Here is a 72,089-nt window from a genome sequence, read left to right as displayed (position 1 = left end):
AGTGAGCTAAAGGTAGGTTGGCAGTATTAATGACAGCATCCCAGATGCTTGTACGACATCTGAGTGTTGGTTCGTTTTCCTGGTTTAATGTGCAGGTCAATGATTTTATTTTATATATGCTTCCTCACCTCAGAGGTCATTCTGTTCACCTCAGTGAGACTATCTATAAAACAAGGTCTTCCTTGATGTGAGGAAACGTATTGCAATCTTGCTCATCTTCAGAAATGTATGAAATATTGTGAACTAGGAAGAAAAGGGATTTCTTTTCCCTTTTCAAGATAAAAAGAAGCAATACTGAACACAGCTGTCAGAGTCAATTAAATAAACACGGCCGGGGTTTCATGCCTGGGGTTCACTCTGTAAGAATCTGAGTGGAGTAGGCAGGGAGGAGACGGATTGTTCAGTGTGATCCCCAACTAGAAAAACAGACCACAGGAAAATTTAGCATGAGTAGCAGGAAATATTCCTAGCACTGTGAATATTTCTAGCTCTCACAAGAGAGCTGCTGAAATCTCCACTGCCTGGGAGCTAGGCAATTCAAAGCATTTGATGAGTAGTCTGTTGGCAACAATTATCTACTGCAGAAGGCGAAGGCCAGGTGACCTGAGAGGGCTTCTTTGTCATTCATTTCTTCCAGGATATGAAAGAGAAAAAAAGAAAAGAACACTTGAATTTTCTTTAGCAGGGGTAAACCCTGTCTGATTCATAGGAGCTGGTGATTAATAGCAAGAGTTAGGTCATGGATTTGGACATGAGTATGGCACTACGGTGGCACTTTAGTCAAAGGCTTAGAAGAGTAGAGAAAGTATTAAATGTTTTGCTCTACGTGTACTTGGTGCTGGCTGTTTCTTTCCAATGACTTATATACCACACCGAGGAGGCATTGCTCATGGTTTAAGAGATTCTGAAGGTGCTGCTGGAGATGGTGGAATTACACAAAATTGTATAGGGTGTTATGTGGAAGACAAGGATCTGCCGACAATATAGAGCAACTAGCTACTCAATTACTCTGCAGTTAATTGGAACGCAGGACTATTCAGGGGCAAACGGGCTATTGCTCTTTATAGATTTCACCAAGACTGCAACAGGACGCAGCCAAGAAAATGAGACTGTAGTAATGCTCTGAATACATCTGGGCACAGATGCACATCACAGATCTATGAACAGCAGAATACAAGCAAGCATGTTGCCAGGCTGGATCCGTGACGGACAGCAGGGGACCACAGTGCGCACAGAGATGTTTAGCAGCATAGGCAGCTGCACAAGAGCAATGCAGGCAGATGGGGACAGTGGTATGGGCAGCTTGTTCTCAGTGGGATGAAATGAAGAGAAGATGGGAAGAAAACAAACCTAAATTTTAAATGCCAAGGCCTAATGAATGATTTTGAAGTTAACCACAGGTCTTAAGGAAAGAGCTGAGCAGACTGGTACGTCATTCTGGATCTGGGACTTAATCAAAGCATGCAATTCTTTACTAACGGACTCTGAAAGACTGTACTGAAATAATGCTTTATTAAAAGGTTATAAATGAACTAGTCTCAGAAACACCCTGGTTATCATCACTTTAGACCATAACTTAGATGTATTTCTTATGAAGGACACCTTCTGAATAGACACTAAACTGAGATTTCTAGCAAGTTATGTGAATTGCTAAGTGGCAATATAATCAGTTAAAGAAACCACAGCCATACCCACATCATTTCTAGTTCTAGTATGTAGTCTTAATTTATATTTATTATATATTTATTAACCAGGTCAGTAAAACCAAAATAAATAGAAAACATAACTTAATCTTCTCTATGCTGTTTGTTTACTTTGTGCACTTCACATAGCCAGGTAATGAAAAACAGGTTAGTTAATTTTGTTGTTACACAATTTTGTTTTCTAAATCTGATGCAGTAGTAAAAAGTTTCAGTGTTTGAGGTGAAAGTCTTGTATTTATTTTTATATAATACCATATTTCCATGGCAACCACATTGATATTGCTTTTGGCTGCATCTCTACGAAAGCTAAAATTGGGGTCAAATTTGAACAGACATTTTCAGCTTTCCAGTACCAGTAATCCCTACAGAGAGAGTTCTCAGCAGGGTACTTAAACAGATGACTAACTTACAAAGTTTAAATATTCTCTCTAGAGCAAATCTGCAGACAATATAAATTGCCATATGTCCTTTAGATTCTAGGGAACTTTGCATCAACAGAGGATACACTCCTCCTGCTTTAATGAAGCTACACACATTCATTAAGCACATGCTAAAGTACCTTATAAAACTGTGGCCTGAATAAAGTCTATGCTGGGATTGAGTAGTATATGCTGCTCTGCCCATGTAGAATGGCATATATGAGACACTTCAGATCAGATCAAGGACTAAGGAAGTGGTGTGAGTGCAGTGGTCTTGCTGATTTAGATAATAGCATAAGGCAGACAAAATTCTGTCTTTCAGACACCAGTTGAGTTCAGTTTCATACTAAAAAGTCACCAAACCTTCAGAATGTAATTCTCTTGACCATAGTAGCTTTATTTATGGTAAACTCAGTCAGGTGTGAGAAGAAAAGGGCAGATTTTCGTACCAGATGACTAATGGCTTTATGTAAGGTACATCGGTGATCTAATAGACATGTGGATGCCTCAGGATCAAAGTCAAAACACATTTAGGTACTTATCTGAGATACTGAGTAGACAGCCAGTCCTGGGCCTCTCAATTCAGTAGGTGTCTTGGACAAGTAAGTCACTTTCAATGCATTTCTCACTTAAAGTGATTAGAACTGTTCTATTAAAAAACATGACATTATTATTAATTTTGGAAGATAAACTAACCTAACGGCTCCTTTCTCTTTCTTAGGTGATCTGGTTCTGACAGATTGGAGATGTCAGTAGCATCACAAATGGACCTGCCTGAAGAAATTCAGCATCCGTATACAAAATTTTCTGAATGGAAATTCAAGTTGTTTAAAGTGAGATCATTTGAAAAAACACCTTCTGATGATAGCCAGCACAGAAGCAAAGCTCAGGCAGAAGAGGTCACTTCTTCAAACAAAGAAATCATACTGCATAAAGATGAAGCAGTACCAAGAGGAGAAAAGATGGTCTTAATGGGCAATAGGCAGGCACCTGAGAAAGATACCAATGACATCAAAACACAAGACAATAAAGCTCATCAGAACAAACTGAAAGAACTTTGCCGCATATGTGGAGTTTCATTTAAAACTGATTGTTACAAGAGAAGTCATCCGGTGCACGGGCCTGTGGATGATGAAACTCTGTGGCTTCTGAGAAAGAAAGAGAAAAAAGCAACCTCTTGGCCAGATCTTATCACTAAGGTTTTTAAGATTGATGTGCGAGGGGATGTTGATGCTATCCATCCCACTCGATTTTGTCACAACTGCTGGAGTATTATCCATAGAAAATTCAGTAATACTCCATGTGAAGTATATTTTCCTAGGAACAGCACGATGGAGTGGCAACCCCACTCCCCAAACTGTGATGTGTGCCACACTACCAGTTGGGGAGTCAAGAGAAAAAGCCAGCCACCCAGTGTACAATATAGCAAACGTGTGAAGACCACTGCAGAACATGCTCGAATAAACAGAGGCAAAAAGAACCAAGCACAGATAAACAACAAAAATTTAATGAAAGAGATTGTCAGTTGCAAGAATATACATCTCAGCACCAAGCTGCTTGCAGTTGATTATCCAGTAGATTTTATTAAATCCATCTCTTGCCAGATCTGTGAGCATATTTTGGCAGATCCAGTGGAAACAACATGTAGACATTTGTTTTGCAGAACTTGCATCCTTAAATGTATCAAGGTTATGGGCAGCTATTGCCCCTCCTGCTGGTATCCTTGCTTCCCTACTGATCTGGTAACCCCAGTGAAATCCTTCCTGAACATCCTTGATAGCCTGGGTATAAGATGCCCTGTAAAGGAATGTGATGAAGAGATCTTGTATGGAAAATATGGCCAACACCTCTCCAGCCACAAGGAGATGAAAGATAAAGAGCTCTACAGCCACATAAATAAAGGTGGCCGACCAAGGCAGCATCTCCTATCTCTGACCAGGAGAGCTCAGAAACATCGTCTGAGAGAACTGAAACGTCAAGTCAAAGCTTTTGCTGAGAAAGAAGAGGGCGGTGATATAAAGGCTGTATGCATGACTTTGTTCCTGCTAGCTTTAAGAGCGAAAAATGAACACAGACAAGCAGATGAATTGGAGGCTATAATGCAAGGGAGGGGATCTGGACTTCACCCTGCTGTCTGCCTGGCAATCCGAGTCAACACATTTCTCAGCTGTAGCCAATATCATAAAATGTATAGAACAGTAAAAGCTGTCACTGGGAGGCAGATCTTCCAGCCTTTGCATGCTCTTCGCACTGCTGAGAAAGCCCTCCTACCAGGTTATCATCCATTCGAGTGGAAACCTCCCTTGAAAAATGTATCCACTAATACAGAAGTGGGAATTATAGATGGACTATCAGGATTGCCACTCTCAATTGATGACTACCCAGTAGACACAATTGCAAAGAGATTTCGATATGATGCAGCCTTAGTTTGTGCCTTAAAGGACATGGAGGAGGAGATCTTGGAAGGCATGAAAGCAAAAAACCTGGATGACTACTTGAATGGTCCCTTCACTGTGGTAGTAAAAGAGTCCTGTGATGGAATGGGAGATGTCAGCGAGAAGCATGGAAGTGGTCCTGCTGTCCCAGAGAAGGCTGTTCGCTTTTCTTTCACAGTCATGAACATTGCTATAGCCCATGGGAATGAAAGCAAGAGGATCTTTGAAGAAGTAAAGCCCAATTCAGAGCTGTGTTGCAAGCCCTTGTGCCTTATGCTGGCTGATGAATCGGATCATGAAACTCTCACAGCAATCCTGAGCCCCCTCATAGCAGAAAGAGAGTCTATGAAAAACAGTGAACTGTTACTTGAAATGGGAGGCATCCTAAGAACATTCAAATTCATCTTTAGGGGCACAGGATATGATGAGAAACTTATGCGAGAAGTGGAAGGGCTGGAGGCCTCAGGTTCCACTTACATTTGTACCCTGTGTGATGCAACCCGCCTGGAGGCGTCCCAGAATTTGGTCTTCCACTCCATAACCAGGAGCCATGCTGAAAATCTGGAGCGATATGAAATATGGAGGTCCAACCCATATCACGAATCTGTTGATGAGCTCCGTGACAGAGTGAAGGGTGTTTCAGCCAAACCTTTTATTGAGACTGTTCCCTCCATAGATGCATTGCACTGCGACATTGGCAATGCAACAGAATTTTACAGGATTTTCCAGATGGAAATTGGTGAAGTTTACAAGAATCCTGATGTGTCTAAAGAGGAGAGGAAGAGGTGGCAGTTGACTCTTGATAAACATCTCAGGAAGAAGATGAACTTGAAGCCTATGTTGAGGATGAGTGGAAATTTTGCTAGAAAGCTCATGTCCAAAGAGACAGTAGAGGCAGTATGTGAATTGATAAAGTGTGAGGAAAGGCATGAAGCCCTAAAAGAACTAATGGACCTTTATCTGAAGATGAAGCCAGTGTGGCGATCTTCATGCCCTGCCAAGGAGTGTCCAGAATTGCTGTGCCAGTATAGCTACAATTCACAGCGTTTTGCTGAGCTCCTATCTACAAAGTTCAAGTACAGATATGAAGGCAAGATTACAAATTATTTCCACAAAACCCTTGCTCATGTTCCTGAAATCATTGAAAGAGATGGGTCCATTGGTGCCTGGGCAAGTGAAGGAAATGAGTCTGGAAACAAACTGTTTAGGAGGTTCCGAAAAATGAATGCCAGGCAGTCCAAATGCTATGAGATGGAGGATGTTTTGAAGCATCACTGGCTATATACCTCTAAATACCTCCAGAAGTTCATGAATGCTCATAAAACATTAAAAAGCCAGGGCTTCACGATTGATCCAGAGGATAGTTCAGGTGACTCCTTGCCACTGGAGGTCTCCTTGGAAAGCAATGATTCAGCAGAACTCTAAATGTAAAGCACATTTGGTTTGGGTTTGTGATGGTGTCTTCCTGCAAGGAGGCTGCTTCTCTTTCAGGAGGTAGAGGTACAGGGAAGTCTGAAATGATCATTTTTACACTGCCTGTTAAAGATGCTGAGTGGAGTTTAATAAACACCATTTCTGTTGGGAGTTTCCAAAAGAGGCAATGCAGTACTGCATTTACCAGTTGTTATGTGAGATGAAAGATACAAATTGCAAAGAAGGGTCTTCAGTTTATTTTGGTCTTAGAGTGTTGTTTATAAGTGAGAAAGCCAAAGTAAGCAAGGTTTTACATAAAGTAATATTTTGGAATGGATATGATTCTGGAGAGTAATGACAGTTGCTGAAAAAGGAGCATGGCTATTTGTTCTGTTTGCATTTTTTAAACTATTTTGCTATTTATTTTTTAAGAGGATTTGATTATATTATTGACAGTCTTTTGGCTTTTATAAGCAAAGATTCATCAGAGAGGCACTTGGATAATTCTTTTGGGATAAAGTTCAGTTATTTTTGTATAAAATACTGACTAAAGTTGCAAACTTTGATCTCACAAACTTTAAAAAATAAGATTATTTTACATTTATATTGTAATATTGCTTAGGAGTAGATGGTGGTATCACCATGCTAATTTACTATATGAAGATATAGGAAAGGTAGCTGGAATTTTTTAAAGATATTTTTATCATAGTCTGTTTACTCTAAAATGCAAACTTGCATTTGTGCTCCTAAATCACGATTTACAGTGCCTTGTGGTTATCTCACTATAGAAAGTACATTCAAGCTCTGCTGTGTAGCTTGTTGCTTCATGAGCATTTTAGATTTCTATGGTAACTTCAGTATATAGTATAATTTGTATTAGTAGAGTTTTATTGGGGGAATTCCTGGCCTCACTGAAATCACCAGTAAATCATCATTAATACCAGTAGGCCCCCAGTTTCACCAAGTGACTTTAGTCACAGCAGACCCATTTCTCAGGAGTTGGGTATTACCTTGATCACATACATGTCAGTGTTCTGATCTTCTCTATTAAGATTTTTTACTGACTGCTACTGATATGCTCCAACTGTATCTGATACCCCGCTTTTTCACACCGGGGATACACCACACTCGCAGTCTCATTTTCCAAATCTGTAAAAGAGGAATGATATTTATTAACCTCAAAGATAGTTTGCATACAAGATTAGTTAAAAAGTAATGAACTGCCTTGAAATTACTGCATACTGTATTTTACATTATTACAGCATTGTTTAGTTGGTATTTATCCACACTATATTAGATGTATGATTTTGTTGGTGGTATTTGCATTTCTGAAGTGGTATTTAATATATTCATATACTAAAATCATATTAATTTAATTCAATGACATATTAATGAAATATACTTAAAAATAGCTGAGATGCCTCAAAATCATCTAGCTTTTCAGATTTGCACCTGTAGCTAGGGCATCACTGTGTTTGGAGAAATATTTCTGAAACAAGATTAAATGCAAAAACAATCAAAGCATGGATCTAAAAGAATCCACTTTTTATTTTTATTTTGATGGGGAAGAAGTTGGTTTGTAAGTTTAAGTGAACAACAAATTTAAAGAATTAATGGTCTGAGGTTTGTTTAGTAGTATCTTATTCATGTTATTTACTATAACTTTGAGGGTCTGGTATTTACCATTTATGGACAATGAAAAAATAGAGTTAAGTTTTAGTAATTACTACAAATATTAGTGTTATTCTGATTATGGGTTTTAAAAAAATTTATTAATTAAAATACTATTTTATAAAGTATTCTGTAATTTAGGATTTTGTTTTAATATGGTTTCTTTAAACATAGTTTAACGTCAAAATCTGCAGTCGGAAATGATGCCTTTTACTTAAAACATTTACTTTTCTAAGCATTCATAAGGACTACAGCGTCTTTTGTGTGGATTAACATGTACATCTGCACTTACTGAGTGTTCATTTCTAGATTATTTTTTTCAGTTCTTCTAATAAAACAAGTATTTCCCATAGAGAATAAATACCAGGTTTACATAAGTATCATTCTTTACCAATAAATGCAGACAAGTACAGCTGTTTCCTAGGGAGTATAAATATCAGGTAGAAAGAGCATCCTTTATCAGTAACTGCAGATATAGCTTGCATTTTTGATTGGCATATATTTCACTATGTAAATTGTTGCACACTTTCCATTTTTCTCTGTATGGATATTTGGGACAACTGTATTATGTTTTATTATATGTTTTTAAACTGTACTTTATGTTTTATCTTTGACTCTGCTTGAATAACCTAGGGCCCAGTTTAACAGTCTCGACTCACTTCATGGTGTTTTTCACTCCACTTAAGTGTTATATACAGTTTTTGCTGCCTTTTGCACAGAAGTGAATTTCACCCCCAGGTAATCCAGAGCCATTCATTCACTACAGCGTATGGTACCATGGTAGTGACAGACCAGAATTTGTTCATTTTGCACATGTACTTTCAGTGACTCCATTGACATTTCAAATTCCAAATTCACTTTAACAAGCTGCTGATATATCAGCAAGTGATTCGTCTCACTGCCTTCAAAAGGGTTGAGTAAATTTTATCCATATATGTATGATTTCTAGGCTTATATCCTGGGGTAACTCATCAGACCGAACAGAACCTGGTCAGGGACAGAGGAATGCCGTGGCATGTGAAAGTATTTTTTTGCGAAATATTATTAAGCCATCAAGACACATTTCACATTCTACCAGCTCTGGGTAGGATATCTGACACAGAGAACTACTACTATGGGTTTTTTTCTTTTCTTTTCTTTAGACTTGAACCTAGTTTAATCTTTTTTTCCCCATTGTTGACATTTTCTGTAAATCAAGAGACTCTCTGTGAGAGTTTTGAACTCATTAGAACAAACAGTACTGAAAAGGTAGGTACCTGCAAGAGAAGCTTTTGTAAACAGGAATAAAATAACAATGCTGCATGCACACAGCCATGCATTGGAAGGCAAATAAATTCTGACTGCAGACAGATGCACCATTTGGTTATGCAGTCTATTGTTAAGCTTTTTGATTTCAAAGAGACTTCAGAAAAGTGGAGACACTTTTATTCATGGTACTCTTTCAAACCTTCATGTTTTCTTTTTTACATTAATACTTTGTATAAATCCTTCAGTAATTCATGGTGAATAATCTTCTTGTTCTAAAATTGCATTGACTGTATTTTTTATACAATCACATTATGTATCTTGTTTTGTTTGATTTTATTCTAGGGATTTATATTGTGAATTGCCATGTCATGAAACAATGTGAACTATGTTAGAAGCCATGATTCTGGTCTCACATATTTTTTTCCTCACAGGAATAATTCAATTGACTTTAAGCAAAGCAAATCTTTGACTTTTAGTCAGGTAGTTCAGAAACAAATTATAGATATTTACAGCATCCTAATTTCTGACTACACTGAGTCCTGTGCTTTGTTTCACCATACGGCTTCATCATTTTACTTTTTCTTACTATATTACAGTTTCTTAATTAATGAAACCTGTTTAAAATAAAGGTGTTATTTAAGTTTCCGGATTTGTATTTCTTACCAGTTTTTAAACTACGCACATAATTTCATTGTCTTATTTTTCATTCAAACTGTATATGCATTTCATATTTAGGCTGTTCTAACACCCAGAGACTACAGCTGTGATTCCAGCCCTATTCTGGAAGCCACTTAATTAACACAAGTGAAGATTACTCTGTGAGTCTCAGCAGTCCTTTCAGCATCTTTCCTCACAGATAATTGGTTGACGGAAAACGAAACTAATTTAAAAAGAGTTTTATTTAGTTCATAAATGAACTTTGCTTCATTTACAAATACCATCCCAGTGTTTGTTTAAATCATCCTTGCACTGTTTTGTCCATGCTAATATGTTAAGCCTCTTTTACTGGCTTCTGTGCATTCTTTGCATCAGATTTTGGCTCCTCGTCACAGACAGCTGCAAAGATTAGTTCCAATCCGCCTTTCAGTTGATGATTTGTAGCTTCCCTTTATTCCACTTAAGAAAATCTTTCTTTCTTCCCTGCAATGATATCTCAGGGTCAAAAGACTTATGTAAACCAACTGGTCTGCATGGAATTAATGATGAGCAAATTAAGCTACCTGATTTCCTTGTACAATCAGGTAATTAGACATCTAATTTCTGGACTTTATATCACCAACTTAGTTCTTTCAGCTGACCATGAATAAAAAACGTTGGGTGGAAAAAACAGAAATATAAAACAAAAAACAAGTCTCGGAGAGTTTTCTTGTAAATTAGGATGCTTTAACTCCTCTATTCCTAAATCTGTGATAATTGACTGAATTTTACTTTCCTTGTATTCCTGTTAGAATGGGGATCAGATGAAGAATAATGAGGCCTGCCACTGTTATTCTTCAGAGGTTTTAGGTGATTGAATATGGCATAATTTTCAAACAGCTGACCAGCTGCAACTCCTAAGTGTGGGAGCTTTTCTAGCTTCTGCATCAAGCTTAACATTGTCCATAATACAAAAAGACACATTAGAAAAGATTTACTTAGCACCTTTTCTAGCAGCATTGGGAGAGAGGTATATTTTCAATTCCCAGCTCTTTCTCTGAAGAGGGGCATTTTGAGCCAGTGGACAAGGAAATACACTATAACTACAACCTGAAGGAGGTCCTGCACACCTGTGGTAGTGGCCAGTGTCCTGTTCTTCCTGTATATGCGTATGTAATGAGAAATTGGAAGGTTTATAAGGCTATTGTCTTCTCTTCTTTAAAAGAAAAAATGGGCTTCAGTGTCATGATTTTCAAATGTCAAGTAGAGACATGAAATTGGTGTTGCTCAAGCCCTTCCCAGAAGTTAGTCTTATTTGAAATGGGATAGGGTAGGAAATCAAATATGGAGGGAACTATAGCCACCAATCATGAGAAAAAAGAAGTAAGCCAGTCCTTCTGTCTTTAATACACTGAGTCTAGCAGTAAATAACTTTGCAGATTCCTTTTCAAGCTGGATTCAATCTTTTCCTTTTGCTTTGGGCTCACAGTTGCATTATTTCCACTCCTTTCAATGGCCTGTTTGTGCAATGAGTCACTCTGAACTATGACACATGCTTTAGTGCTACCACTGAAGTTTGCGCCGTGCCTTTCCTGTAGATTAATCAGGTGTTAGCACCTTTCAATAGCGGTAAAATCCATATATTATTCTTGTAAAAGCTGATAATAACAACATAGTGTTACTGAAATGTGTCTGGGAATCATGATGATGCTTACTGTGGTTACAAAACACACAGGTCAGTTTGATGCAGATACAATAGAGATTTACTTCTGCACTCAAATCAGCTTCATTTTATCTTCTAATTCTAACCTGCCTGAGGAAGAAACATCTCATATTGATTAACTGGTTTTGAAGACAATCAATGCTCTAACAAGTACATGACTTAAAAGTACCATCAGAATTATCAGGGAATTAAGTACTTTCTGAAGTCTTGAATGCTATGTCAATTATCTTCTTTACAGGATGATGTTCATATATCTCTTTATGTTCAAGTCCTTTGGAATATTGTATTTTACTTCACTTATGACTTTCTCTTCCTGCAATGACTACAGTCTCTGAGGTGTGATTTAAGGCTGCTTGTACTGCCCTTCATGGTGACGCTGGGACATGGTTTGACCAAGTAATTTCTCCCTCCTACTCAAATAAACCATACATTTAAAAAAAGCACAGCTCAAATATACAATACACTAGTGTTATGGGCCTGATGAGAATTATCATAAAGTCTGACTGAATTGCTTTTTTTCATAGCCACAGCCTTAAAGAACAACAACTCAGGTAAGAATTGGAAGGGGCAGCAATATGTACTTGTGCTTGCCACATGCCGAGCATACCTGCTTTCAGCTCCTAGGAGCTCAGGGAGTCACTGCAGCTCCAGGAGTCAGTTCTGGAAATTCAGAGGTGCTCCCAACATACTGCAACCATACAACCAGTGCCTGAGCCACCAAGTTTTATCTCAGGCTGAACATGACTTCTGCTAGACCAGTGTCAAGCTTTCCCTTTGGAAAATGTTTCCATCCTTTTATTTGCACTAGCAGTCAAATTTGTCACACAATGTGGGATCTGAGGAATGGATAACGGATCTGACGATAATTACAGTAACTGTGAGAGGTATCAGACGAAAACGTGGACTGGACACTTCCAGGGAGTTCAATAATTGTGGGGACTCTTTTGTTGTTGTAAAATGGTGAAGGGACAAGGGGTGGAGTTTTGTTTTGTGAGTATATTGTCCCCCTTTGTTTGTGATGTGGCTTTAATTTTGGTATGGATTTTTTGTTGCTGATGTAAATGAAGCCTATGATGAGTGCATGATGAATGTATGTTTTAATGACAATTCATCTGAGTAAGATCTATGACTAACCTACAAAAGGGGATGTTGACTACTGAATTTCACCAGTTTGAAGGGACGTTACATGTGCATGATATTCATTTATTCTTTGGAAAAACATATAGCACTATATATTCTGAGCTTATGTAAAGTAGCATGACAAAGGAAACAGGAAGGTGGCATTGAAATCTGTGAATTTATACAAATATCAGACTGGTAAGAGGGCAGTCAGGGTTATATACTTACCATTTACAAGTTCTACCCAAATTATAACCTCCCTCAGCAAATGAAAAGGTTGGGAATGGAAACTTTGTATGGTTGCCCTTTACTTCCCTCTGCTGTTGAGTTGTGAAGGTTTTAAGGGGAGTACTGTGCATACATGTCTGCACTGATAGGCCTACTGTGCTACACGTCCTGCTTTGTAAAGGAGTGGCTGCTCAGTGTCTGCACATAGTGATCAAATGGCTGACAGCTTGCTTCTTTCTTTTTTATTCAGGGGTCCAGCATGAGAGCTGGACTGTGATTACTGGATTGTGAATACTGTGCTACTATTGTTGGCTCACAAATGTTGAGCTGGTGGTATTGATTTTTTGAAAAGATGTTTGGAGCAGTGATAAAAATAAAAAATAAAGTCAAGAATGATGAGGCTTTACAGGCTTTTAGAAGAATCTACAAAAAACTTAGTAAACTCTTGGGCTATTCAACCTTGACAATGTCCTTTTCAATCTGAATCCAATCTTCTCCTCATGCTTTGAGCAGCCAGCTGCATTTGTTTCCACCCTCACAATGCTCCACTGGCTCAATGAGTCACTCTGAGCTACAGCTTGCACTTTTAAGCTTTCACACTCTACACAGTTACCCTGGGAGAGCAGAGAAAGAAATATATAGTGGAGGACCTTGAATAAATGATAAAAGTCCTGTTCATCAGAATGAACTTCTTCTGAAGTCAATGGGAGCTCACAGCATGTGGTGGCTGTGAAGCTAGACCCCTCATCAGACTTCAGATGGACCTCCCAAACACACATGCTGTCCTTTCATAGACTTTAGGATTTACAGTGTTTGATTTACCCCATAAGGTGAAAAAAATGCAGTCATTTTTGTTATAAATTTTATTAGCTTACTAGATTTTTAAAAATACAAACACAAAGCAGTTGTTGAGCAACAGTCGTTTAAAAGAGCAATTTGATTTTTACTATGAGATGATATTCCACAACTGTTGCCAAAACTGACATATAATCAATCATTCAATACCTCTCAAAATCAAAAATTAATTATGCAGAATTAAATGCTCCATATGTAAGCTTTCCATAATGGAAGTCCCTGAAGAAAACTGACCCTCAGTGTCTGAATATTTCATTATTTCTTACACAAGGGACTTAAGCCATCACGTTAGTTTAAAACCAGAGTAATTAGTCTAATTCTATTTCATTACATCCACAGAAAATTGGAGTAATGCAGCTGTAAAATAGGCCAAATATTTCTAGAACTACTCACTAAGATAAAAAATTAAAATGGCTAATATAACGTTCTTTATGGACAGATGCTAACAGCAGTGAGTACGTGGGATAATGTCTAATCCTACCAGCAGTCCCATTAAAATCACTGGGGATAACCAACCAGCGAGTAAGTTATAGCATAAAATACAGCACAGTTACCAGTATCTGGCTGTCTGTTTGCACAATGCCCTCTATGATGGGGTTTCTATCTGGATATTAAATAAACACACATAAGAGACAAAATAAATTCAGGAGATTTGAAATGCAACTGAAATATTGAGATAATTGAAATAAATTAAATAAAAAGATCTCTTCAAGCTCCAATAACTCATTCTACTTCAACCATTACTAGCTGTCTTTGACTGTGATTTCACTTCCTCCCAGGTGAATACAAATCAGCAATGTAAATCTATTCAAACAATCTGCGAAGAAAGGACTTTTTCGCTGGCGTTGATAACTTCATGGTTGTCTTTTTGCGCAATGGTTTCATGGGTTGCTTTTTCAGGTGCACTACCTTTTTGGGAGTGTGTAGCCCTTTATTAAGGTCAATGTGCTCATTGCAGAAGTATTTGACGTTTGCTTCTGAGAGACGTAGGAGCATGGTCTCTGAGAGATCCATACACTTCGCGTGGACCCAGTGGCCAGCCCCGCTGGAACACAGGATCATTGCAGGCTTGTTGAGTTCTGTCGAATAGAAAGGGACCCAGGTGTTAATGTCAATACTGCAACTGGCGGAGCAGGTGATCCAGTAGCCCGTTTCTGATTCATCTTCATCACCTTCATTGTAAGTATCAGTATCATCAACATCAAAGCTGTTGGCTTCAGCACTAAAACAGAACTCTTCTGAATCTTCAAACGGAGTAGAGTCTCCAGGGTCTTCGGTTGATGTCTGACTGCAAATTTGTGCTGTCAGTTCTTCCTCCTTGTCCTCTTCTGCTCCTTTGCATCTCAAAATGTAGAAGTAGTTTGCATCTGAGATTAACTGTTTGTTGGCTCCTGGAATGCCCAGCAATACAGATCCTTTGCCCATATCACAGCCAAACCACATCCTGCAGTGTTTAATATCTGGTGTCCAATCTGGGCTCGCCCTTTCAACAATCTCTATCTTATTATCTTCCAGAACTATGGTGTTACAAACCAACCGTTTCTGGTTGTCAGACTGATAGCCCCCGACAAGGACAAATTCGGTATCACCGGTTTGAGTCACTATAGCACTTGACACAGATATCCCCCCTGTCAAGACGGTGCAGGTCACGGCTGGGCTGCCCAGTGGGAGATCAACTTTTAGCTTGTACAAGCTGGGGGACCTGGTGTTATTTTGAAGTGAATGGCCTCCCAAAATGTAGATAGTATCATTTCTGGCAACTGAAACGTGGAAAGCAAGTCCATCTTGAAGCTCTGGAAGTTTGTATGACGTACAGCATCCAAACTCAAAATCAACGAGAAACACAGATGGCAAACAGTCAACTACACTGTTCCATTTTTCAGTGGTTCTTTGTGCAAGAGGAGTATATGATCTCCCTCCAAACAGAACGCTTATGCTTTTTCCCCGGCTATGAACTACGTTAATTGTATGACCATATCTAGCTTCAGGGACATCTCCGCCCAGGTCTTTCTCAACACATTGGAACGTGGTTTTCTTGCTGGTTTTGCTTACCAGACTCATAATGTAAATCTTATCAGAAAGGTCATTGTTAGGCGTTTTCCCACCATGGATGATATACTGGTACTCATCAGACCCTGCATTGCCTCTGAGTGTGCAAAGAGCAGGGTAGCGGAGAGGGGGGAGGTAACAGGAGTCTTTAGAGAAGAAGGCAGGTTTCATTTTAAGCTCATTCTGCTTTATATCTAGGAGGAAAACACCAGTGGGACAAGCTCTCTTTGGCCATCCTTTCTGCCCAAAAAAGAAAACATGCCCATCAAAATTCAGGAGAGAGAAGCCTGGCTGAAGCAAGGACGAATTACTGATGGCTGATACCACCTGCAGTGACATTTCATCTGTTGACTGGGCCATACTGTGGTCAATATCTGAGAAAAAAAAAACAGCAAAAGAAACAGATGAAATGTTGTTTAACAGTACTTGAATAAGTCGTATTAAGTTTGCATTTCAGTTCACAGTTTGAGAGCCAAAGAGACCCTTTTCTGCAACTCAAGACACGAATGAAGAGCTGTGCAGCAGTTCCGCGGGATTTTCTACAAGCTATGGCCTGTTAGTACGCAAAACCCGAACATCTACGTGTGTGGCCCCGGGCCGCCCCCCGCAGCCCTGTGCTGGCACGACCTCCCCGCTCCGGGTCCGGCTGCTCCCATGGAAACGGCGGCCCCGCGGCCTGCTGGGGCGGGTAGTTCTCGCTTGGCGCCTCGGTCCGGCCTGGCCCGGCGCCGCGCGGGGCTGTCTGCCCACCGCTCGGCGTGTCCCCGGGCCTGAGGAACGGGACTGGAGGGGTTAGCGGCCGGTGAGTGGGGCCACGGCGCCGGGGCCGCCAGCGGGCGGGTCTCTTGGCGATGGGATTCGGCTCCGAGGCGCCCGGGGGCGGAGGGACCGGCGCCGGGGACGACACAACGCGGGATGTTTCCTGCACGTTTCTCGCCCCGAGGCTGCCGGGGCGGCCGGGCTGGTGCGCCGGCGCCCGCTCCGGGTGCTGCAGGCCTCCTCAGCAGGTAGCGCGGGATCTGCAAGAGAAGGTGCGCGCGTCCCGTGGCCTCGGCCCCTGAGGGCCTGCCGGAGCGGCCATCTGCTTGCGCCTTGCTTTGCCCTTGGGGCCGCGTGCCTGAGGGGCTTGCATGCTCCCTGAGACCGGCACCCCTCTTGTGGGAAGGGTGGGGAGCTCCTCTCCCACCCAGGCCTCTGAGCCCGGCCTCTGGCCGGGAACATGCCGTTGTGCTCTAGTCAGTGAGCTGAAGTAAGTGCACACATAGCTGAATGCAACCTTCAGTTGAACATGTTGCAGGTTTACGAGGAAAACATGAAGAATTGTTGAAGACATTTAGGAGCAGTCAATGCCAGCTGTATTTCTAACCACATATGTATCACTGAAGTGGCAGAAATAAAAGCTGTTAGTGCTGGGGTGAATCTTGCACACTTGTGCTGAGCAGCCTGCTTGAGTAACTGTGGCTTGGGAGTCTTGCTGCCAGGTGTTTTCAGTGTGATCAAATTCTTTCATGTTTACTGTTTGCTCATGCTTTCATGAGTATGTTTCAAGGGGTGTCTTTTATTTTGCCTACTTGTTCAAAAGTCTAAAAGAGTTAGTTTAGTCAGCTTGGATAATAATACTGAAAGAGTTTTGGAGAGCACAGACACCAGAGAATGGAACAAGTGGTTCGTTCATCGGCAGTGTCCTATGGTGACAGCAGAGTTGGGCCTTTTAGTAAATCTCCAAGTTCTCTGTCCCAGCCTTTGCCAAATCCCCAGAATTTAAAGGTAGGGACTAGCTTTCAAATACAAGAGTTGAAAAAAACCCCGCAAACCCTCTACATTTTATAATATAATCCCTTGTTTTGAAATCTTTAGGATTCATATTTTCCTTTCTCCTGTTTTTCATTTTGCTATAACAACAAAACCAAGACACACAGGGTTTCTTTTTTAAGGAGGATCAGAATCTTCTAGTTATGTGACATCAAAACCTGGGGGCTCTAGAATAATATGGTGTACAGTGAGATTCACTGTAAAATCATTGGAACTGATGACACTGACTACATCAGATTGCCATTGGCACACATTCTCATGCACAGTAGGAACTGTTGTACCACATTACTGTACCGCCTGCCTGCTCCACTTTCTGGTATGCAAACTGCTGTGCTAAAATATGGATCTGCCATTAAATGCTTTCAAAGGTAGGTGAGCCTGGTCAGATGTGCTTAGGCCAGAACACATGGACAGAGTAGGCAATAGTCAGTACTAAGTCTGTTTTAAAAATAGGCTGTGGAATAGCTGTCTTATCTTTTTGCACGTTGTGGAATCATCCAAAGGTCATGGTCAAGTTCTGCTCACTGTGTAGCTAGTGCTAATGCCTCTTCCCTGAAGTGGTAGTTTTTCTACATTTAAATTGCTTTTCAGAAGTACTGCACTGTAGGTGAAGTTCAGTTATGAGTTAATTAAATTAGTGAACCCTGTTCTGAGCACGTCAGTAGACACAGCAGGTTTTGTTATTATTTGGATGAAGAAAGATTAGCCAAGTATTTGCCTTCAGGTGGTACGCTAAACAGGAATTTCTGCTGCTTGTTTCTTAATAGCTATTCAAAAATGGTGTTGGAGGAGCTTGCACTAAGCTCCTACTGGGTTAGATTTCTTTTGTCTCTTCTTTCATATTGTGTGGTTACTTAGCTTCTTTGTTTTTACAGGATCTTTAGAAAAGTAATATGTCTTCTATACTGAAGATGCCATAAGCCCATCTGTAAGTTAGTGTTCTATGTTTTGTAATGCTAGTGTTCTGTATTTGACTGCTGTTTTATTTTTGAAGTCTAACAAGAGTATTAAAAGTGGTAAACAATTTAATTGAAATGTTGGCTTTCATCTTATATTCTTACATATATGTCAAGAATCTCCAAATACGACAATTATTAGTGTCCAGAATGTCACAACCTATTTCTCAAATATTGAGTATTTCTCAAATATTGACCAGTGTTCAGTTCTGAAGAGTATACTATCTGAAGAGACTGTTGCAGATACAGAGTGGGGAAAAGACCAATGAAAATGTTAAAAGTGAGATTGATAAACACACAGAATTTACTGGTTAAATAAACACACTTAAACACACTTAAACACACTTCCTCCTTGTCATCCCTTAGTATTTTTTGAACTTTACATAAGCAAGCAGTTCAGTAAGTAATGGAGAGAATATTTATCCTAGATTCTCTGACAAAAGTAGCTCCTTAGGCACTTGCTGGAATTGCTTTGGCTTTCCAGGTTTCTTGCAGATTACGGTGTGTTAATACAGTGTGGTTGATCTTTGGCTGTGCTGACCTCCACCTCTAACCTTCCAACACCACTGATTGCTTTGGGCCAGTGCTTATCTGACCCTGAGCAGCTTCAGGAGCTGAAAAGGTAGAAATCTAAACATATAACCAAAAAGTTTCAAGTTTTTTTTGTGGCTTTATGCTCAAAACCAAGTCACTGTGGAGTCGAATTAGCATTAGTGCCAGCGTGGAGGGAAACGGACAAATGCCTTTGTTGTGGTACAGCACAAGATAGAGGGGAAAAGACACTACAAGAAGTAAAGCCGGATAAATAGAGAAGGGTGGAGTTGCATAAACAATTACCAGTTAAGGTGACCTGAATCATGCTTCATCATATTTCGTATTTTTATAAAAGGTCGAGCTTCAAGTATTATACAAATAAGTGAGAACCTCAGCATTACTTCTATAACCCCTGTATTTGAGAAGTAAACTGTAGAGATCTGAGCTAGATGCTAAGCTAACAGGAAGAAGAAAACACATTCTCCCCTATTTCAATTTAAAATAAAATTTAAGATTTTGAGCTGTTTTTTTTCCAGTTCATAGTTGTTTGTATGGCAAGAAGAGATTACAAGGAATTCAGATTTAGATGGATTCATTGGGACATTTATTTACAGAAGGATCAAATTAAGAGAGAAGGTGCTTTTTAAAAGCACTAGCTAATGTAATTTGAAATGTGCTTAGTAGGGAAATAGATGGACATAGTTACAATTTTGTATGTTGGGTACTATTTCAGAAACTGTATTAAGTGTTCACTGAAAAGTAAAGGATAAGTGTGTTTTAGAAACAAGGTGTGTGATTCAGGTGCCTGAACATTAGGTGACATTTCATATGCCATTGGATATTCTTCTTGTTTTCCAACTTCTGCTGTGGAAGGCGGCAAGTCTCCCATAGGTCCTGTGTCCTAGGTCCTAGTAAATCTAGGATGTCACTAGATTACTATGTTTAAGCATGGAGTTACTACTTATTGTTCTCAACCATATGTAGTAATTGTTTGTTCACCTATGTGCTGTGCCTGTTACCCAATTAGGCAACAAAAACATTTTGAACGGGAGAACAACGAATAATCAGTATTGTTGTTTAGTGTGACATTTCATATTAGTATTTGCCAACATGAGAAAGTACCATATTCATAATAATTTCAAAGTAATTTGAGTGCTACCAAATAATGAATGATTTGATCTTACGAACTGTAGCAAACCCAAAGCACCTTTCATTTACACAAAAATAAAGTATTTGAACAACACTGATTGGACACTGAGAGAATGGATTGCAGGATAGCTCACTGATGACCATTAAATTCTGTCATTAGTTTGCAGTTATTTTTAACTTGGCATGAACACAGATACCTATGGTAGAATCAAATTTATTTTGCAATATTATATATTTTTTTTTTCTCTGCTCTGCAGGCTCTTTTTTTGTAAAATGAAAAAGCATACCCTTGAAAAGCCATTGCTGTTCCCAAATTCTTCACCATCAAAATCATATCCAGACAACCACAGAACTTTGAAGTCCTCCATAAACAGGCTTAAGGAAGGAAGTCTTTATATAGTATTTCTCAAAACATTTGCTAAGTTTATCAACCAAGTTTTCTTTGGGCAAAACAATAAGTTGGACATACCTGGCTGATAGGGGATTGTGCGTCCTCCGAAATCTTTCTATGTAACTGGGATTCAAATGTGAGCACTTTGAGGAATCTTCTCGGACAGCACAGGGGCTTGTTGACATGGAGAGACAGCCTGATGGAGGGGAATCTGTCTGCTTAATTTGCAGATGTGCTCCTGAGAACTTGGTCTGCTGTGGCTAACTGGCTGTGACCGGTTTTCTTTTCTTTCCTCTTTTGTCTTCAGATGGCACAACAAGAAACCCACCAGCCTTTAGAAGCTTTAACTCTTTGCAGTAGAATCAGACCAGAGTGACAGTAGATGTCTCTTAGTTGGATTGTGTCTGAAGCGTATGCTCCTTTATAGTTTAATTTTTTACACTGCTAAACCTGTCAAGCTGATGATCTTTTTTGGAATTTTTCAGTGCTGTTGGAATATAAAAATGTAATCTAAAGTAATTTTTGTGTTCAAAGAAAAAGTAATTTCAATAGCTAGTAAAAGAAGACAACACCCACTGATTTGTGCACTACTTCTTTCCCCAGGAACCTCTGCTGCAAGTAGGTAGTAACATTGAAACAGCAAAGGAAATGACAAATGCTGCAACCCAGTGAGTGAGGGCTGACTAGAAGTCCAGTTCAAAGTCCACTGAAGTCTTCAGGAATGCCTTTTTTCTGCTTCAGTGGCCTTCTGATCAGACCTTAAAAGACTAATAAAACTTTGCACCCTTCTGTGGCATTTTTCATCAGTTTTCACAGTGCTTTTCTCCAACAAAGATAATTAGACTCTGGGAAGTCCTCAGGGAACATACCCTTTCAACAGCTAGCAGTGCTGGGGCACAGAGGATAAGCCACTTGCATAACATAGCACAGCAAATAGACAGAAAAACCTGGAAAACAATTCATTCTTCATAGCTCCCTGCTTTTATTTTCTTGGCCCTACTTCACCCACTCCTGAGTTGAAACATCTGCTGCACAGTATTTTAGAAATACCTCATCTCCCATTTGGAACTGCTGTGAGAATAGAAATAGAAAGAGCTTGAAATGGAATTTGATTAGTACAGCAAAGCAAACGTACTGTATGTTTGCAAAAATTGTCTTGAGACGTTGAATAACTGTAATGCAGATAGGATGTGGTGACGTTTCTCGTCTGAAATGCAGCAGCTCTAAGGCACTTGTGCCCTGTAGCATCCATATGGACCTATTAGTTCTGTACTGAAACAAAGATAAAAGATACTTCCAGGCTTTTCAGCATATTTTCTGCCAGTAAAACAGTCACCTCTGAGCTCCAACATAGCTGGCTCTCTGTGGGTTGCAGTAATGCACTTCAACTCAGCAGGGAAAGGGGAGGCCACCTTACTCATTTGTGTAGGGTTAGCCAGCCAGAATGCAAATGTACTGGACATCTAGCCAGGATCCACAGGCTGAAACCTGTGAAAAAATGACACGGGGAGAAGAGCATCCTACAGTCCTCAATTTTCTGTCTCATCTAAAAACATCGGTAAACAGTATTTAACTTGTAATGGACAGGTCTTTATCTGGAGACCTCATCTGAAATAGCTGATTGAATCCAGCTGTGCTTTGACTATCAAATCTAGGACAATTGCACTCTAGGGGACAGTGGCTACTGCATTTTGGAGGAGTGCTTGGTGCACAGGAAATGTTGTCATAGGCCTTTGTCATAGGCCTCCAGGTCATCTTCAAAGGGAGCAGTGCTCTTGAAGCCATTGGAAATTCATTTAAAAAACCTTCTGATCATGTACAGGACTGACATAATAGCAATGAAATCAAACAGGGTCAATGTGCTTGCTTGCAATTAAAGCCCTTAGATATATCCCTTAAAAGCTCATACAAGCTGGGTGCGAGAGGCATGTGTTTTTGACCATCACAGAGGTCAGCTCTGAGGCTCAGTAATGCACTTATGTAAGGAGATGCAGCTCCCATCCATCCACAGAAATTCCTGAAGAATTAAGTGTGTGCCCTTAGGGCCTCCTCATGAAGGCAGCAGTAAACATCCAGCTGATTTAATCAGGATTAGCAGTTGCAGATCACACTGAATTGAGAGATGCTGCAAGGGAACCTATTCTGAAAGTTTTCATTGTTTGCAACTGAAACTTTTAGTTTGTTCCTATAGTTCAGTTGACCTGCACCTGCTCGTGGCCAGAGCTTGCTGCTGTCAGCTCCGCTCCAGGAGCTCTGCCTCCCCCCAGGTGGTGGGTAGTGGGGAGGAGGGGAGAGAAAAGTAGGGCAGGACAGTGTAGCAGGGAGGTCTTTCTTTTGCAACTGTAGCTTTGCAGATGTCTAGACAAGAAGGAAACAGTTGACTGCCTTCTGGAAAGTGGCTAACCTTGGTGTGCTACCCCACTGAAAATGTTTTACGTCTTTCTTGGGACAGGAATTCCCAGAATCACTCCTTTCACTTGGACCATTTTCAAAGTGCCATCCTGGGGTGTTTGTTAAGATAAGTGCCAAGTGTCCATAGGTCACAACAAACATGTATTAAGGACAGGCTTGAGTTCCAGCTTTGCATGCTTCTTTGCACCATGGGGTCTGATGATCTTGCACTCCAGGCTCCAGCTCTAGTGGTAGTGCAAGTAAGAGTACCCTGATTTTGGTACTGCTTTTGCTAGCGTGGAGGAAGCAGGGCTTTCTGATTTGTGCCATTTGTGAGTGGTGTTTCTGATGAGGCTGTGCTTTCACACTTGCATAAACAGCTGTGACAGTCTGCCAAAAGGGGCAGTCCTGAATCCTTCCCTTGCTCACACTGCATGTTCCCACTGTCCCCTTGTGCAGGCACTCATGATCGTATGGCTGTAAGGCAGGTCAGAAAACGTGTATTTAAAACAGAACATACATATTTGCTTAGTTTAGTTTGAGGTTTTATATTGGTAGTTTATTTTGTCAGGCCAAGAGATGGGCTGGAATGAAATGCTGAGGGGTGAAGAGGGAAAGAGGGTGGTGGTGGCCTTTCTGGGAGCAGCCAGTGCTTAGATATGCTTAAATTGATTCTGACTGCAGTCATCTGATACAGGCTTACTCCTTTTGCAAAGGTGCTACCTCATTCTTTATTGCTGTAATAATACTGCGTTTACCAGCCTGCCCCATCACTAGTGACAGCTTTTATGTTGCTGAACTAGCCAAGAGAGTCCACAGAATCAAGGTCTTTATTGCAGACTGACATGTAAAACCTTTATGGATGAGAGATGTTATAGAAAGGCTTGTTGCTTAGTTCTCTGTTGTGGTTGTAAGAGAGTAGGATTGCTTTTATGAGAGGTTACCTAGCTCTGAACTATTAAAGACCTGTTTGAAAAAAGTTAGTTGTGCAGGTGTAGTTATGTGCTAGCTCTGTAGGGCAAAAAAATCAGGCATTGTCCAGTGGTTACAGAGTGTAAGATGTAAAAATAATGTATTTGTGTTCAATCTGATATTTGCAGACACAGGTTATAAAATCTCAAGAACAGATGTATCTAGTGATGTTTTCCATGAACCTGTAAGTGACCTATAAAACATTTCTGAATATCCTTTTCTTAATTGAGAATGACTTTTGGGAGAGCAAATTCATAGTGTGGAAACCTGACTTTAACCTATGCCAGAAATCATACTGACTCCATTTTTTTTCCAGAAAAATAAAATTATATAAGGTTTTAGTGAGTTTGTAGAAGGGATTATCTTACTGCTCTTTCAATTTAAAAATTCAGAATCTTGATTTTTCTTTAACTGCCTATAGTATATTTAAAAGAAACATAATAAAACACTCAAAATGCAGCATAAAACAGGGAGCCTATATTCCACCACTTTTATTACTGTTTAATAGAACTAAGAATTGCATAATTGAAATCATGCTAATACTCACTTGAGCTGCCTCTGTGATATGATGCAGAGATCTCTGGTTTGTCTTAAACTGCTGGGAAGAAGACTGTTTTGAGAAATAAAATTGATTTTGCACTATCTGCTGATGATCAGCAAGGCTTAATGAATGATTGCCTCAAGAAACCTCATTACAGTAATTTGGATGGATGAGCAGGAGTGAAATGCAAAAAGAAGAAAGTATAGTTGCTGCTTGAATGCATCACTTACTGATATTTGACTCTAAAACTATCCAGAGTCAGCATGGGGAAAGGATCAGATATTCTTGCCCTACTTTCCTTGAAACCTCCAAGTTCGTTTGATGCATTTTGTGAAAAAGAAGATAAGTTTTTGATTTCAGTAGTAGTTACTCTAGCAGAACAATGCAGTCATTTCATTTGTAGAGGTGTGATTGTATCTAGTACGTAAATTGTGGGTCATTCCAAATCCATTATTGTACATTTTTTTCTTTTTTCTTTACAGTTCAAAGAAGTCATTGCCTTGGGGCTGTGAATTGGGTGATTGCTGATGCCTTTTACTTTTGTAGAATCTACCAGTTAGCTCCTTAGCAAAGGTGAGAGTCTTCTGGTCATCCTGGTTTCAGCTGTTTACATCACAAAACTTTTTGGAATCATAGAATCTTTGGGTTGGAAGGGACCTTTTAAGGGCATCTAGTCCAACCCCCCTGCAATGAGCAGGAATATCTTCAACTAGATCAGGTTGCTCAGAACCACATCCAACCTGACCTTGAATGTTTGAGGGGATGGGATGTCTACTACCTCTCTGGGCAACCTGTTCCAGTGTTTCACCACCCTCATTGTGAAAAATATCTTCCTTAGATCTAATCTAAAACTACCTTCTTTTAGTTTAAAACTATTAGCCTTGTCCTGTTGCAACAGGCCCTGCTAAAAAGTCTGTTCCCATCTTTCTTATAGGTCTCCTTTAAGGACTGAAAGGCCTTAGTAAGACCTCCCCGGAGACTTCTCTTCTCCAGGCTGAACAACCCCAACTCTCTCAGCCTTTCTTCATAGGAGAGGTGTTCTATCCCTCTGATCATTTTGGTGGCCCTCCTCTGGACCCTCTCCAACAGGTCCATGTCTTTCCTGTGCTGAGGGCTCCAGAGCTGGAAGCAGTACTCCAGGTGGGGTCTCACCAGAGGGGCAGAATCATAGAATCATTAAGGTTGGAAAAGACCTCTAAGATCATCAAGTCCAACCATCAACCCAACATCAACACTAATCCATGTCCCGAAGTGCCACATCTACACATTTTTCTAACACCTCCAAATCACCTTTTGAATCGCCTCCCTCGACCTGCTGACCATCCTTCTTTTGATGCAGCCCAGGTTGGCCTTCTGGGCTGTGAGCGCACATTGCTGGCTCATGTCCAGCTTTTCATCCACCAGTAACCCCAAGTCCTTCTTGGCAGGGCTGTTCTCAATCCCTTCATCCCCCAACCTGTACTGACACTGGGGTTTTCCCCAACCCAGGAGCAGGACCCTGCACTTAGCCTTGTTGGAGCTCATGAGGTTCACACAGGCCCATTTCTCAAGCTTGTCCAGGTCCCTCTGGATGGCATCCCATTGCTCAGGCGTGTCAACTGCATCACTCAGCTTGGTGTCATCTGCAAACTTGCTGAGGCTGCACTGTTCACATCACAAAACTTCTCTGCAGCTGACACATTATGGTGCTCATTTAAGAGAGACTCAGGAATAAAGTAGGTGGGAAGCAGCAGAAAGCCAAAGTGGAATGGAAATGAAAAATACAAAAACCGTGATAGGTTGACATAAGTTTCTGAACACCGCTATTGTACCATCCATCCTAACCATCTGTCCAGTTTCAGGGACAGTAGATGTTCTCCAAATACTGTCCTCTGTGCTTGCTTTCATTTAGGGTGATGCAACCATTTAGAGTAATAGAATGATGAACCATTTAGGGTGATAGCACCCTGCAGTTCTTCAAAATAATTGAAAACTGGGTGGAGGGGACAGGACACGTAATTCTGGCTGCCACTCTCTCCTCTGTATTGTTTGAGTGAATGGCTGTTCTTCTGACAGAACCTAGGCTTTCATTAGGACCTAAATGTTTTTTCCTCTCTGTGAGGAGATGATTCTGCAGGTGTAAATAACAGCTGTGCAAGGGAAGATTAGGTCTGTGTTGGACTTTCATGTCTGTAGTCCATTTTGCATTTTATGTCTTGCTTTAGATTTTTGAAGCAAAACTGTGAAACTGTGAAGTTCTTATAAAAAGCAATGGAGGATGGATGCCAAAATGACAAATAGGGTTTTCTCCCCTGTTTTCCAATTTAGGATTTATTAAAATATGAAAAATTTAGTGAACTCATGTTCCAAAATACATTCTTTGGGTTTTTTTTTTTCCCCAGAAGAAAAAATAACGAAATGTGGACTATGAATTACAAGTTATTTTATTTTCTTAACCGAAGATGAATACTTTTGACATAGTTGATAGCAGATCTCATATACTATTGCCTATAATAACTGTATTTGCTATAGGAGAGTTACTCTGAATTTACTGCTTTGACTTGAGTAAAAATTTGGTCAATTTTTTGGTAAAAAAAGCTGCTAGTATTGAAGATAATCTTTTCCCATGCTTGAAATGTCAAGGAAATTTTCTCTGCTTTTTTTTTTAAAGTAATACAGTTTTGATGATGCTTCTCCCAATGCATACATATTGAAGTGCATGCTAAATGAAAATATATAGGCTCAGTGAAATAGAAGTTTAAAGCCCTTAGGGATAACTTCCTAATCTCCGTACATCAGGAGATTTCAGGTATTAAATGTTAGATTATATTCTAACAGCATCCAGTGCTTGCTTTTTCATGAGGCTGATGTTCTGGATTTTGTGATCATAGTTTGGCTAAAACTTTGTCAAACTGAATTCAGCACTGTGTTTCCTAGCTAACCATAATGAGTCAAAACCTGCTGTTTGTCCAAAGTCTTGTTGCACTGTTGCTCCTCTACAGCTTAACCAGTAGAGGATGTTAAAATCTGAAGTAAAGTTTCCCAAATTCTGTAGGAAGTAGAGGCTGTGTAGGAAGTAGAGGCTGTGCAGCAGAGTAAGAATTGAGCTATAGCATTTTGGTAACACCTGATCTGGATGCTTAATCTGAGGCTGATGACCCAGTGGCTGTAAAATATGGCATTGACTGAGAAAGCTGCCATTCAGCTTGGTTAAGGATAGAACTGTTCCTCCAAATTGCTTATCAATTTTCTAGCTTCCTAGAGCATTTTAAAGTAAAGGAATCTAAGCTTTACTGCCAGCCCTACTCTGATTTGTTAGTAAGTCATTTAAACTCTTGGTGACTCATTTTTTTAATCTAATTGGGAATAATACTTGTTTTGCTATTCCTTATGAGACTATTGCAAAGTTTATTTCAATAGTGTTTATAAAGGACTTTGAGATCCTAGATGCCAGATGCCAAAGAAAAACAAAAGGTTATTATTACCATTTTCTATATATGTTTGGTTTTTTTCTTTGACACTAGCCTTACAAATCACTGCAGTCTTTCATTTAATGAAATTTACCTCAAATAATGACTGTAATAACTGAACAATAATGAAGAATAGAAGGCATTGCTTCCCTCTGAAACCACTGTAATTTTCATAAACCACTCAGAGTCTAGTAAATTATATTCTGCCTGGTCAGTCCACAGAGAGATTAATACTGATTTGTTTTTTGTAAAACATTAGAAAACTTAAACTTTAGGTCATGTACGTGTGCGTGTGTGTTTATATCTTCAGAACATTAGTCTGACAAGCTGACAATCCAACAAAATTAGTTATACATTAGAAATTGTGCTTTATTTTCCTGGTGGGCTCTGAACAATTTTTGTTTGATCTTATTTAACATCAAATTCAGGTTGGAAGCCTTTTCTCAGTGTAGTTGATTTGAAGTTTTGCTGAAGAATTAAGCTTTCATTCCCAAAAGACTTCTTAATGCTGTGGTAAATTAAGAGAAGAAACATAGGAACACATGAAAATCAAGGACTTAGTGTATAATACATTCCTGCATCTTTATCACATTTATGTGTGCAAACTGATCATTTACATTTTTTAGTTGTTGCCACCATGTGAAACAATGTGCCAATTATGTGTGTCCATGCCCTCACCTGTGATTTTCTGCTTCTAATAATTGGGTGCTATGTGTATAAAAAATGAGTAATATATTGATTATTTAGCATCACACAACTGTTAAAATGCATTTACACAGCTTTTATAAGTGAGAGGCAAGGTTAAATTCAGCATACTTCACCGAGAGACGATTCAGGGCCATAGTTTCTCTTAGTCTGGTAAAGTGGTGAAGATGGGCTGAAAAGCTGTTCTGTGTGACTGGAGTGGAGCTTTCAAGCCCAGAAAAGCATCTGTGGGGTTTCTTCAGCTCTCCGCATTTGTTCCCATCTTGAGAGTGGTCCTCACCTTCTTACGTGGCTACCCAGTCCCATCACACCCTCCCCATCCTGTGTGCTGTCTCAGCATACACACACACCATTGTGATTTAACATGCTCTCCAAAATCTGGGTTTAGTAGCTTTGATGAGCTGCAGAATGATGGATTCACCTCAAGTTTTGAATGTAGAGGTGTGCCAGTTGTTAAATACAACACGCTAGTGAGTGGTGTCACTGTTTCTGCAAAGGCAGCAGGGGTTGTAAGACTGAGCAACTTAAAATGAAGTGGAATGAACACCACTGAGAGAGGCTGGCACTTCTGTGGCCCATATTACCCAAAGACATAAATTTCAGGCATAGATGATCACAGTCTGTCCCTTTGCACTTAAAATTACTAAGTCCACTTGAATTTTGGGGGAAATGTGTAAAGTCCTAGTGACAAGGTCAGAACTTCACAAGGAGAAAAGAAAAGTTTGACATTCTGTTGCTCAACTATGTGAATTAGGGACTTTTCAGTTAATTTGATTTCTCTCTACAGATACATATGGCTCTTTTCTTTCTGTTACAGAAGCAGCCTACTAAAGCAGATATACCTGTTCGACTGTTAAGGTGTGGATGATGGTAGAACAACTGCTAAGCAACAGCATCCTTGATCAATTTATTAATAGCCATGAGCAGTCATATGAAGAGTTTCTAAACACATTCACATATCTTTTGAAAGGTATGTAACCTCCCAAATCTCCCATTAGAAATTACAGCCAGAAGGGAAGGTAAAAAGAAAAGCAGTAGTATTTAGTGTCGTTCTGCTACTCACTTGCTTTGTGACCTTAGGCAAATCTTTATGATGCTTTTGTTTCTCCTATCAGCAGTGGGATCCCTAAGGAACACTTTCCTTAGCTTGGTTCACAGAATGCTAAAGTAGGTCTCTACAGATGGTTAACCGCTTTTTCCTTGCTTTAGGGAGGTGGGGGAGTGTGCACTATTTGTAAGGATAGGCTTTTCCTAAGTATGTCCTGCATTGTTTTGCTAGAGAAGTTTCTGTAAAAGAAGAGCCTAAGGAAAGTACTTAATAGTATGAGATGGCCTAAGATTAGGGGTGTGCAATTTGGATACTTTCACAGGTTTACTAGCACTGGCTTGCTGTGCTGTGCTGTTGTGTGCACCAAGCCAACAAATAACCTGGATAAAGGCATATCAGGACATCAGATTAGGATGATGAGGCTGAAAAGATCTCATGCTCTGCAGATGAAATAAAAAGTGGGACTTAACTTTGGTCTGAGTATTGCTGAATTACAGGCAGTTCAGATCTGGATCCAAATTCTGTTGCTCAGGTTCATTTCTTTTGGCCATGTTAAGTCAGGTGCCATAAAAATAAATGTGAGATACATGTTAGTCACAATTCTTTTTACCACAGCTTTGCACTAAAAATGATGTCCTCGTATACTTGCAGAAGCACTGTATTTTTCAATTACAGCATGTGGCATGCTCCATTGATTGGCACTCAGAAGTCTGTCCTGTCCTTGTCCTTCAGGCAGAACTAAGTGTCAGTCACAGGCAGGAAGCAGAAAACCAGTGTGGGATTTCAAAGCTGCCATAGAAATAATCTTGTGGCAACCTTCTCTCTCTCCTCCCAGTAAAAAATAGAAGAGAAAAATAGAAGAAAAATATCTGGGGGATAAGAGGATTGAAAATTAGGTTCTGGTCTTCTTTATTGATTGATACACTGGGGATAGCTCCTATCTTAGTTAGAAGCATGCTGCATATCATGATGCTACTTGCAAAAAGCCTCCGCATGTATTTCAGTCACTTTCATTGTCACTATAGCATCTGCCACTAAAACTGTAAAAGGTAGAGCTTCAGTTGAATCAAATGCTTAGAAATGCAGTTTCCTGTGCTGGTATAAACAAAACAGCTCAGCTTGTTTTCCTCCCACCTTAACTTTTCCTTCAAAAATACCCAAAGGTGTTGGTTTGCTTTATAAACTAATGACCTGCAAAAATTCTACTTAAAGCACAAGGCCCTTTAGCATCATAACAGTGCAAAATATTTTATAAAATATCACATTCTTAGTTTCTTAATTTTGCATTTGAAAAATAGTCATTTGGATTTAATATTTTTTTTAAAGTAACTGTGATAGCTTTATAAGACTATCTGCTAATAGGCTCCAGAAATTTTCACTTTTACATATGAATTCAAATATTTACTGTGGGGATATATATTTGTGGTTACTGTCAAGCAAAATCTGACCATTTTCAGATTGCCTTTCTGAATTTGGCCTGATAATGGTGTTGATCCACACACTAAATTTTGTACAGTGAGTGTTAATGTCAGAATTTGCAGTCCTACTTAATTGGCTATGGAGATAGCTATTTGTATACACAAATAACCAAGCCCATTCAGTTGTGTGTGCAAATATATATCTCTTTAAAAAAAAATTCCTTGAAAAACATCAACATCTGATAGATTTTTTTGACTGTCATAACATTGGAAATAGAAGACACATATAACATTGAATCCCACTGATTTCTTAGGGTACCATATTTATCTAAGGTGATTTTCACTTGTGTATGAATTTGTATTAGCTCTCTAGTTGGGATTGCAAGGATATTTTCGTCAGGAGTTTCTACATTATTCTTGAAAGCATCTCATAAGAATCTGATTTCCTAACTAATGTTTATTTTTTCTTCATTAGTTAAATTTACATACAGCAAAACTGAGAAGAATATACCCAAGCATCCTTGACTGTTCTGGCCTATCTAAAAAGAACCGTTTTGAGGCTCTAAATTTCAGCCTGGAGTAACAACGTATGAGCACATTAGGGTCTTCTGCTGACAGAATAGTTCCATTCTTGTAAATATGGGAAACAGTATGAATGAATTTTTACATTCCTGACTTTCATTGGCTTTCTAAGGATAGCTAGTATCCTAATCAAGAAAATTGCATTTTTAGGATGTTGTCTTTTTGTATCTGAATGTGTGGTACTACCTTTGGCTACCCCTATTCTTCCTTGTGTTATTTGAAAAAGTATTCTCTTAGCTCAAATAGAACAAGATTCAGAGTCAGAATAAGGTCCTTCTAAATTCAGTGTAATTCATTTAGTGATATGGTTTAAACAGCACACAGGTACGCTATAACTTAATTGGACCATTAAATTGTATCTTTGGTACAGGAATTTAATCTACCTGATTTCAGTATTCCTAAAAACCCCAATGATTCTGTTTTTTAAAGTGTGCTTGGTACTGTGACAGACTGAGAGTTCATAGACAAATTGACAAGTAAATCTTATAGTAAGGCTTTTACCTCACTTCTACCAGATACAATGGGACATTGACAAAAATACTTCAATGTCATTTTCAAATTCTGAGCTCAGCATTTAAAACATAGGTACTCCAACAGAACATAACTTATATATCTTAAATGGCTTACATTTAAAAACTATGGGAGCACTCCCTCCATAATTGGAATTTTTTTTAACCCTTTTAATTGATTCTGTAATGGATGGACACTCAAGGGCTAGGTTAAGATTCTAGTAAGTCTTTTAGTTTTCTTACTTACACCATCCAAAGTGTGTTTTTTTGTCAAAAGGATAACATTAGGTCATGCAGAGAGAAAATTAGAGAGGCAAAAGCCCAGCTAGAACTCAGTCTGGTCACAGCTGTAAGGGATAACAAAAAAGGTTTTAACAAATATATTAACAACAAAAAGAGAGGCAAGGAGAATCTCCATCCTTTATTGGATGCAGGGGGGAACATTGTCACCAAGGATGAGGAAAAGGCTGAGGTACTTAATGCCTTCTTTGCCTAGTCTTTAATAGCCAGACCAGTTATCCTCAGCTCCCACGTATATTCAGCTCCCTGAGCTGGAAGACAGGGATGGAGAGCAGAATAAACTCCCCATACTCCAGGAGGAAGCAGTTAAGGACCTGCTATGCCACCTGGACACCCACAAGTTTATGGGGCCTGATGGGATCCACCCAAGAGTACAGAGGGAGCTGGCGGAGGAGCTTGCCAAGCCACTCTCCATCATTTATCAGCAGTCCTGGGGAAGTCCCAGTTGACTGGAGGCTTACCAATGTGACACCCATCTACAAGAAGGGCCAGAAAGAGGATCCTGGGAACTACAGGTCTGTCAGCCTGACCTCGGTACTAGGGAAAATTATGGAGAGGTTCATCTGGAGGACACTCACAGGGCATGTGCAGGACAACCAAGGGACCAGGCCCAGCCAGCATAGGTTCATGAAAGGCAGGTCCTGCTTGACCAACTTGATCTCCTATGACCGGGTGACCCGCTTAGTGGATGAGGGAAAGGCTGTGGATGTTGTCTATGTGGACTTTAGTAAAGCCTTTGACAGCGTCTCCCACAGCATTCTCCTGGATAAAATGGCGGCTCGTAGCTTAGACAGGTGCATTGGAACAGGCTGCCCAGGGAGGTGGTGGAGTCGCCATCTCTGGAAGTGTTCAAAAAACGTGTGGATGTGGTGCTTCGGGACATGGTTTAGGGGACATGGTGGTGCTGGATTAATGGTTGGACTTGATGATCTTAAAGGTCCTTTCCAACCTAGTGATTCTGTGATTCTGTGATTCTTTGCTGGGTAAAGAACTGGCTGGATGGCCGAGCTCAGAGAGTTGTGGTGAACGGAGATAAATCCAGTTGGCGGCCAGTCACAAGCGGTGTTCCCCAGGGCTCAGTTTTGGGCCTGGTCTTAATTAATATCTTCATCGATGACCTGGATAAAGGGAGTTGAGTGCTCCCTCAATAAGCTTGCAGATGACACCAAGCTGGGTGGGAGTGTTGATCTGCTCGAGGGCAGGAAGGGTCTGCAGAGGGATCTGGACAGGCTGGATCCCTAAATCAATAGGCTGATTGAGGTCATTTTTATGAGGTTTAACAACGCCAAGTGCCGGGTCCTGCACTTCAATCACAACAACCCCATGCAACGCTCCAGGCTTGGGGAGGAGTGGCTGGAGAGCTGCCTGGCAGAAAAGGACCTAGGGTTGCTGGTTGACAGCCGGCTGAATATGAGCCAGCAGTGTGCCCAGGTGGCCAAGGCTGCCAACAGCGTCCTGGCCTGTATCAGAAATAGTGTGGGCAGTAGGAGTAGGGAAGTGATTGTACCCCTGTACTCAGCAGTGGTGAGGCTGCAGCTTGAATCCTGTGTTCAGTTTTGCGCCCCTCACTACAAGAAAGACATTGAGGTGCTGGAGCGTGTCCAGAGAAGGGCAGTGAAGCTGATGAGGGGTCTGGAGAGCAAGTCTTATGAGGAGCAGCTGAGGGAACTGGGCTTGTTCAGCCTGGAGAAGAGGAAGCTGAGGGGAGACCTCATTGCTCCCTACAACTACCTGAAAGGGGATTGTGGTGAGGTGGGTGTTGGTCTCTTCTCACAAATAACTAAGAGGAAATGGCCTCAAGTTGCGCCAGGGGAGTTTTAGACTAGATATTAGGAAAATCTCTTTACTGAAAGAGTGGTCAAGCATTGGGACAGGCTGCCCAGGGAGGTGGTGGAGTCACAATCACTTGGAATTGTTCAAATAATGTGTGGATGTGGCACTTCAGGACATGGTTTAGTGGGCATGGTGGTGTGGGGTTGATGGTTGGACTTGATGATCTTAAGGGTCTTTTCCAGCCTTCATGATTCTGTGATTAACAAGATGAATAGGTAGGTGAAAGGGCTGGTGAACCCAGGGGAATATAATTTCCTAATTAGAGAACAGGTCCAAAGAGGTAAAATTTTTCATGCTCACTGTAAAGCTTTGCAGAAGTTTTCAGCATCTGGAAAAAAATGACCACCTCTTGTGCAAATTCAAATAAAGATATTGGTAAGAGGAATAATTTTATTAGTAATTTATTTTAATACATTGTGCTACTCTTAGAGTCACTGAACCCTCTTATGCTTATGCCACATTATATATTTAGTTTTGTTAGCTTGTTCTTTTAACTTTGAGTATAAAAACAATCTGATAATAAAACAGCTTTCTGGCATTTGCTTTAAGGTTGTACAACTCCGCTATGTTTTTTAAGTCCAAAGAAAAATCTTAAAAGAGTGATTTCTTGACTGTGCACTTGAAGAAGCCTCAGAAGAGTTGAATTTACAAAGGAATCAATGACACAGATTTCTGTAGATGTGGTCAATGAGTGGTCTCTTCAGAACTAAACACTAAACACTTCCTAGAACAACTTTGGACAAAATCTCATGGAAATAGACTGAATCCCCACTTTTTAAAAAAAACTGCTACACAGGGCAAGAAGGTCTTTCAAATCTTAGGAAGAGTGTTTGAAACCTGGTGGAGAGAACTATGATGTCCAAAATTAGAAGACAGCATCTGCCCGTTTTTCTAAACTCAGAGGAAGATTGGGAAATTCACTGGAGCATACAATATTTCCTTTGACCTTCTACAAAAAATATAGAAAAAAACCCCCTCCAGAATGGTCCCAGCTTCAAATTTTTCATCTAGATTTTAAATTACTCCTCTCCCAGTGCTAAAAATATGGGATCCTGGATTGGTCAGCTGCACAGAGAAATGCTGCCATGAGTAAAATTCTTCTCCAAACCCAAGTTTAGATTCAAATTTTTTTCCCTGGTCCTTAGCATTTCACCACTGGGATTAAATTCAGTCCATTTCTGCTATTAATCTTGCACTATTTCATATACCTCACACTGCCTGGCAGTGCGTTGAAATCTGAGGGCTTTGATCAGACCATCTCTAAGCAAACTGAACCTTGGATATATACTTCGTAGCCTCAGTGCTGTTGTTTTGATGCTTCTGTGCCAAGCAAGCTGTCAAGCGGAGGAAGTTGGAAAGTGTCTGACCACTTCTCTGCTTCCAGGTGCCATGCAGGAGCCATATTCTGTGTTGTGATCAGATTAATTTAATTCCCCAGTGCAAGCTGAGCGATGTATTTAGTTCACAGTCCATTTGACGATAGCTGTCTGCTTCCTTTTTTCATTAACCACGTTTAGGAAAAACAGCACCTTTAAACTTCCTACATAAGTGTCAGTGGATGCACTTGACAAATATGAGTCTTAACAGCAGAAAGCATAGCAGAAAACTATGTAAGAAATGACAATAAATTCACTTTAATTTTAAAAATGGACCAGTAGGACAATGCTAACCCCAAGAGAAATTTGCAGCCTTCTTCCTATGAGTAGATTTTCCAATAAAAGCAATGAGACTATTCAATAAAACTAATTAAATTAATCTGTCATCCCCAGAGAACTTAAACAGGGCATAAAATAGGGAAACACCGTCAATTCAGAGCTTTTTATTGATGTGTTGTGCTGGATCATTGGAAAGAATTGGTTGGGAGAAAAACTTTGCAATTTTCTCTTCATCATAAATTCGGTAGCTATCTCTATGTAACCTTCATTCAATATAGTATAAAGTCAAATATCATACAGAGCCCCTAAATGTAGGAAAAAAATAGACATAAGGATGGAAACATAATAGATTATTTTAAAAATAATAATAGCTCATCTGTTTTATGGATATGCGTTGTCCTTAGGTCTTAGTGGTATTTGCTATGCAAAACACTTCACCTCCATTGTATAGACAGGAAAAAATTAGGCATCAAGAAAGGAAACGACTAGTGTTTGTTTGCACAGTAGCTCACTGGCAGCACCAGATAGGGACAGAGGCACTTGGACTCCTGGAAACTTTGGCAGCCCTTGAACAATAGTGCTTCCATGATAGCAATTTTTTGTTCTTTTCTGTGATGCCTTTATTACTAAACAATTTCTAAACTTTGTTTCAGATGAAAAAAATGTATTTTCGTTCTGTTGCATAACTTAGAATTTCTATAATGTAGAAAAAGGGAAATATTTAGTAATTTTGCTGTTGATACTTTGATACAAATTCCATCCTATAGTAGCATATTGGCTATAGTTGAACTCTGTAGTGCTATAAAAAGCAGTAACACAGAATGAACTCTTGCTCTAGCTCATCACTTTGCCTTGAAAGGCATTGAAGTGTGCTAAATGCAGCTGTTGGCTAAGTTTCATGTCATTGTAGTGAGTTGAGGAAGCACTGTGAGCCCTCTTTTCCAGATGTGGAAATGACACAAGACAAATAATCTCAGAGATCAGAGCCATATAGTGGCTCAACAGGACAATCCAAAACAGAAATCTAGTGACCTTGCTTCCAATTTAGTGATGAACTCTTTATAGAATTGTGTGCTTTTCTGTGTGCAGTATAAAATCACATAAAAATACCTAATTTCAAGAAAGTAGGTATTTGCCTTTAAAAGAAAGAATCAGGCCTTTTGAAGATGTCTCCATGTCTGAATTATGATATCCAAAATCTAGCATTTTTGAAAGTCTTGGGCTTTCTGACATTCTATTAATTTGTTCCCACCTGCTGTAATCTTCTCATGGTATTATTTGTTAAGAAAGGAATACTTTGTATGGAGATGTCAAATGCTTTTAATTATGTACAATTCTCTTGTTTCTTACAGTGCTTATCTGTTTATCTGCCAGTGCTGAATTCTTCTAGAATGCAGGTACACAGAAGGCTTTCAAAATCAATTCTGTCCTGATTTATTAGTATATCACCTATTCTTTTAAAGTGCTCCCAACATATGTATTTAATGTAGTTTCCTTGTGCTGAGGATGAATTTAAGCACACTTGTGGTTGGTTTGACTGTAAAAAAAGAAAAAAAAAAGCAAGTGTAACAAACAGTGCTTATTTAAGTAATAAACTCAAATACCTTCTGTATCTTTTAGCTAAGGTTCAAAATATGGCTCAGTGTAGCCAAGACTCAGAAAGAAGTGTAGAGTTCCTGTACACTGAACTAGTGTTCTCCCATTAGTTACTGTCTTATTTAAAACTCTTCTTAAACTATGCCTCAAACCCAATTCCTGAAATATAACACTATTTGCATTCTGCAAAGTACAGTGTAGATACTCTGAAGCCATCGGAAGCAGGCCCACCTTTATCAACTACTGGAAAAAGTCTTCCAGCTTTCATATCCGGATACATTTTCAAATGATAATTGCAAAATGCTATCAGTTGTACAGCCTGTGCCTTTAAGAAGCTGTTTTTTTTCCCCCCACCACGTAAACACTCTTTATTGTTAGAACTAGAAATCTGATCTAGTATGTTGGCATTGCTTGGTAATGATAGATACCACTTGATCCCTTGCAGATATTAAGAGGCATAGCTTCCTTACTAGGACTGCACTGATTAATATCAGCTGAGGATCTGCTCTAAGATTTCTGTCTGGTTTTCTGAATTTTTTAAAGATGATTTTTCATCATCATCTGTTGGAAGAAGCAGGATTTTGCTCATGCAGACTGCTGAAATGGTCAAGTGCACATTTGCCTTGTTATTTAACTGACTTCATTATAGTATTCAAATGGAGAAGGTATCCAGCAACAGCACTGTTGAACCGTGGAAGAATAATACATATTTTTAAATGATCAGCTGGGGTGAATGTGGTATAAACAGGAAATATTGGCCCTTTTCTAACACTGACATTATCTAAAGCACAACGGAGACATAGATATTGATACAGATAAACACTACATAAAACCAGAGTATACAGGTTCCGTTAAAGAAAAAGGGAGAGATACTGATACAGTAAAACAACAGTTAAACTTTTGAAAATTAAGAGCTGAGTTAGTTTTGAAGAAGTGTTGCTGTACATTAAGCTAAAGCAGATGTGTGACAGTGGCTAAAATATACTTGAGAGTCATTCTTTCCCCTGAAGGAGCACATACAAAAAAAAGTCCTTTCCTGTCTGTTTTTTAAACATACTACAGTAAGGGAAGTATCAAAAAATGGCAGCCAGAAGTAATAATTGGAACTCAAGAGTTTACCCTTTTAAGTCAGAAATAGTCCCACTGAAGTTACTTGTCCCATTTAATGGAATACGTATTTATGCTAGCTGAGGACATGGTGTAATGAAATTTCCTTAGGAACCTGGCATTACTGAGAAAAGGATCAAGCCTATATTACTGATTATAGTAAAAATTGACCTTTTTTTAAGGAAAAAAAAGGTAAACGATACTTTTTGCTGATTATTTGTCATTTAAACAGAGTAAGATCAAAGACATTGGGGAAGAGGCTGCACCAGCTGTATCTCGGTTCTGGTGTAGAGAGGAAGAATTCCATAGGCATAAGCGAGTTACACTGCAGTGAGGGAAAGGGGATTCAGCAGCAAAAATGCCCTTGTTAATTGGAGATGAAGTGTAGAAACAAAAGATCACAATTTTGGACATATTGGACTTGCCAGATGTGTAACGAATATGAATTTGCACAATTAGGGAAATAAGTTGTTATTTTCTCTGCTGTTACTTTGACAGAAGAGTTCTGCTTGGTCAGTGCTACAGTGAGATCACTGTCATCGAAATTAGCGAGGGTTTTGGTTGAGTAAGATTGGAATGGGACTTTAGGAATTCAGATAGCTAGGGGATAGACAATTCAGATGCTGAGGGGCGTCAGATATGATATAGTATCTATGGAACATGCAATGCCTTTTTGGGTGGCAGCGGGAGGCTAGACAGGATGCCCTAAGACTCTTAAAACAGCACTACATAACGAAGTTTAGGTGTCTGAATTGCATCTGGATTGCTCTTACTTATGGACAGGCACATAGGACCTTAATACTGAAATCCTCCAGTTACTTACTCTATGGGATACAGCTGGGCAATATACAAGTAGAAGGAGGCTGCAAGTTTTGATTGGGTTACTGCAGAAAATCTGGGAGCTGGTTTGACTGAATTATCAGGAAGAAATAGAAGGCTTAAAAATTATCTTCCCAACAAATTGGATTTTCGGTTCTGAAATTTGTTTTTTTCCTCTTACAGCTTGGCATTTAGGGTAAATAAGGTTGTGAATGAATACGAAATGAACATGAAATGAAATTAACATGAACATGAAATCTGTCCTTGTGACCTCTGTGCAAGACAGTTATCATGTAGTTATCTATATCAGTTATCAAAAAGTAAAATTATTTTTAGTTCTAGAGTCCTGCACAAAGTCATTATTATTTGAATCCCAGGTTTTGCACCAAAGCATAACTTGGAAGGGATTCACAGGTCTTCTGCTGGCCCTCTGTCCAGCATTTTGAGGACAAAGAAGTAAATTGGAACTTAGAATAGTAGCTTTGCTGTATATTTTTTTTTTTAATAGTTAAAGGGGCCTGTTTCTCACTCTCACCCAATTTTTGTTTTTGGAATGAATTCACTGAGTTGAAAAAATGTGGGAAATACATAGTAGTTTGTATTGTTTTGTCCAGTGTATTATCCCAAGCCAGGTTTTCTACAGTATGTTATTGATTGCTGTGTCTGGTCTGGCTCTGAAATGTTCAGACCACGATACTTTTGTCATTCTTCTGGGGCTACTATTTCATCTAACAGATTTCACTGACAGGAAGTTTTTCCTGATAATCCTGGTTTCTGTCTTCCCTGGCTTTATGATAAGTGACTCCATTATTCTTTGAAGTATGTGGGTGATCAGTGGACATTTTCAAAAGATTCCCTTCCAAATTGGAAGACAAAGAGAATTTTAAGCAATATAGAAGACAGATAGTAGGAGTAGTAGGAGAGAAAAAAATTATCAAGCTGGATATACTGTCTGATAGAAATATGTTTCTGAAGTCTGCAACATACTTTTCAGTTACACACAATTATGATGGATACTACTCTTGAGAGACTCAGATGTACTTTTCTAGAGACCTAAGCTGGCTTGTTATTTCATTGTTAAGGTACTGACAGTGGAATTTCTATAAAGTAAGACTGAAAAACTGTCTGCAGAGTGAATATGTGCATCTTTCCATCATTTCAGCTGCTGTCTTCTGCTACTTTTTCTTGTGCTTGTATCCCTTATTTTAGACGTGGGGACAGGGTGAGTGAACGGCTGTGTGGTTGTTTTAGCTACCTGCCAGGTTAAACGTTACAGTCCTTTTTGGTGCCCAACGTGGGGCTCGACAGGTTGAGATAATGACAAATCTGACCAGAGGGTGTGAGAACAAATTTGTTATAAATGGCTGGCACTGCAGCTACTCAAACCCCTGCAACAGGCACTGTGGCTACTCCAGCCCCCATGATGGGTACTGCAGCTACTCAAACCCCTGCAACATTCATTATATTAGTTTGATAGTTGCTGGTCACAATGTTGATTTATTTGCTCTCAGAGTTTTTGTGATGGTTCTCAGGTGTGTGTTTTGTAACACCTTACTTAAAGTATATGTTCCCTGTTGTGCTGTTTATCATCTGTGGGAGGTGGGTCAAGGTTATCATTGTGCTGTACTTTGTAACAGGGGCTAATGATATGGCTGTGAAAAATGGCTGGCTGTGACACTAATCTGGTATTTGTACTCAGCATTGCCATCATCTCTGTACTTTGGGAGCCAACTCTCAGAAACTATTAATAATTCACTTTTTACCTTTTCTCCTCAGAGAGCCAATTTATGGGGGAGACACCTTCCTTCACCTTCCCCTTCTTCTCCAGGCTATTTTCAATAGCTCTTGAGAATTTTGAATATCCTTGGGATGTTCAAACCGTCATTTTCCTGTTGCTCCTACTCACGAATGTGTTTCAGGTCGAAATAATTAAACAATTATTTAAATTTTGAAAGACATAAATTTTTTTACCACCCTTGCAACAGGCACTGCAGCTACTCCAACCCCCATGACAGGCATGGGCACTATGGCTACTCAAACGCCTGCAACAGGCACTGCGGCTACTCCTGCCCCTGTGACGGGCATTGCAGCTGCTCAAACCCCTGCAACAGGTACTGTGACTACTCCAAGCCTGACAGTGGGCACTGTGGCCACTCAGACCCTGGTGATAGATACTGCAGATGAACCAGAGAACCAACCCGTGCCAGTATCAGTCACCCCTATAAACAAGAAGAAATGGACACAAAGTCAGCTGGTTTAGTAAAGGATGATGAAGGGCCATCATGAGAACTGGAGGTAGAAGAGGCAGAACCAGAGACAACCACCTGATCCCTATCCCTCAGTGACCTGCAAGATATGTGAAAAGACTTCAGCCGTTGTCCAGGAGAGCACGTTGTCACCTAGGTGTTCTGATGCTGGGGTAACGGGACCAGTAGCCAGGAGTTAGAAGGTAGGGAAGCCAAGCAGCGATGGTCCCTGTCTAGAGAAGGGGGCATTGACAAGGCAATTGGGAAAAAAGACACAAGCCCTCAGTCTCTGGAGGAAACTCCTGCAGCCAATGGTACACCACAATTGATATCACTAATGCATTTTTCTCAATCCCTTTGGCAGCAGAATGCCAGGCCACAGTTTGCTTTCACTTAGAGGAGTGTCCAGTACACCTGGAACTGACTGTCCCAGGGTGGAAACATAGCCCTGCTATTTGCCATGGACTAATCCAGACTGCACTGGAACAGAGTGAAGCTCTGGAACACCTGCCATACATACATTGTACAGTGCAACACAGCAGAAGTTTTTGAGAAAAGGAAGGAGACAGTCCAAATCCTTTTGAAAGCCAATTTTGCCATAAAATAAAGTAAGTTCAAAGAACCTGCACAGGAGATCCAGTTTTTAGGAATAAAACAGCAAGATGGACGTCATCAGATCCCAGTGCATGTGATCAACAAATAACAGCCGTGTCTTCACCAACTAGCAAAAAGGAAACACAAGCTTTCTTAGGCATTGTGTGTTTTTGGAGAATGTATATTCCAAATTACAGTCTGTTTGTAAGCCCTCTCTTTCAAGTGACCGGGAAGAACAATGATTTCAAATGGAGCCCTGAGCAATGACAAGCCTTTGAACAAATTAAACAGGAAGTAGTGCATGCAGTAGCCCATGGGCCAGTCCGGGCAGGCCAAGATATTAAAAATGTGCTCTACACCACAGCTGGGGAGAATGGCCCTACCTGGCCATTCTGTCTCTGGCAGAAAGCATCAGGGGGCACCTGAGGTCAACCCCTAAGATATTGGAGTCGGGGATACAGACGATCCAAGGTCTGCTATACTGCAACTGAAAAAGAGATTGGCAGTGTATGAAGGAGTTCGAGCTGCTTCAGAAGTGATTGATACTGAAGCACAGCTCCTCCTAGCACCCTGACTGTTGGTGCTGGGCTGGATGTTCAAAGGGAGGGTCCCCTCTACACATCATGCAGCTGAAGCTAGGTGGAGTAAGTGGCTTGCACTGATCACACAGCAGACTGAAATAGGAAACCCCAGTTGCCCAGGATTCTGGGAAGTGATCATGGACTGGCCAGAAGGTAAAAATTTTGGACTACTGCCAGAAGAGGTTGTGATGCATGCTGAAGAGGCCCCGCCATATAATAAACTACCAGAAAATGAAGAGCAGTATGTCCTGTTCACTGATGGGTCCTGTTTTATTGTAGGCAAACATTGGAGGTGCAAGGCTGCTGTATGGAGTCCTATACAATGAGTTGCAGAAGCTGCTGAAGGACAAGGTGAATCAAGTCAGTTTGCAGAGGTGAAAGCCACCCAGGTAGCTTTAAACATTACTGAACAAGAAAAATGGCCAGTACTTTATCTCTGTACTGATTCATGGATGATGGCAAACGCTCTGTGGGGACGGCTACAGCAATGGAAGCAGACCAACTGGCAGTGATGAGGTAAACCCATCTGGGCTGCCATGTTATGGCAAGATATCGCTGCCTGGGTAGAGAATCTGGTTGTAAAAGTATGCCATGTAGTTGCTCATGTACCCAAGAGTGGGCCACTGAAGAACATCAAAACAATGATCAGGTGGACCAGGCTGCTAAGATCGAAGTGGCTCAGGTGGATCTGGACTGGCAACGTAAGGGTAAACTATTTATAGCTCGGTGGGCCCATGACACCTCAGGCCACCAGGGAAAAGATGCAACATGTTGATTGGCTCGTGATCAAGGGGTGGATTTGACCACGGACACTATTGCACAGGTTAACCATGAATGTGAAACGTGTGCTGCAATCAAGCAAGCCAAGCAGTTAAAGCCTCTTTGGTATGGAGGGCAATGGCTGAAATATAAATATGGGGAGGCCTGGCAGATTGACTATACCACACTCCCACAAACCCGCCCAGGCAAGCCCTTTGTGCTCACAATGGTGGAAGCAACCACTGGCTGGCTGGAAACATATCCCATGCCCCATGCCACCACCTGGAACACTATCCTGGGCCTTGAAAAGCAAGTCATAGAGCGACATGGCACCCCAGAAAGAATCAGACAACAGGACTCATTTTTGAAAGAACCTCATAGACACCTGGGCCAAAGAGCATGGCATAGAGTGGGTGTATCACATCCCCTGTCATGCACCAGCCTCTGCGAAAATTGAATGATACAATGGACTTAAAGATTACACTGAGAGCAATGGGCGGTGGGACCTTCAAACACTGGGATACATATTTAGCAAAAGCCACCTGGTTAGTCAGCATTGGGGATCTACCAATTGAGTTGGCCCTTCCCAGTGAAAACTTTTACATATGGTAGAAGAGGATAAAGTCCCTGTGGTACACACAAAGAATATGTTAGGGAAGACAATCTGGGTTACTCCTGCCTCGGGCAAAGGCAAATCCATGCCTTTTGCTCAAAATGCGATTGCTTTTGCCCAAGGCCCTGTTTGCATCTGTTGAGTGATGTGGCAGGATGAGGAAGTCCAATGTGTACCTCCAGGAGATTTGATTTTGGGGAAGGATAGCCAATTTGAATTACATGCTGTTAATTGCTATATAATACTGTATGTCATCACTACGATCACTATATTAATGGTATTATAGTAAGAATCACCCAGATTAGTGAAACCGAACAAAGAGCAGTGGTGATAGAATCAGGACTGGCTTCAGCATGTAATGATCCAAGACCACACACCATCTCTCCTGCCCTGAGAGACTGTTACGACAGATGGACCCCAAAGTAATGGACTAAATGAACTAAACAGACATTTTAGAGTGATGGCCCCTAAACTAGGGGAATGATGTCTGTGTGTATATATCAAAAGACAGGAAAGGTGGCGGCGGTGAATTGGGATGTATTAGAAATTGTACGACCTGGGCATGACGTAGATGGTATAGAGTCAGGGGTGGATGCTGTCCTGGTTTTGGCTGGGGTGGAGTTAATTGTCTTCCTGTTAGTGCTATGTTTTGGATTTGGGATGAAAGTAATCTTGATAACATACTGATGTTTTTAGTTGTTGCCAAGCAGTCACGGACTGTCCAGCTTCTCATGCTGGCTTGCCAGTGAAGAAGGCGGGGGCTATACGGGAAGCTGTGAGGGGGACACAGCCAGGACAGCTGACCAAAAGTAGCCGAAGGGGTATTCCATACCATATGACATCATGCTCAGTATATAAACTGGGGGAGTTGACTGGGGGAGTTGTCTGGGGAGTTATTGCAGCTTGGGAACTAACTGGGCATTGGTCAGCAGGTGGTGAGCAATTGTGCTGTCCATCACTTGTTTTGTATATTCTTTTATCATTATTATTATTCTTTTTCTTTCTGCCCTATTGTGTCTTTATCTCAACCCATGAGTTCTACCTTCTTTCCGATTCTCTCCCCTATCCTGCTGGGGTGGGGGCAGCGTAAGTGAACGGCTGTGTGGTTGTTTTAGCTACCTGCCAGGTTAAACTATGACAATTTCCATGGCTTGAAAAAGAGACTGTGTAGGAAGAAGAGATTGCCCATATGTACTGCTATTTCCAAGTATTGTTTTAGGAAAGTACTTGCTAAAAAAGTGGGGAGAAGCCAGATGTCGTATCAAGAGACGTGAAATTTCAAAATTATTCAGAGGATCCATCTGTGGTCTGAGCATTAAAATCTGTTTGCTAGATTGCTCTGGTGTGGTGTAGTTTTCTTTCTATAAACCTTGACTCTTATGAGTGTGGACTTCAGGTTATGCTCAGACTGCCAGCTCTTTCTATGTATCATAGTAAACGCAGCACAGAGCTGTCCCTGGGGATTAATAATGCTTTGGTGAATGGCTCGATGTAGTAACCCCAAGGGCATCATTAAAACTCTCCAGAAGAATTACTTCAATGCCTGTAACATATAATTACACTTTACAAATGCACTGCAGTGTTTCTTATTGTTACAAAGTAGATTTTTCAAACTAAACCCAAGAAACTCTGTTAAATGAGCATTTATTTTTCATTAAGAAAATGTGGTGTGAAGTTCATTTGAATTGATTGTCCTATAGCTGCTCCATATTTGATAATGTGACTTTTAAAATAAAAAGTCCTGCTTTTTTGTTTTGGCCATGATTAGTATATTTTTTGCCATGCTGTAGGAAAAAAATATTCAGCATAGGTTCAGAAATCCGTACTTCCATGCACATAGTTTTCCTCATCTTTAATCAGCTCCTAGATCCAATCTGTACTGTTGAGATTTAATTTGATGATCACCTAGCTCTATCCTAATTCTGCTGGCTGCTCCATGCCCCATGGACCTGGCTGGTAGGACAGTCAGAAGCACTAAGAGTTGTCTTAACTGTACTCTTGTTGTCCAAGGAGTTGTTAAAGGTCTGAAAAATGTCATAAGCTATCATTGAAAGACTTGGTTCTGTTTCGAAATACTTCCCTATTTTCAGTAAGGGCCCAATTGGCCACTATTGGTGTATAAAATAAACACAAGAGAAGTTATTCCAATCTTCTGTCAATTCAGTGGCAAAACATTTTTCCAGTCTGTCTTTGAAGACCAAAGGAATCCCCTAAGGGAATAAACCCTGATTGAACATCTGTATTTAATCTTTAATCTCAGGACCAAAACTTCTGACAATTAAATATCACTGGCATACTGCTTTTTGTTAGTGTGATCCCAATGAAAAAAGATTTACTCACAAAATTTTCCTACCCAGTTAGGTTGCTGATATGAAGAGGAAATCAAACTGGTAATCAGCGAAGTCAAGAGCATACTATAGTTGTTAAACACTGAAAGCAGCAGGGCCTAAAGAAATCAGCTCAAAGGTGGTGGTGTATGAACTAAAGATACAGGGACTAGGTTACAGGACTTGTCAGTGCATCTCATCACAAATAATCTGAGAGCTGAAAATATCCAAAAAAGCAAGACAGTAGAGTAAGGTTACACCTTAGTTTTAAAATAAAAACTTTGTTTAAATGTTCTCTGAATGCTGCACAAAACTGCACATAACATTTGTACCCATGCCTTCATCTGGCACTGCAAACCCCAGCACATATGAAGAGAGTCTCTTCTTTGCGATGACACTATAAATCCCATAGCAACTGCACGTACACATTTTAGATGTACATTTTTAGAATTCTGGCAGTGGTGCCCATGGACACCTGAGAGCTCTGTGGGTGCTGGCCCTGGGCAGACTCACAGCCAGTATCAGTATCAGCTCTGACAAGAACTGCCAAGACTCACTTCTATGCTAGACAGCATGGGCATTTGCTCTAATGGTTGTGAGGTTCACACATGGGGCACATGTTTGGGCTGATAGTATAAACAAGGTGATACCAAGATAATGAGGTAGAAAATACAAGAACTACTCCATTTTTGGACCAGATCATCGCTGCACTGTGATGAAAATCAGAGTCCTTTCTTGTCCTTGATAAGAAGGTACGCCATCAGTTAGGTATGTGAAGGAATATGTGCACTTGAACTGCTTAAGATATCAAGTGATTTTGTGAGCACAGATCCCACGTAAGCATAGTTGCTGGAGTTTTAAAACTAGACATGTGAGTGTTGGGAGTGTGTTGGTGCTGGAGAATGAGGTGGGGTTTCTGCTTTTAATTCTAAAAATGTACATCTAAAATGTGTGCGTGCAGTTGCTATGGGATTTATAGTGTCATCGCAAAGAAGAGACTCTCTTCATATGTGCTGGGGTTTGCAGTGCCAGATGAAGGCATGGGTACAAATGGTATGTGCAATTTTGTGCAGCATTCAGAGAACATTTAAACAAAGTTTTTATTTTAAAACTAAGGTGTAACCTTACTCTACTGTCTTGCTTTTTTGGATATTTTCAGCTCTCAGATTATTTTACCATGTTTTCTATATGTCGCATAAGTTTTTGAGACAATGAATTCTTCAGTGTTGAGGAATAGGTGATACTCTGTGCACTTGAAATTCAAACTGTATATTCAGTTTTATGATAAAGATTGCAAAATACATGTATATGATGCACATGTAAGCTCTGAGCATGAGAGGAAAAGTGAAGGTATAAAATAAGTCAATATTAAATCTAATGAAATGCATGTTTTTCTTTTTCTTGGCTAGTGCATTATGTTATCTGATCTGGTGTGATTGTTCTTGCAGAGGAAGAGGGGAAGACAATTCAAGGAAGTAAAGTGGACTCCTTAAGAAAAACATTTTCTACTTCTGAATTACCAAACAGAAATAAACAGTGTGGCTCACCTGGAAGAAGCAAAGAAATTTGTGTGTCTCTTCTACCACAGATGCCAAATGAGAATGAGGTAATGAGTTAACATTTGTCCATGTGGACAAACACCACATTCAAACAGATGAAAATACAGGGAGATACAGTGTCCAAATGTTAGAGGCTAGTGGTATTTACCCCATGCGAGGCAAATATTTAAAATACTACCCAAGTGTGTAATGCTTACAGAGGCACCTGCAGGGATCACATTTGGCAGTGGCATTTGCTCTACTGAAGAGCTGCCATAATCTGACTAATAAATAAGGTGCCCTGCAAGGACCTTTTTAATACTTTCACTGAAGGCTCTAGTTAAAGGTAGAGGTTGGCAAAAAGGTAAAAATCTTGAGAGCATGCACAGGTTTATTTTGTTTCATGGGGATTTTAGCAAGTACTGAATTCTGTGTGACTGACGCTATATTGCTTCAGATACCTAAACTAAACAGTAGGCAGGCCAGAGGCATTTTTAATCTTCTGAAACATACGGGATTTAATGAGTAGGGACAGGAGAACAGCAGACATCATCTGGAGAGAGCAAGATGGAAATCTGAGTCCACTTTTTAAGAACTTCTGCCCTCCTGCCTGAATAACAAATAACTAAGCTGTGATCTAGCCTGTACTCAAAAATTGCCTTCATTAAACTTTATTAAAAAAGAAGTAGCAGATAATTTCATGCAGTACACAGAGCAACACACTTAAGTGCCTTGAAATGATGGGCCTGCCAAGCCACTGTCAAAGAGGACAAGCTGTCATTTTTCTCCTTACTAGCACATGCCTTTGAGGTGGAATCAAGCAAGAGTTTTAAAACAATCCCATTCTGTCAGTTGATTGTGTAATAATAATGACAAGAATCTTCTTGCCATTTTTCTCATGAAGAATATAGTTGCCTCATTGGGGTAGACTGCCTTTAGATCTCTTATTTTAGCCACTTTGAATTGGCTTTCTGCCCCATAAAGTGATATGCAACTTCCATTATCCTTTAGTTAATGGAACATCTTAAGACTTGTCTTTGTTGCTACAGAAAAAAAGTTTTGGGCATGGCTGCACATTTTTGTCTTATTAGCAGTTTAAGAAACAAACAGTAATAGTAGAATGCATCAGAAAAATTGCTAGCATAGTAGCAGGAGGAGGCTGTAATGCAGTAAGTTGGCCACTGTAACCTTTAAGCCTACCCTGAGGAAAGGAAAGAGGGAAAAACTGCTATTGAAAACAATGCTTCTTTCTAAATGCTACTTTTTAGGCATGTTATGATTACTTGTGCTGTTGTTCCAATTGATTCAGTCTAGTCCTGTGTAGGATTTCAGAGGATTACCTGCATATGTTCTATTTTCAGGAGCATTGCATTCACTTTTAAAAAAAATTTAATTACACCATAAAGAATCTGTATGTATGTGTAGATCAGTAGGAGCTTTAACTGTGATTTTGGTTCTGTTTCATGCATATAAATATTTCTTGCCTATCTGTCTACAGACAGTGATGAATGAGAGCTGGAAAGCTGGTGGCTCTGGTGGAAATGATCTCAGTCTGTCTGAAAGAGTGAAGGTGAGGTTTTCTTTGATTTTCTTCGAAGTGGGGATTGAGGGTATGCATACAACATGACTGATAGTTTACATTCATTTACAAAGTACTTGCAGTTTGTTGATGTATTTCTTTTCCATCTATGGGAAAGAAGGATGAGGGCATTACCATCCAAAATTTTTTTCAAATATTAATGAGTATGTACTTTTAAAGTGTAAAGGTCATGTAAGTGTTGATGAGAATGGTCAAATCAGGTTGGAAAAATATATCTAAGAGCATCTCTAATTACTTCATGGAAACACAGACGACTACCCAGTGCATGTAATAAATCCTCCATGGTAACACTATTTGCACAGAGTATGGATAAGGCCTTTCACTCTCACCCTGTGCCTCTCTTCAAAGTGCTACCTGAAATAAGAAACGTGGTATATTTTAGATAGTTTAGACCGTTTTCAAGGGACATCATCCTGAAAAAACAGTAATGCAATGTCCCAGATGAAATACTAAAAATTTGGTAATTCTTAGCTTTTTTATTTCCCATTCAGTTCACCATTAGTATCAAAACAGAAGGATCAAGCTCTATATTGCCTACAGAATGTATTGTCTCTGTGCCATATTCAGTGAGCTTGCAAAACTGCACATTAACTTACCATGTATCTTTTTCCTATGAAAATAATGTACTTCTCCATCTTCCCACTAAGTTCCTAAAAAAGTTGCTGTACAGCTTGAGCTTCTTTCCCATCACTGTAATTGATATACAGCAATTTTGGCAGCAATTCTTTGCCTATATGTAAAAGTATTTCCTTTGGGCTACACATTTCAAAGGAAATTCATGTTTGTTGGGATCACCCTGCATGGCTCGACCGGTGTTCAACAATGAGATCCCAGAGATCGTATCACGTCGGGGTCACCAGTTGCGGGAGAAGGATGGACTTCACAACTCTATGAGAGTTATATTCCGAAGCCGTTTATTGTCTTGTCTGACTCGAATATGTATCATAATTTTTGCTTAGTCACTGCGCACACACTCGTGATTGGTTACAACTTGTTACACACACTATTGCAATTGGCTATATACAAAATATCACGTGCTGTCCACGCGCCCCTCACACAGTCAGGATTGCTGCTTGCAGGTGTTCCTGTTTTCCTCGCTTCTTCTTAGTTGTTTACCACAGCTCCTTCTCCTCAAGGCCGAGCCATGCAGATATCCAGCTGTTTACCAGCTTCTCAGCGCCACAGCTGCTTCTTCTTAAGGTCGAGCCATGCAGATCAACGCCACAGCTCCTTCTCCTTAAGGTTGAGCCATGCAGGGTGATCCCAACACATGTTCTTTCTTGAAAAAATGCAGGGGAGAATGGAGAAGATGAAGATGACAATTTAATGCTTTTTTGCTTTGCTCTAAGTTGTACTAAAAGGAATGGAGTTAATAAATTTTAATCTATTTTCCAATTTGTTTTTTTTACAGCAGGTGGACAAGTACTTAGATTTGGAAGATACAGACACAGATGAGGAGACATGCAGTGGTAGGCTTTCCCCACCTTCATATTCACTATCATTGTCTGTCTTTGGATGCAAGTGTGTGGACATTGTTTAAAGAACCATTTCTCTTCTAAAAAAGATGTTCTTCCTCAGTTCTTCTATTACTAGAAAATATCCCAAATTGCCCAAATTGCCCAGATTAAAGTACTAATTTCCTCACTCTAAGAGGTTATGATATAGATTATAATAAATTATAACGAAGACTGTGTCCTGGTGAGCAGTTTATCAGAATTGCAGGATTCTTCTTCTTAGCAACATTTCTACATTTTTCTTCACTTCTATTTTGTATTGAAATTATTTTGATTATAAAAGTTTCTGCACAAAGTAATGTTGGTGCTAAGAGAGAGTTCTATAAAATGTAAATGTTGAATGAAAATGATGTCCCTACCTATTAAAATTATTTCCTCCTGTGCTTAAAATAAATGACACTAGTTTTTAATTCACAGTGAACTTCTTTAAGAATTCCAATTATGAGCATTTTGAGTTGTGTTGAACTGTTCCATACATCTATAATTTTAACTGTCTTACCTCTAAAAAGTAAAGAGAAACCTAGTGGCCATAGTTATTTGTCTAACATAAGTGCTTGTGTAGTTTTTATTACCACCAGAATTGACAATCTTTTAATGATTAAATTAATTTTCCTCCTCTATACCTGTGACAGCACAAAGAAGCCAAGACACACAGATTAAGGGATTTGCCTAATGTCACTGAAAGAAGCTCTGCAGAGCAGTACTTTGGTCCTTGGTTTCTTGGTTATTGACATTTGATTAGTCTGTCTAACCTGTTAAAGATTTGTTTAGTCTTTCTTTTCTTTATATGCAGAATTCCTATGAAGTCAAAGGGCTTAGAGACTTCAAGCTGATGAATATTTGGAGCTTGGCTATAACTCACAAGAAAATAATAAACCAACATAAGTCAGGTTTATGGCAAACACTCTTTCTCCCACCTGGGCATTTCAGCAAGGAGGGAGTAAGATAGCAGTCCTGTATCAGGTACAGACGTTAGAGATGCCTTTTGAGTGCAGTGTTCATATGTGCCCATTTTTCCCTTCATAGGACATTGTTCTGTGTTTATGTCTTAAATTCTGGTAATATAATAATTAAAAAGACCTGGGGCTTACTGGTGGAAGCCTAAACCCACATTTCACTTGTATCATAATGGAATGAGAATTGTCTATATCTAGTTCATGGAAGTATTGTTTGATATCTCTAGTTCAAAACAGGCCACAAATTGGATGATGAGAAATAAGCCCAACACTAAAATACCAAGCAGGGCAGCAAGGAAAGAAGAGCTCTGCCAGACCTTGGGGATAGCTTGCCACTTTCTGGACCATGCCAGACCTTGCCTTTCTCCAAGTTTTTCAGTCATTTTTGTGTGTGCGTGCAAGAGTAAATGTTAATCACATACGTTTAGAAACCCCTAGTAAAATAGACTGCATTTGAACAAGATGAGAATTACAAAAATGATCATCTGCTTGTACTGTCTGAATAGCACTTTATGCAAGCCACATTGGGAAAACTTTTCAGTTAGTGCTTTTATTGATCATTATAAAAATAATAAACGTAATATTATACCACAACTACTGTAAATTGTCAGTGTGTTAACTAATCGCTTTTTACGTGACATTTGATTTGGCTTTCAATCTCTGCTGTCCTCAGCTGTTCCCATGAGACGGCACTCTGTGTACAAACTCCCTGCACAGACTGCCTCAGTTCAGAAAGAAGCCGTATCAACCCCTAAGCAATCAACAGTGCTCACTAACAGCATTAAGCATTTAGATTGTATTTTATAACATAAAACACTGCATAGCCAGAAGCTAATTATTCCTTCTGAACTCTGTAAGGAAAGCGAGCAGCATCCAAATTTACCCACAGTCTGGGTCTTGCCCCTGGCTTCTTCAGTGTCAATAGTTGTTGAGTCAAGATGAAAAATTTCCCCTTGACTGCTAAGTGCAGAAAATAGGACTTACAGTTTGATAGTTGTCTTACATGTCAAAATTCACTTGATAGGCTTCATAAGAGTAAAATCTTACTCCTGTAGAAACCATAGCAACAGAATGCAAATCAAAATGTAAAATGATGTTGCTTCTATTGTTCATAATAATAAAGTAATATAAAATAATATCCTTATTGACCACCTTAATAAAGGATTAATTCTGAAGAATTCCAGTTAGTTTATAAGTGAGGCAAAGTGTGACACAAATTTGAAAGACATTCTGTTGCTGGCCTTTTCAAATGCTGCCACCTGTATGTCAGAACAAATGATAGATTTAAAACTTCATATTGACAAAATGGCTTAGGATACCCAGTGAAAAATACCATACCTTGCTAGTATAATTACAACAAGCTTTTATCTCTACTTGTTATTGGCAACAGTTCGATATAGCTGTACTTCGTTTAGCTCTGAAGGGCAGATCATTTACCTGAGTTGTCAACTCTGCATTAATACAATAAATATTCACACTTAGGGGGAAGTGGCTGAAAGCTAACAGTGTGAAAAGCATGATAGAAAATAGGTGTTAAAGGATCCCATCTAAACCAGTGCTTTTTGGGAGATGTCCTGTAAGAATCATTCTAGTGGGTTTTTATGGTTTTTTTTTTCAATTTACTTTCCGAATGTCTCTTAATGTGTGAATGAATACAGCTGCTTCTTACAAAAAAAAAAAAAACCAAAAAACAGCGCATAGATTTGTCCAGTATGCAAATTCATTGTAACTGTTTTCATTAGACAGCACTGGGCTGAAAGCCTGAAACCAGGACAATGCTTTGCATTGTGGGACATTGGCACAGTAAACCATGATTGGAAAAGTAAAATTGCTGCCCTAAACCATAGCTTTAATGCGTTTTGTAGAGACAGCATGTGTGTGGTGGACTGTTTAATCGCTCTTTCTCATTGAATTTAATCTATAACTGTAAGTAGCTTAAGGCAACAATAGAGATGGTCAGGCTTTCTTCAGGGATGGATGGACAATTCTTGGCAACAGAATTCCTTTCCAGGACTGGTGACAAATCACTTGCTGCAGGGCTCAAAGGATACTTAGGTAATAATAGATAATATTCATATAAAGTTCAAAATATATAAAAAGCATGTCTAGAGACCTTGAGTGTGCTATTTTTTAAATACAAGAGAAAATTAAAATAGGAGTAATTAAATATATGGATGAGGCTGCATTGGCAAGGATATCAGAGTCTCATCCTAATCCGGCTTGGAGCCCCAAGGTACTGTAAACTTGTCTTTTCAATGTCCCAGTTCTCTGTAACCCCACAGAGATTGGGGACAACCCAAGTGACGCAGTTACTTTGAAGCTGAGGCCAAGCATAACTGATTATTTAAATGATTCAAGCATAACTGATTATTTAAATGATTCTTTAGGCAAACTATATCAATATCTGTTTACATCATTATATATTATTTTCTGTAATCCATGCATTTCCATTTATATTTTGAGCCTATATTTACATCCAGAAAAGTCAGGTTGAGGAAGAGGATTTGGAGTTAAATTAAGTGGATTTTTTTCAGGTGTGGGGCTCCTCGCAATGGGTGAATCTCTTTTTTTTCTATTCCAGTCTCTGCAATCCATTTAACACTGCCTTGAGATTCTTTCACACTAGGCAGCTCTTTGAGGCCAACAGCCTCAAGCCTGAGAATCAGAGGAGACAGCAAAATTTAGCCTTTAAGCTTTTTTTGTTATCACTACCTCCCTCCTCAGCTCCCCATCAACAGCATTTTTGTGAAATGTAATGCCTGAAAGTGGTAAAACCTGTGTTAGTGTATCTATAGATGGGCATCATTTGGCTGCAGTGAAGCTAAAGATGTAGACAGGATTTTGAACTTCTTCACTTTTGAAAGTTCAAATGAGGTTTGTGCCAGTAGATTTTTTTTTTCTATACTTACAACTAATGTCAATGGTACACAATGAGCAAAAAATGCCAATTCAGCAGTGTTCACAAATATGGTAGTCAGTTTCTGTGGGTCTGTTGTGTTGCGGGGAAAAGGGACTAAAGAGAAGAGAATTGCTCAGTTTCCAAATACACCTTCATTAACGTATGCTGGACTTGAGTAAAATCATCAGAGTTCACTGCCATATCATCCAGCAAGTTGATTCTTCACAGTATGAAGAGAGGTGCAGTTCAAAACCTCCTCTCAGATTTTTGATATCAATGCCTGCTCAGTTATCTCTACATATGGTGCTGTTGGCAGTATCCAAGGCTTTCCTATTGCTAATTAATCACCTCCACAGAGAACATAATTAGCAGCTTAATTAGGATCATCATCCACTGGTACTGTAGCATCAGCCTAAACCAGCTGTGAGGTACTGGCTAGAATTTACAGTAGCCTACAGTTCCTTTGGGAGCTCCCACTGAGAAGGAGGACTCTCAAAACTCCCTAATTTTTCTCTTGAAGGAGTTTCTTGATTAAACATTATCAGGGAAAGCAGCATTTACCGATTAGACTTTCATATGCTGTCATGCAGCCAGGGTAGAGAGACAAAGCTCATTTCTGGCATGTCTACTGGCAAACAAAGGTTGATTACCACATTCTTACGAGGTGATTGAAGGGAATTTGAAACATTGTTTGCATTACTAACATGCCTTAAAATAGTGGAATTGACATTTTGAGTATGACAAGCACTTCTTGCTAAAAGCAAAAATAAATTTCTTTCTGTTGTCCTAATTTTTAAGAGTTGTCTTTCTGAGCCATTGCCAGACTGTTGCATAACAGTGCTTCCTCCTCATCTTTTCTCCATGGGTTGGTCTGTTGGGGGTGGGGGAAGCTCTTAGTACAGAAATAATCACTGTTTATATCAAGAGGTGATACAAACCTCCTGATCCCCAGGCTTTCCTTCCTTCAGTGAGGGTATATATTTAGGGTGCAAGTTTGAAAAAACAATGGAAGATGCCATTGCCATCAAATGAGCATTCACATCTTCCTTCTGTCCCACAAATAGTTTTGACCCAAGCTATGAAAGATTAAAAAAAGCAGTTGCAGAGCATGTGGAGACATAGCTTATATCCTTGTGGATTGCACTGTTCTTTTCAGAAAACTTTCTCATATAACTGATGCAGAATAAGATCAGATGCTATGCTGAGAACAAGTACTGAAAGCACATAGATGACTAGACATAGATATTAAGCATCCAAGAGAATAGGGGTGAAAACTGGAAGCCACTTATACTTGAGTCATGAACCAAAAGAAAAAAATCCATGAGGTACCCAAGGGAATGAATTCGGCTCTTTTTTAAAGAACATTCTACTTTACAAGTCCAAAGCCCTGCTGGCTTTGAAATAGTACACAATTCCCAGAAGAAAACTAAATGAAGAATTCAATCATGGATTTTTCACAAAGGACTAGCTAGGAAATCATTGCTTTCAAATGCAGATTTACAGGAGAATGAGAGGTCTGCACTCCACTACTGTGGTGGAAGTGTGTAGGTAGAGATAAAGAGCTACTTATTCCTTTTCACCCTGGATCTATGTACCCTCTTATTGCTTCCATGAACTAACATTTAAGCAACACTTTGAAAATTTATTCTGAGATTTCAAGAGGAAATCAAGCTACTAAAATGTAGTATAAACCTGTAGAGGAACTTATGTATCAGCCAGGAAAAATAGTAGATAGATTTACATAATCCTTTGACTAAATTACAAGACATATGGTCCCCTTAAGTTCCTTCATAAAAACATTTCTGAGATAAGATGGACACATCTGTGCAGTAGCAGAGGTGAGATTGATTCATGTTAAAAGATATTTCTAAAACTAAGGCATATCCTTCTGAGCTGTCACAGAAAGCAAACACACCATTCCCAGTATGAATGTTTTGCATAAGTATCTAAAGGAAAAGTGATTCAGAAAGTCTGTGCATTTGTGAACTGTGGACCAAATCCTGCCTGTATTGAAAGGTTACATGTTGCTGTGTTCCAGACGTAGGGAAGTCCTCTCAAGTACCTCTTTTTGGAAAGCTCAGGGAGGAGAAAACATCCATGAAATATCCTTGGACAAGAGAGTCATCTGGCACTGTAGTGGGGAATATTAGTACTTCTACTAGGTGTTTTTACATAATGTTTTGGGAGAGTCATATTAAGATGCTTTGCAAAGTTTCTTTATGCCCAATGTACGGGTGGTGACATTCTAGCAAAAGAGAATTGAATGAGACTGCCCAGCTAATCAATGGCAAGACCGGGATTCAGTCTGTTATTTTATAACTCCTACTGCAGACATCTCTGCTCAGGACCTTCATTCTTTGTTATGAAAGAGATTAGTCTAATTCCAGGTATTCTCTGAGTTTAGGAGCATCTACGTCCAGATTTTTAATTCAGTGTCCTGAAGAAGAAAGGGCTATCTGTTTATTTTCAACCAAGTTTGATTTTTCCTTAGTATAGTATATTTTATTATCCAGATTTTAGCTCAGGACTGCATGGATCCATTTTAAAGATAACTGCCTATGTTATATGTTATGCAACAATAAGTACAGCACACTTTAACTAGCAAGCTTCTGCCTGAGCACTACAGGATTTTACACAGGATTTTGCTAATTTATACACTGAATGGAAGGTTGAAGTTGACTTTTTTATTCAGCAGGGTCGTTAGTTCTTCCAGGAGAGGTGGAACAGAGACAGACTTATTGTACAGCCTTTTTTGATAAGCCTAGTCAACTGAAGTTCAGAACCTTGTCAGTTCCACAGCCATTGGACAGCAAAGCTGAAGAGGTAGGAGGTCAGATTTATTTATTTGATTGTTGGGGATTGGGGTGGGTTTTTTTACCTGTTGGTATCTAATGTTATTTCACCAAGAACAGAGGGATATAGATGGAGTGAGTGGAACTGCTATGAGTTAACAAATCACATCATTAATTTTTAAATTAATAATGAATTATTAAATGCATTAAGAATAGAGATAAACACTCTAACAGAAAGGTACTATTTTATCTTGCACACTGTTACTATATAATCCTACATTTTCAAAATGTGTACTTCCATTCTTCAAACTGTATGTGGGCTTTTTAATATTTAATTGGTTTAGGTCACAGAATATTCAGGTAAACTCTTGCACTTCCTGACCTTTTGACAAATCATTACTTACGTAGAATGATAGGCCATTTAATTTTCTAGTGATCTCATGATCTTAACAACATCCTGCAGTTCTCATTGGGCTGAATATAGGAACCATCTTCTGCAACAAGGAGATATTGAATGATCCCTTTAACATGACATTTAAAAGAAAAAACAGTTTTAGAATAAGAATATACTGTGATCAGAATTGTGATTTGTCCCCTTGGAAATAAGCAGTAGCAAAATGCTGCTGAGGATATGCATTGTCTAGGTCTGATGTGGAGAGATTTGCATTATGGAATCTGAGTCTTTTAATGAGACACAATCAATAAAAGCTTTAATTTAGAATTGCCATTTCCCCTCAGAGTTTCAGTTATTTTCAAACTGGAACAGAAGGTGTAGATTGCTCACAGGCTTATTATAAGTCATTAAGCTTCCTATCCAAATAATGTGAGCATTAACTTTTGGGGATGTTTCTATTGCAGAGAATTCTTCACCACTCTTTTCCCCTGCCTGATCACTGTAATAGAAGCTGAAGTTAGCTTCTGGCTAAAATGGGCCAGTTTTGATAGTTCATATGCTTATTGATGTCCCATGAGGCTTAAATCAAATTTATAAATGATTCGTGACCACTGAAGGTTTGATGTTACAGTAGTGCATATGGTGCCTCCTTTCCTGAGCCCAATTGTGTTTAGTTCTTTGCAATAAACTCCTTACGATAAGAAACAAGTCTGCTTTGGGAAAAAGTAAATGTTCTAAAATGACCTTTCAAGCGTTAATACCCACCATTCTCTGAATAAAAATACTCACTCTTTTCCCTAAGGATTGACATAATTCAAGGTTTTTGCCTGGGGAAATATCCATTGGCACACACAAAACCCCTTAGAATGAGGTTTCATAGTTTTCTCATTCGATAACTTCTGTATAAAACCAAAGAAGAAGGAAGGTTGTAGCAGCCTGCAGTGTTCATAAAAGATTGCATATGACTATTTAAGCTATAATTCATGAAAAATAGATGAAGATCCTGCTGCATGCAAAATTCATTTCCATTTGAGGAGAAGTTGGGTTATGAAAGAGAAACTGAGTATTATTAGATTGGTGAAGGGTTGCTGCATTTTTCAAGAAGACTTACGATTTTCACAACTGTTTGCTTGGTGCCAGGCTACTCAAGATGAAGGCAGCCTTCCCCTAAATTATACACATATTTGTGCCTTCATTTAGATAATATAACTGTAGCCTGACCTGTCAAGACTGAACAGGCCCATTTTAAAATCCCTCAGTGCTTCAAATTATCATTTCCTTGAAAATTAAGTCTTGTGTTGCTTATGGCAGGACTAGTTTTGAAAGGGAAAAAGATTTTCCCTGGAGACATCCCTGCTTTGAAATGGGGCTGTTCTCTGTCCTTCAAAACAAATCTATTTGGGAAGAGCAAGAGAATGTGGCTACCTAGTCTATTTTCATAGAGAATGGAAAACCATTCCCTATGAAAAATGAACAAGCTTAATAGTGCAATGTAGGATGTCAAATGTCTACACTGTGGACATATTTGTGAAGGACATTAGGGGAAGTTGTGTGTCTCTGAATGTATTGCTAGGGAAAGTTTAAAAAAAGAAGCTCTGCTAAGACCAAAAGTGTAACTTGGCTAATTGTTAAAGAACAACTTGCCTCCCTGAAAATGTTTTTCTGTCAAAAGCTGTTGGGAAGATGCTTAGTGAATGACACAGTGAACTATTTGTGTTGTCCACCAGTGTTGTTTCATCTTTCCTCCCTGGTTTTAGACATAAATATATTCCTGGATTTCAGTATTGACAGTGCAGCATGCATGACCTCCCACAGGCCACTGCAAATTGAAACAGCATTCACTCCATGGTTGAAATACATTACCATAGAACATTTATCTTCCCTACCCAGATGTTTATTCTGTCCTTTATTTCTACTTAATACTTTCTTTCATAAAAGACATTATAGTTTTTATAATTAACAGTATGTCTTAATGTCCGCTTCCTAGTGTCTTTGTTCTTATTTCCCCCCCTGCATACATACGAGTACAGTTGACTGCATGTTTTCCATCCAGTCGCTATAAACATGCATTCCAAGGGGGTTCATCTCACCTAACTTCAACTTTAAATTTAGTCTAATTTAGTCCTTCTGTCATCAAGAGGGGGAGATAAGCACCTCCACTTGCCATATGCATTTGTCCTAAGATGTAACATAACTCTGTCCACAGGCTGATTCTCAGGCTGGGTCTTTCATGGCTAATTGACTACCTTAATCTAGAAGCCTAATTTTTATATGGCTGGGATTTGGAAAAATCAATTGTACCCTTCTATTCTACTTTGTTTGTCTTTACCTTGACATTCAAAAAAGTATTTACCATGCCTATCATCTTTATCTGTGGAATGGCAGCATCTATCACCTAAAATACAGCTTCCACTGAGTTCCTTTGGTTTAAGGTAGGATAGGCCTCCAGTGAGGTTTGTTTCTGTTAAGTACTATTCATAAACGCAACAAGAACAATGAAGAACTTAAAGACAGGATTGACTTAAGTGACAGAAGCTAGAAGAGTTATATCTTCTCAGAGTCCAGTAAAGACAACAGAGACTGAGTGACTTGCCCAGAGTCATAGAATCATAGAGTCATTTAGGCTGGAAAAGACTTTTAAGATCAAGTCCAACCGTAAACCTACTAACTGCCAAGTCCACCACTAAACCATGTCCCTAAGTGCCACGTCTACATGTCTTTCAAATACATCCAGGGATCGTAGCCTGTTCCAATGCTTCACAACCCTTTCAATGAAGAAATTTTTCCTAATATCGAGTCTAAACCTCCCCTGGCACAACTTGAGGCCATTTCCTCTCATCCCATCACTTGCTACTTGGGAGAAGAGGCAGACAACCACCTCCCTACAAGCTCCTTTCAGGCAGTTGTAGGGAGCGGTAAGGTCTCCCCTCAGCCTTCTCTTCCCCAGACTGAACAAGCCCAGTTACCTCAGCTGCTCTTCATAAGATTTGTGCTCTAAGACCCTTCACGAGATTTGTTGCCCTTCTTTGGACATGCTCCAGCACCTCAGCATCCTTCTTGTAGTGAGGGGCCCAAAACTGAACACAGGATTCGAGGTGCGGCCTCACCAGTGCCAAGTACAGGGGCACGATCACTTCCCTACTCCTGCTGGCCACACTATTCCTGATACAGGCCAGGATGCTGTCGGCCTTCTTTGGCCACCTGGGCACACCGCGGGCTCATATTCCGGTGCCTGTCGACCAACACCCCCAGGTCCCAACCTCATGCAGTTGTCCTCGGCCCATCGATGCAGCATGTCCAGATCCCTCTGCAGAGCCTTCCTATCCTCGAGCAGATCAACGCTCCCGCCCAACTTGGTGTCATCTGCAAACTTACTGAGGGTGCACTTGATCCCCTCGTCCAGGTCACTGATACAGATATTAAACAGAACTGGCCCCAGTACTGAGCCCTGAGGAACACCAGCTGTGACCGGCCACCAACTGGATTTAACTCCATTCACCATAACTGTTTGGGCCACGCTATCCAGCCAGCTTTTTACCCAGTGGAGAGTACACTCGTCCAAGCCATGAGCAGCCAACTTCTCCCGGAGTATGCTGTGGGGAACGGTGTCAAAGACTTTACTAAACTCTAGGTAGACAACATCCATAGCTTTTCCCTCACCCACTAAGTGGGTCACCTTGTCATGGAAGGGTCAACCACAACCCGCTTTTCATAAACTCATGCTGACTGGGCCTGATCACCTGGTTGCCCTATATGTCCCGTGTGTTGGCACTCAAGATGATCTGCTCCATAACCTTCGCTGGCACCGAGGTCAGACTGACAGGCCTGTAGTTCCACGGATCCTCCTTCTGGCCCTTCTTGTAGATGGGCATCACATTTGCTAACTTCCAGTCAATGGGGACTTCCCCAGTTAGCCTGGACTGCCGACACATGATGGAAACTGGCTTGGTGAGCACTTCTGCCAGGTCCCTCACTACCCTTGAGTGGATCCCATCCGGCCACATAGACTTGTTTGTGTATAAGTGGTGTAGCAGGTCGCTAACCATTTCCCATTTGGATTATGAGGGCTTCAGTTCTTCTCTCCGTCCCTGCCTTCCAGCTCAGGGGCCTGGGTACCTGGAGAACAACTAGTCTTCTTACTATGAAAGACTGAGGTGAAGAAAGCATTAAGTACCTCAGCCTTTACCTCATCCTTTGTCACTATGTTTCCCCCCGCATACAATAAAGGATGGAGATTCTCCACAGCATTCCTTTTGTTGCTAATGTATTTATAGAAACATTTTTTATCGTGTTTTATGGCAGTAGCCAGATTAAGTTCCAGCTGGTATTTGTTCCTTCTAATTTTCTCCCTGCGTAACTTCATAGCATCCTTGTAGTCCTCCTGTGGTGCCTGCCGCTTCTGATGAAGCAGAAGTGGAAAATTGGTCAACATTTATTGACTCACAATCCGTTACCCCAAGCTCAGGACAAAATTTTCTCCCAAGTACCCCCAGTATATATTAAACTTATATGAGATAATAGCATACATGCCTTTCCACCATCTTTTTTATGTATTGAACTAGTAAGTTTTACCTTGAGTGTACAATGAAATTATTGATGACTGTATGTGCATTGTTTGCATAATTTGAACAAGTGAATCATAGAGTGCTATAATTACACAGAAATAAAGGTTTTAGGAGGACAGAGACAAACTGTTCAGTTAACTTTAAATCTACACAGATTATTAAAAAGAACTGAGTGGTCAATTATTAATAGACTTTTAAAAGTCTCAACTTTAAGGTATTTTATTTACAAAATTAATTTGTAAAACAGCCTCTAGAAAAATATTTCAGTTCTTAATATGAATGTTAACATTCTTTTCCTCTTTAATTTGGACATGCAGGAACTGTAAATGAAAATGATTTTTTCTTCAGAGAGTAAATCACAGGAGCAATCTTAAGCAAACTGGCAGTTTTCTAATAGAGCAAAATTCTATTCCCAGAGAGCTCTCAAAAAGATTTCAATTAGATGTTAAATTAGACACCTGAAGTTCACATATTTCTCTCAGCTCCTTAGGCAAAAATAACAAGATAATAACTTGATCAGCTTAGAGGATCTGGTGTTCTATTGGCACGTCTTCCTTTTAAAATAGATCAAAATTGCAATTTGCAGTATAAAACTTTTAGATTGCTTGTCTGCATGGAAGGTTGAAGTGAATGGCTTCTTGGGAGAAGAAGCAAAAAAGAATCCCTGATGCCTAGAGTACTTGTTTGACAGATGAAGCATGCTGATAAATATGCAATGTGAATAACGTTTTCAAATGTGCAATGAGTGGGTAACAGAAAAATTGTTAAGAGTGAAGTGAGGTATGTTCTACTTATGCATCTAATTTCAGTTAGAATTTTAGGGTTGAGTTTTTTAAACAATGTTTTTCCAGTATTTCTCTGCATTGCATCTGCATAAAGTGTTCCTGGAATGACATGAAGGTCAACACAAAGGCATAGTGAATGTGTGTATACTTTACATTAAGTGTGTTGTCAGAGGAAGAATAGATTTGGTTTTGTAGAATCCCTATGAAGGCTTACTGTAATTTAATCTCTTCTTAGCTTAGTTACCTATAGATGTGGTAACAAATATTGTTATAACTAAACTAACTGAAAAATATTTACACTTTGCATCCTATTTTAGAAGAACGTTTTGGATTTTGGTAAAGGAAAGACAGGTAGTAAGGAACCCTGGTTGCTGGTACCAGTCATTACCCAATTGCTGGTACTCTTACTGGTGTGGAATTTTAGGAAGCTTTGCCTGTGGAAAACATGGAACTGGACATGAATATGATGAAGAGGTCAAGGAGTTAGCTTCAATGGGAAAGACAGCTTGTGTGCAGGCTTTGTCTCATGTAAACATTTCTTGAATGTGCTTTTCATAAAAGTTAATGATGGTTTACCTGGGATAGTCTATGGACATAAGCAAGGTAATCTTTGCATGCAGAATGAGTACCATTTTCTAGACCAAGTCTATCTACAAAGTCTGTTTTTTCTCATTTATAAATGGCCATGGTCTACAACTCTGCATCTAGGATGATTTATATGCTTCAGCATCTATTGAAGCCAATGTAAGCCAGGTCCCTAGAACATTAAGCAATACAGATGATTAATAAAATGATACAAAACCAGATAATATATTTCCTGATCAATCAGACAATATTACAGTTTATTAATAAAGGATGTAGATACTTGGAAGATACTTGCTGCCTTGTCTGTCAGGAGCCTGGCCACCGGAGAGGAATCCAGCTATCACTTCTCTGACTTTCTAGATGGCACTAACTGTCTCAGTGCATCTTCTTACAAAATGTTACCAGATATTGTGTGGGATACTGTGCCTTCTAAACTGAGCAGTGACCATAAGATGCTGAGTGTTCTTCCTCCCTTTCAGCAAAACAAATAAGTGTATTCTTAACTTAAAATACATCAGTAGTCATTGGCTTCATTGAGGATTCATCAGAAGTTTGAAAAGATAAGCATGTGTGTAAACATTTTGCTGAATTGGTACTGAACCACTTAAATCTTTGAAATACAAAGCCCTTGAGGAGATGTGCTATTTGTCATGGTTGAAATTTCTAGACATTTTATATTAACTTCTAAAAGTATAGGGAGCATTCCTGTACAGTTTGGGCAGTAAGGATGATGTGTCTCCTGTGTAGCTCTGGAATTAATTTTATGTAACTGCTTACTGTAAACCTTTTGTGTCATGGTCCCCTGCAGTTCCTTATCAGCATACAGCCTGCCATAGCTATTTGTTTTCATCATTTTATTTTACAGGTAGAGCATTTATTCTAAGATATTTCAACAAGGAGTAATACAGAAATGGTATACACTATGTCAACAAAGCAAATATTGGCAAATGCAGTAAGACTCTATGTTCATTATGCAAGAAATTCCATACCTCTGAGATAGTGAAAATAAATTATTAGAGTCTGAAAATTGATTATATGTCATTTTGCTCATTCCAGGCATTTCCTTTGCTGAAACTGTGTTCTGGGGAGCATGTTACATTAGTAGCAGATGCATGTACACTGAAGCTTTATGTGATAACTCGCCCAAATTTTAAGGATATGGAATCTGTCTTTGACATTTAACATAGCTGTAACATAACTTGTCCATATCCCCACAGCCCTGCTGCTACAAGTGGCAGGAATGTAATAGATGTGTGCAAGGGAGGTTTTTAGATTCCTTGCCTTGAGCAAAATTAGCTAATGATATTCGTTCAGATACAGTACAGTACAAATGGGGCACATTAAATGGCTTAAATTAGGTCAAACTGAGTAATTGAATTTATTCTTTTACTTAAAAAGAGCTTAATCAGCTGAGAGTGCTAGAGTGAGAAAAAATAGTTTAATTAAATATTAATTAGAAGTTTATATTTTGAGCTCCCTTGCAGCAATATTATTTATGTATCTGTTTTTCCTCATTACAGCTACTAGGGGATGATGTTCGACCATTCTCACTTGATGAAGAATTTGATTATGACAATGTGGCACTGACCCCTAAGTTCTCTGAAGCTGAGCTGAACGCCATTATAGAATTGTCTGAAGAGAAGAAAATGGGGACAGATGTCAAGTCAGCATGAGCTAAAGACTGAGTCAAAGGCATTCTGTGCAGTGCTGTTGAAATAACATTTTTAGGGGGTAAATCTAGCTCTTCATTGTACCCTTATTTAGTGTTTTTATGTGTGGCCAGTAAATGACACCCTCAAGATTTTTTTGTTCTACCAAGGTGCCTTGGAGCCTGAGGCTGCCTTTCCCTGAACCTCCTCCTAGTCCTAATAGAAACACAGAATAGGAAGATGGTGCTTGTCCAGAGTTGCTTGTATAGTAACCCTTCAGCCAGAGAGGAAGTATTTCCATCCTTTTTATATGTCTGTACACTGATTTGCTTAGGCATTCAGGTTGGCTAAGGAAGTCTGTATTTGTCCCTAAATCTGAGGGGATTTTTGTATAGATCAGTGACCTTTAATATTTTTAGGGGCCAGTGCTCAGCTACTTTGTTTTTTTCTAGATGGTACATGGCAGTTGAAAGGTTGTCTCAAATGATAACCATAAATTCCCTTTTGTAGAAAAATCCTTCAGCAGGGTTAATCCTGTATTGACTCAGGCTAGGTATGCTAGAGTAATTGCTCCATAGGACCAAAACAAGCTGATGGAATTCAAAATAGCACTATGGCTACTCTGGCTAATATTTGGTACGGACTCAATTCCTGACTAGCACAAGCTAGTCCTAAAGCTACCTTTTATCTAGTTCTTTCAGTAATGCAAATAAGAGCTTTTTGCAGCTGACAAACCAGTCTATAAACTCTTTCCCTATCATTATAAGACTTAAATATACAGAGTTACATGAGTGAATGTAGCTGGGAATATTGGGGGGTTTTGTCTGTCTTTTGAGTTACTTCTGTTCTGCAGAGAAATAAATGTTCCTGTTTCCAATAAACTTTTGAGTTGATCAAAATGGATGTGGTGCAACTCCTAACAATTAAAACATGAACTGCTACAAAAAGCCTTCCACATAGAGGAAAAAATAGTGATCTCATCCATTAAAGGAATTGGCATTGAAAGGCTGTCAGATTTTGCATTTTTTTACAGGAGATGATTCCAAATACCAGCTTATGGCTTACACTCCGTGTCACTGAAACACAACGAACTCTGGAGTTGAGTAAAGGTCAGGTAATATGGGTGAGAGAGAAGAGTGTGCATCTCTGACACAAGGTAGTATGTACTGTTGCTATGAGGTGTTTAGAATTCATTTTTTTCAGCTTACTCTAGAAGCTTTGCTATTGAGGCTTGGTTTAACATCACAACACTAAATTTTATTATTGGTCATTTTCTGATATAACTGCATTAGCTAAAGTTTACTGACCAACATTTTGTCCTTGGCCTGTCTCCATTTCTGTTAATCAACATGAATATGGGAAGAGTGCCTGAGCAGACAGACTAGAGATGAAACCACAAGTTGTTTAAAGGCTCTGGATGAAATTTCTGTGGCTGGTTGGCTGCTCCATTGACAGCAATTTATAAAAGCAAAGAAAGGTGCTTTGATGCTCCAAATTTTCTGGATCAGTAATTTTGTAGACCATAATCACACACCACTGAAATCTGAATAGCATTTGTTTTGAGGAACGGTATTTACCTCGATTAGAGGGGTATAATTTAAGAGTGAGATTAACAAAAAAATGAAGAGAAAGTGGTCTCAGACAAGATATTTAAGGAGAGTGATATAAAACTACAAGTATGTTTTATAGAAAAACTAGTCTGTATAGGACCTTGCTGGTAGAAGGTAATGAGGAATTTGGTTTTAACATCCTCAAAAGGATGCCTGTGCAGTAGTTAAAACAGTTTTTGATGCAGTGGGCTGTATAGGAGATTCTGCTGTTGTTTGGGAAACATCTTTTTTTTTTTTTTTTAATGTGAATTCATTTGAAGCCAATGAAGTATTTTGTTGAACCCAAGATATTTTGAATTAAGTGCTTCAGATCCAACTGGAGTTTTCTAGTGAAACATTCAGCTGAAAATTCCTGAGCAGATCTAATTATTAATTAATTTTCTTCTGGAAGACACAGATAATGTGTATAAATGGGAGGGATAAGAAATAAGTCCTCAAAGAGCTCCATGAACAAATCTGTGAGGAAGAAGTTGAGAACTGCTGTACGAAGATAGCAAGGTCAGCTTTTAAAAGCCTCAACAGAAAAATAAGGGAAACAACCTCATTAAGATATGTATGTGTAGGAAAGATAAAGTAAGGAACCTTCAGTCTAAGAGACGTGTACAGAGTTTGCCATCCTGCAGACAAAGAATCAACCATAAATAAAGGTGGACTTGTGCAGGTTTGTGCAATGATGAATTCAGCACTTTTTAATGTGTTTTTTTAGAAAGGTAGGAGACACACAAACTATAGATCAGTCCTTTTGGAATCCTATTGCCAGTAGAGTCAATGAAAAAACTTGTCCAGGGGTTCATAATGATCTTCAGGACAAATCAACTATTGAATATCTTAAGTGCATTTTCTATTCTTTTCATTATCAGTTTTTCCCAGTACATTTGGGATACATCTAGCCATTCAGTTCTTTCTCTCATAGGCAGACGATTCCCTTACCAAATGTTCACAGTACCTATTATGGTCCATAAGCGTCATTCAGTATAGTCATTATATGGTTCCATTTGATATAAAGAAACACTTTGCTGCGGAATACCCAACAAAATTGGAACTCTTTAGTGATATCCATCTTACAAAAAGAAATGGGGATAATTCACTTACATTTAAACCACTCATGAGTTAGATTTTTGCTCTTTGTTAACAGAGATGAATATCACAATGGAGATTAGGCAGTGTAGGCTACATTTTATGAACATGACATTTTATTGGCCTGTGTCTCTGGTTGTTTTTGGCTTGTACCTTTCATTTGATTATTCTTCACAGGGAAGGCATATTTTCCTCTTCTCCATTACCAGGTTTTCATTTTTAAGAACATACTTTATGTGCATGCTAAGTTTTACACATGTACATGGAGTTAATTATGTGGAATTGTTTCAGTGTTTGCAAGGTGGTTTGGAGTCTGAATAATACATATGTTTTGCTCTTGTAGCTTGTATTCTCTTTAATATTTAATATTTTCAGCAGGGTTTGGTGAGGGACATTCTCCTTTTCTATTTATGGTCTTTTCTAAACATTTTTCCTGTTTTCCAAAAAAATTAAAGGCAAAACTCACACATGGAACAGGAAGCTTCGAGTGCTACTTGGAATCAACTTAGGGACTGTGCAGTGGGGAATAGGATTTTCTCCCTACCACTCAGACAAGGATTTTGAACTGCAAAATCTCTGATGCTGGGTGAACCCATTGGAAGTGAAAGCTGTGTGATGCATCTCTCTAATCCCTTTGTATTCATTACTTCACTGATGTCTAAATCACAATAGAGATATGCATCCATATCAGTCAGTGACCTTATCTGTATTAAACTTGTTTCTTGCTTGGGTGTTCCCAGAAGGATACTCTGGTGGCAGATCTGAAAGAAGAAGTGGAGTGGCTGAGGAGCATTAGGGAGCGTGAGACAGAGATAGATTGGTGGAGCCACACCCGGCCATCCCTGAAGCAGGGGCAGCTGATGGAGGCTCCACAAGCAGCGGGGGATCCCCTGCCCTTTTGCTGCTGGGCAGAAGAAGGGGACCTAAGAGATGAGGGGAAATGGAAGCAGGTCCCTGCTCGGAGAGGCAGGCGAATCCCCTCCCGGCCTCCCTCACCATCCCAGCTGCCCTTACACAACAGGTATGGGGCTCTGGAACGTGAGGGACAGGAACATGAGGACCCTGACGAAGGTCCATCCAAGGGGGTGCCTAGGGTGAGTCAGTCAGCCCCATGCATCAAGACATCCTCTGTTAAGAAAAAAAGGAGAGTAATTGTCGTAGGTGACTCCCTGCTGAGGGGAACAGAGGGCCCAGTATGTCGACCAGACCCAACCCCCAGGGAAGTCTGCTGCCTCCCTCGGGCCCGGGTGAGAGATGTCACCAGGAAACTCCCTGGTCTGGTTCGGCCCACTGATTACTATCCCCTGTTGGTCCTACAGGTTGGCAATGATGAGGTTGCACTAAGAAGCCCAAAGGCAACTAAAAGGTACTTCAGAGCACTGGGGTGACTGATCGATGGAGCGGGAGCACAGGTAGTGTTTTCATCAATCCCTTCAGTGACAGGGAAGAAGGCTGAAAGGAATAGGAAAGCACACTTGGTCAACACATGGCTCAGGGGCTGGTGCCGTTGTCAGAATTTTGGGTTTTTTGACCACGGGGAGGTTTACACGGCACCAGGCCTCTTGGCAGCAGATGGAGTGCAACTGTCTCCAAGGGGCAAAAGGATTCTAGCTTATGAGTTGGCAGACCTTATCGAGAGGGCTTTAAACTAGATTTGGAGGGGGAAGGGGATAAAACCGGGCTCACTAGAGTGGAGCCTAGGGGGGGCATGCCAGAGTTGAAATCGATAGCCCAGCTCAAGCGCACCTACACCAATGCACACAGCATGGGCAGCAAACAGGAGGAACTGGAAGCCATTGTGCAGCAGGACAGCTATGATGTAGTTGCCATCACATAAACATGGTGGGATGACTCTCATGACTGGAGTGCTGCAACGGATGGCTATAAGCTCTTCTGAAGGGATAGGCAAGGAAGGAGAGGTGGTGGGGTGGCTCTGTATGTTAGGGAGTGTTTTGATGGTATAGAAATCAATGATTGTGAAGACCAAGTCGAGTGCTTATGGGTAAGGATGAGGGGGAAGGCCAATGAGGCAGATATCCTGCTGGGAGTCTGTTACAGACCACCCAACCACGATGAAGAGGCAGATGAGACATTCTATAAGCGACTGGCAGAAGTCTCACATTTGCTGGCCCTTGTTCTTGTGGGGGACTTCAACCTACCGGATATCTGCTGGAAGTATAACACAGCAGAGAGGAAACAGTCTAGGAGGTTCCTGGAGTGTGTGGAGGATAACTTCCTGACACAGCTGGTAAGGGAGCCCACCAGGGGAGGTGCCCCGCTTGACCTGCTGTTTACGAACAGACAAGGACTGGTGGGAGAAGTGGTGGTCGGAGGCCGTCTTGGGCTTAGCGACCATGACATGATAGAATTCTCAATTGTGAGTGAAGTAAGGAGGTGGGTCAGCAAAACTGCTACCATGGACTTCCAGAGGGCAGACTTTGGCCTGTTCAGGTCACTGGTTGAGAGAGTCCCTTGGGAGACAGTCCTGAAGGACAAAAGGGTCCAGGAAGGCTGGACAGTCTTCAAGAAGGAAGTCTTAAAGGTGCAGGAGCAGGCGGTCCCCATGTGCCGTAAGAAGAGCTGGAGGGGAAGGCAACCGACCTGGCTGAACAGGGAGATTTTTCTGGGACTCAGGGAAAAGAGGAGAGTTTATCACCTCTGGAAGAAGGGGCAGGCAACTCAAGAGGAGTACAAGGATCTCATTAGGTCAAGCAGGGACAAAATTAGAAAGGCAAAAGCCCAGCTAGAGCTCAATCTGGCCACAGTCATAAAGGATAATAAAAAATGCTTCTACAAATATATTAACAACAAAAAGAGAGGCAAGGAGAATCTCCATCCCCTACTGGATATGGCGGGGAACATTGTCTCCAAGGACGAGGACAAGGTTGAGGTACTTAATGCCTTCTTTCTCTCAGTCTTTAATAGCCAGTCCAGGTATCCTCAGGGTATTCAGCCCCCTGAGCTGAAGGATGGGGAGAGCAGAATACCCCCTCATAATCCAGGAGGAAGCAGTTAAGGACCTGCTATGCCACCTGGACACCCACAAGTCTATGGGGCCTGATGGGATCCACCCGAGAGTACAGAGGGAGCTGGTGGAGGAGCTTGCCAAGCCACCAGCAGTCCTGGTTAGCAGGGGAGGTCCCAGAAGACTGGAGGCTTGCCAATGTGATGCCCATCTACAAGAAAGGCCGGAAGGAGGATCCTGGGAACTACAGGCCTGTCAGCCTGACCTCCATACCGGGGAAGGTCATGGAGCGGTTCGTCTTGAGAGTGCTCACAGGGCATGTGCAGGACAACCAAGGGACCAGGCCCAGCCAGCACGGGTTCATGAAAGGCAGGTCCTGCTTGACCAACCTGATCTCCTTCTATGACGAGGTGACTCGCCTAGTGGATGAAGGAAAGGCTGTGGATGTTGTCTATGTGGACTTTAGTAAAGCCTTTGACAGCGTCTCCCACAGCATTCTCCTGGAGAAAATGGCAGCTCGTGGCTTAGACAGGTTTACTCTTCGCTGGGTAAAGAACTGGCTGGATGGCCGAGCCCAGAGAGTTGTGGTGAATGGCGTTAAATCCGGCTGGTGGCCGGTCACAAGTGGTGTTCCCCAGGGCTCAGTTTTGGGGCCAGTCTTGTTCAATATCTTTATCAATGATCTCGATGAGGGGATCGAGTGCTCCCTCAGTGAGTTTGCAGATGACACCAAGTTGGGTGGGAGCATTGATCTGCTGGAGGGTAGGAGGTCTC

The 72,089-nt window shown here is 40.1% G+C and overlaps 3 protein-coding genes across 3 annotated transcripts; 2 read left to right on the top strand and 1 right to left on the bottom strand.

Moving 5' to 3' along the window:
- Window positions 1-2,868: 2,868 nt before the first annotated feature.
- RAG1 (recombination activating 1) lies at window positions 2,869-5,982 on the top strand (the record flags this gene model as incomplete). Its single annotated transcript, XM_082000178.1, has 1 exon — window positions 2,869-5,982. One exon carries the CDS (start codon window positions 2,869-2,871, stop codon window positions 5,980-5,982), a length of 3,114 nt encoding a protein of 1,037 aa, XP_081856304.1.
- Window positions 5,983-14,254: 8,272 nt separating this feature from the next.
- On the bottom strand, window positions 14,255-15,859 carry RAG2 (recombination activating 2; the record flags this gene model as incomplete). The annotated part of the gene is made up of 1 exon (XM_082000115.1): window positions 14,255-15,859. The coding sequence occupies one exon, from the start codon at window positions 15,857-15,859 to the stop codon at window positions 14,255-14,257; it is 1,605 nt and encodes a 534-aa protein (XP_081856241.1).
- A 13,407-nt stretch (window positions 15,860-29,266) lies between these two features.
- IFTAP (intraflagellar transport associated protein) lies at window positions 29,267-65,687 on the top strand (the record flags this gene model as incomplete). Its single annotated transcript, XM_082001024.1, has 6 exons — window positions 29,267-29,369; window positions 47,835-47,992; window positions 49,423-49,494; window positions 50,939-50,993; window positions 57,586-57,716; window positions 65,535-65,687. 6 exons carry the CDS (start codon window positions 29,267-29,269, stop codon window positions 65,685-65,687), a joined length of 672 nt encoding a protein of 223 aa, XP_081857150.1.
- Window positions 65,688-72,089: the final 6,402 nt, after the last annotated feature.

This window comes from Phaethon aethereus, assembly GCF_964289735.1.
Source record: "Phaethon aethereus genome assembly, chromosome: 5".
NCBI lineage: Eukaryota > Metazoa > Chordata > Aves > Phaethontiformes > Phaethontidae > Phaethon > Phaethon aethereus.
Note: the sequence above shows the minus strand (reverse complement) of the source record. Positions and strands in the feature narration are given on the sequence as shown.